Here is a 71,478-nt window from a genome sequence, read left to right on the forward strand (position 1 = left end):
GGGTTGTGCCTCTTAACTAATTTATCAAATTTTTTAACGATGTGAATTTGCCATATATACACAAACCCAAAATGTCACAGAAATGCATTAACTTTCATAGTCTACACCCAGATAGCTCCTGGCAGGTAGTACGCAAGCCGAGTCCAAGAGTCTTTTCTAAGACTTTAATAAAGCAAATCTTCCTTCTGTAACTTGTGGAATCTGTCTAGATTTATTTTCTTTCAGGCATTATAATGTCTTTGGGAAGGAATGTAAATGATGTAGAGACATTTCTGGCTCCCAACAGCGGAGAGCTATATGACTTGTAATCACAAGTGCTCCGACAATTCTGTTGCTGGAAAATCCCCCTTGCCCATCCTGAAGCTTTTATTTTCTCTTTATCCCTCATTTGCATTCCCTCTTTCATCCAAACAACACCACAAGTTCAGCATTTCGACAGGTTGTCATCAGTATCATTCCTATCCTGAGGGCTAGCTCCATGATGTACAATTGTTCTCCACGGCCTCTTTCATCTTTCCCATATAGCGTTAAGGAGGATGCAAAATTTAACATGCACACTGCTATAGAAAGAGGGGATAACACGTTTTAGCATTCAAAAGGGTGGATGCCAGATTAATATGACAAACCTGGAAGAAGCTGGATAGATAGCCAGGAAGAGATGACATAAGGTGCAGGAGAATGGGTTTTAAATTGGTGCTGAAACAAGCCATGTTAGCACCGATGTCATGAATTCATAGAGTGTTTGCATACCACAGCAAGTGTTTGTTTTCTCCTTAGGGACAGTTTGCATTTGTTATAGCTGACAAGAAGAAAGGTGAGGAGGAAAGAGCTAGTGTGTCTTAAAGCATGATAGGAAAAAAAATAGTCTCTTATATTTTCCTGGTGTTTGGAGAATAGTTTGCTCTCTGCCATTTAAACAGATTGTAACTGGTGAAGGGTGGGACTCCTCCAAAAGGAGGGACATAGGGAAACAAAATGGGAATTGCGGGCTAAATTCTGAATGCTGAACTGGCCAGGATGCTGTCTGATAGATGGCTCTAGAAACTTGAAGTCAAACAGACACTGGTGACTTGGGAGGCCATTTGCTAGTGATTTCAAGCCACCTATACTTTAGTCATCCTATCAACATAACATAAAATTGCTCAGACTGTATTTATCCTATAGCTAAAAGGAGCAGATTATCTGCAAATTCAGCAAATCACATATACCCACTTGCAGTGCAGTTTGACTCCCAAAAAAATCCCAACATTCTGGGGTTTTTTCTGTCACCCCTGTGCACACAGAGGGTTTACAAAACAGTAGCTGATGGCAACCATTGAACAGTCCCACTGACGATGAACAAGGGGACAGTCCATTTCCCTTTGTCGTCTGGGTTGGCTCCACAGAAATAATAAATGCTAAAATCAGAAAGAATTGTTTCACTACAGTGAGTAGATATACTCACTGAATATACACAGAGAATTGCATAAGAAATACGTTTAACATTAGAACTACATTTTAAAAATAAAATAATTATCCCACTAAGTCTTTCTCAATCCTATCAAGTTTTTAAAGAAAAAATAATTTTCCTACGTATTGCAAGCTTTAGGAGCTCAGAACTGAGATGCAAACTAAAACCAGTATTTCAGGGTAGGACTGTCTCTCACCGCTTATTGTACAGTAGCCAGGACAGTGTAATTTCCTGTTGAAGTACAAGAAGAAATTAAAGTGCGGTTCATCCCAGAAGTTCACATTGCAGACAAGTGATGGTATTGTTAACTTCATTAAATTTTTTATCTATGTAGAAATTTCTTTCTCTAATTGGAGATACCTAACGAATGTTCTAAAAAGAGACAGCTAAATGGTGAATTTTTATGCCTACAGACATGCCCAGAACAGGTTAACTATTTTCAGGTGACACCTCGTTGGGCAGGCAATTTCTTGTTCCCCGCTTGCACTAATGGATGCTTAACAACCTAGCTCAGTAGAGACAGTGGAATTAGTTAGGCCAGGGAAGCTTTAGCAAATAGCAGAATTTTAAAGAATTTGAGGGTTTGTATATTTGTTTTTCTCATGTAATAGTCTTGGCCTCCATTTAGATTTACAGCATTAGGGAACGTTTTTAAGCATTTCATCCATGTATCAATTATTCTCTGAAGAGGGCTTCACTGTATATCTACAATATTGCACTTGTGCAGTAAAAACAAGCATCTGAAGAACCCTCATGGAAATACGTAAAAGCCAATTATTGTGATTTGTGTTTACATTCCAGCTGTCTTCTAATGAGATTTTTTTCCACGCCTTTAAAAAAAAGAGGATAGTGCTGTCAATTTCTGGTCTCAGAGATGAAGTTCATGAAAACATTTAAGTACATATTTCAGCTTTTGTTTTAAGAGTTGAGGGATTTTCCTGAAAATGTATTAATTTAAACATACACTGGAGCGCCTTCACGAATTAAAGACTTGATTTAATAGATGCAAGTAAATGCACAAGGACACTGAATTCAGCCATCTGTTTGTAGCCATGGGTTCCTTCCCAACTCAAAGCAACCTCTCACAGTGCAGTTACTGACCTTTGATGACGACGTATCGCAGGTCTGAACAGTCTAGACCATTCAATAGGCCAGAGCTGGCTTCCCGAGGATTTCTTCCAGCCTACTAGTATTTCCACTTGACTTTGAGCTGGGGACAGATGATAACAGCTAAAACCTTGTTACCGGCAGTATGCGAGTCCTAGCTTTTATGGAGTGCCTCTAGTCAACCTGCCCGCACCCAGGCACGAAGATGTAGAAGCTGCCTGTAGCCCCACGCAGATGCAAATGCCTCTAGAAAGTCTGCTGAGGCATCCCAGCACAGGCATCTGGCCCACACCTCCTGGAAAAGCTGAATTAACTCCTATAGGAAACGGGGAGCAGAGTGAATGTGCCACTCTCACATACCCACACCGCAGCTGCTGTAATAGCACAGTGAACGTTCCCGTTTCTTAAAGGGCATCATGCATATCGAACCTTCCTCAGTCTTAATTACAAAACAAAAAATAATATGATCCTCTTACTGTATGTCTTTATTTACCCTCTCATCTGCTCTGGCATTTTAATATCCAAGTTTTAGTTAGAAACAGATGCTTCAGCTTTAGCACCCTCTTGTAATGGCTTAATACTCTAGGTAAGACCGAAAACAGAGGAAAAAGATGCTACGCCGAGCACAACTTTAGAGCAAATGGGCTTGAATATTCATTAAACAACATTTAATTTAAACACCCAAACTCTAAAACAGCAACATATGGGCCTGTTTTATTTTACATAAACTGAATAGGAGGTTGTGCCATTAGTTTCTGCAGACATAATGTTCATTACAAATGAAGTATGTTTTCCTTTAGGGAATGCGCCACCATTTCTGTAGTGGTGTCATTCCCCCAAAAGGTTCAGTATACTTGCCATATGAAGCACTCTTCTCGGCAATGTGCTTCAAAAAGTAAACAAAATTCCCATAGATCTTCATCGACAAAGGGAACCTGGGGCAAATTAAATTCTTTAATGAGAAACAAAGAAAAGAGCCCTCCCTTTTCAGTATTTTGCCAGGTTTAAGAGACTGTCTCGACTACACAGTTTGCTATACGGGTTTTCCCCTTACTCTTTGTGATTGAACATTTTTGCATCAATAACGGCATGATATGTGGTTCTACAGTCCTCTGCTGGCTAAATGATTGCTTTGCACAATCTCTTTGAGAGTCTACGCTGTTTTCTTGCATGCATCTTCACTGAAAAGCAAGATATTCGCTCTTAAGTTAGTGCAGATTTTAAATGACTAGATAAAAACATTTTGATTACTCAGCAAGCTCCATGAAAAGTATTTTACACATGGTCCTGCACTTTATATCCCAAGACAGCTATTTAAGTGGTAAAACAAATTAAAAAAAAAAAAAAAAAAAGGAGGCTGGGGTTGATAAGTACCTGAAGAACTAAGCTGAAAAGCAAAAGAGAAGCATCACCGCATGTGAGATTGGAGGATCTGTTCTCTCTGTAGTGTTGCTGTAACTGTCATTACAGGTATTGAGAAGTATTAATTGAAGAATGGACCTCAGAAGTACCTTGTGCATAGTGTTTACTTGGTAGGTCTCTGCTGTAGTATTCTTCTATTTCCATTTACTAATTCTAATAAAAGTGAGGCACCAAAAGGTTTGTTTTGTTGTTTGTTTTTTTTTTTTTTAATTGAGAAAACCTCCAGAAATTATTTTGTATCTTTACTAAAAAACGAGGGTTAATGTAGGACTGAAAAAGCGTGGCACCTTGATATACCTCGGAAGCATCTCTCCTTTCATCCGCAGAACAGCAGCAACACAAAATGCTCTACAATCTTCCCTCAACTCTGGAGACAGCAGCTTCAGGTTCCTCCAGGTTTTTTGGCACTTCTACCCACAAAAGTGCCAGTGGAGCATTGATCAGCCACCAAGAAAGAGATCGATAAATAAATTGCTTTGTATAAGCTATGTGATTATTGTTCATTCCTACAGTCTATGGGAAAGTAAAGCTAGAAAAAGCATCTGTGAGCAGAACAAATCTAAGAAACAAAGACACCATTAGGACAGAAAGGGAGGGAATGCAAAATAGAAACACAAGAAAAGGGCAGATACATCTCTAAGGATATAAGCCTTGAGGCATGTACCAGTGGAAGAGCCATACAGAGGTAATATTTCCAAAAAGTGAGTGGAAAGGACTGACACAGGTTTCAGAAAGAAGCACGGTCCATATGCAACAGGCAGCTTGAATGAAGACAAGATATTCTCTTGGCTAAGCAGAGACTTGTGGGTTAAACAAACCTCAGGCTTCTTTAAGAGGACAGCAAAAGATGGAAGATTGAAGAACTACCTTCCCCCACCTCTTAAAACATTAAAATCAGTAGTGATCACACAAAGTATTTACTTCAAAGTATAAGTTGTTTAAGTTACGGAGTAATGAACTTTGCTAATGAACATAGGGACATACATTGTGAATGAGTTGTAAACCACAGAGAAGAGTGCCCCTAGTTAAGCAGCCAGTTATGGGTACAGCTGAGCTGTGAGACTAAAACGGTACAAAATTATGTTGGCCTATCATCACCGACAAAAGTAAGAGTTAATCCCCACACGAGCCATTGGAAATATATTTCTGAGACATGTAAATCTGTTTTCAGGAGTGTTTGTGTAACAGAAATGGCTAAAATACTGCCAACCATACGAGTGCCTGCACCTGTCTTCAATGCTGGCACCACTTTTTCTAAGGAGACACTCCAAGGTTTGGTCTGTGCAGCGCCGCGTTAGAGCTTCTGTACAGGTATGCTACACCGAGACTGGCCACCAGACATGCCATACCAGAAGAGCCAAAAGAATACTGCTAAACTAAATAAAGGATTTTGAAGCAATCATTTACCACACTGAAAGGAGATTTTTTTTTTCAAAATCAGTCACAAAAGGCAACCAGCAGACATTTATGCCCGTGAAGATTTTCCCATTTAAGAAAAACAAGAAAAAATTTTGATGGGTATTTTACTTACTCCACGTTTAATGCCAGATGTTTACTTTTCAGCATTTGACTCTGGACAATTCAATTTCACCATGTTTTCTCTGGTTTATGCATTAGTACAGTGCTTCACTGTTTGTTTAAACACCAGGGAGTCCAATGCTGGGCAAAATATACTCTCATTTTAATTAACTCCTCAAAAACATAAGTTTAATATTTGTGTGTGAATATGAAGCAATTTCTCCCAATCTTAGGTTCTCACATTAGTCTTTACTTTTGTAAAGCCCTGAAACAGGGTCTAGATCAACCTGACTTTCTTCAATAACCAGAACTGATCAATTAAAATAAATACTTAAAACAGGAATTCTGACAGCTCCTAAGTTTTATGATACCCCTCTACTTGCCTTTTTAAAAAAAAAAAAAGGCTTTATTTCACGTCTGCCTGTAGCAGGATCCACCAAACCATAAAGGAAACAGTGAAACAAAATCAACTTTTCCCCCCTTTTAACTTAAAAATATTAAGCCGCTTCCATTGACAGCCGGCTGAACATGAGCCGGCAGTGTGCCCAGGTGGCCAAGAAGGCCAACGGCATCCTGGCCTGTATCAGAAATAGTGTGGCCAGCAGGAGTAGGGAGGTGATCGTGCCCCTGTACTCAGCACTGGTGAGGCCGCACCTCGAATACTGTGTTCAGTTTTGGGCCCCTCACTACAGGAAGGACATGGAGGTGCTGGAGCATGTCCAGAGGAGGGCAACGAAGCTGGTGAAGGGCCTGGAGCACAAGTCTTATGAGGAGCGACTGAGGGAACTGGGACTGTTTAGCCTGGAGAAGAGGAGGCTGAGGGGAGACCTCATCGCGCTCTACAACTACCTGAAAGGAGGTTGTAGCGAGGTGGGTGTTGGTCTCTTCTCCCAAGTAACAGGCGATAGGACGAGAGGAAATGGCCTCAAGTTGCACCAAGGGAGGTTTAGATTGGACATTAGGAGAAATTTCTTTACTGAAAGAGTGGCCAGGCCTTGGAACAGGCTGCCCAGGGAAGTGGTGGAGTCACCATCCCTGGAGGTATTTAAAAGACGTGTAGATGAGGCCCTTAGGGACATGGTGTAGTGGGCATGGTGGTGTTGGGTTGACGGTTGGACACGATGATCTTAGCGGTCTTTTCCAACCTGTATGATTGTATGATTCTGTGATTCACTGTGATTTTTACATTGGCTGTTAAAACAGACTGAAAACATTGGAAAAGGAAAGCATCAGTCCCAATTTTCTACTTACAGCCAACACTGTGCAGGAGATACGGATCTGAGGTCATTTGTTGCAGAAAAGTTTTATTATCAGTGACTGAAACCTGTTAGCAAATCAACACAAACGGTGCCTGGCTTAACAAACAGGCTAGCAAAAATTGACAGAAAAACGATAGCAGGGTAGTAGCTCCAGTACAATCAAATGGGATCATCATAAAAGGCAGCGAAGCATGCTTCTCCTCGCGCAGGTCAGTCTGCAGCCTGGCCAGCTTCATTAGGCAAGAAGCGGTATTCTAACCCAGCGAACGCAGCACAAACCATCTACCCCCGTGAAGCACTGCACTCACAACGTCTTTTGCTGGTTGTGAAACATCCACTGTGTTAAGAGAAGCCACAGATGCTGCGAACGTCCTTCTGCCTCAGGATGCTACTTGACCTTACTTAGGATCTCTGTGTATGAACAGCAGTAACTGGAAAGGAAGATGGAGCTTTTTATTAGTCCTACTGGTTGCCGATGGCCAGCTTTTGGAAAAAACACAATTATCTTTCAGCACACAGGATGCCTTTTAGCCGCTTTTGCAGCTGTTTCATTAGTCACAGCCTTTACAAAGAGCAAAGACTAATATTAAGAGGAACCTTACTGAATTCCAGATGAGGATAAAATTCCACAGGGGATTTTTTTTTTTTTTTTTTAAGACATAACTAGAGTTCACAAATGTTAGCCACAAACATAAGACTAAGTTTCCGTTTAATCCCTTTAAAGCAAAGGAGTCCAAAAGCATTAAGGTACTAGGATGTGCCTACTCCTGACATTGACTTGCAAAGCTTACTTAAACCTCTTCATTTTACCTCTTAGACACATTGTAACAAATGCGTTCATAGAAGTAACTTAGTCTGTTGCTGTTGTATTAGGAACATGATGAACAAAAGAAACATTTGCCACCCATTGGAAAGTTCTCTGCTCAGCTGAAACTTTTCCAGCACTCAGAGCAAAGAAGTGAACTACTCTCATCTGGTCTCCTCGCACCACCAAAATAGCCATCCAAAAAAAAGGCTCAATATATCTAGTTTGGCTCAAATAGCAGCACATGAGCAGGGAGTGCTCACAACTAGAATTTCAAACTTACTGTACGAATCGAGTATTAACAGCTGCTACAGGCCAGTGTTCTGTTTCCTCTGTGTAGGAGAGGACGTTAAAATGACATTAAAATTAATTTTTTACAGGAACTGACCAGAATATGGAGAAGTTAATTTCTTCTGACTGTTGCGAATAGATTTGCTAGTTACCTGCATACTTTATTCCTTAAATGACACATTTTCTATAAACAGAAAAAACCCACATCACATGACACGTTTTCTATAAACAGAAAAAACCCACATCACCCCCTTATCCCTCTGCCTATTGGTACTGCAGTCTTCTCATAGAATATTACGCCTCATTTATTTCAAACCACTGACAATATCGGCTTCACTTCTTTCCCTCAACATTTGTTCTCAAGCCTGTTACAAGCTGCTCCCTACACAAAACCACCTCATTGCCCAGGTGATGCCAAATTTTACCATCTTTCATCTGTATCACAGTTGTTATCTTTTCCTATGATGCCAAGACACTCATCTCTGCTCTGCTTCCCTGGTAAATCTTTCTTTGACCCACTGTAGTTTGTCTTTTGCCTCCAGACTACCATCTCCTTCAGACAGAAGCCACCATTATCTGGCTGTGCCTTATGTATCTCACTGAACATAGAGGTGGAACCTCAGCACGAAGTTGGACTACTCGATCCAGTTTTAATTAAGTCAAGTATTTCACAGGAAGACTTCATTTATTCTTACTAGTCCAGCTGTACGATTTTGAGTCCTTCCTACAAAAAACCCCAAACAATTTCTATAGTAATTATATCCCTTGTAAAAAACCACACCAAACAAGTCCTAGCCATTAAAAATTGCAAAGAGTTAATGATTAAGTCCTTTCATGTGTATCAATTTGAGATTACTCATCAACGGTTTAATTTAGAAGTTCCTTCTCCAAAAATCCTTCAGTCTAATCTGGGCTCCAAAGTGGTCATCAAATAGATAAAATACTTGAGATACTGAAATACAAGGGCCAGGCCAAAGTCTAAAAGCAGGCAACAGTGACAAAAACTACTATCTATAGATGGGATGTGCCAAGTTCAGCAGGAAGTAAAAGGATACCTTCAGCGCACAGTGGTGAAAGAAGTGAAGATTCCTGTTCGTCAATGCTTTCCCCTTAATTGTTTTACCTCCCACAGGAAAGGGGATTAACCTAGAGTCTCTTCACAGCATGACATGTGCATTAAACTTCTGAATCACAGAACATCTGCTACACATTGCTTAGACTCTAGTGTACAAAGGCAAAATCTTGGCAGAACAGAAACTCGCGTGAAGAGCTGCTTCTCTCTCCAGACTGTTGAAGCATCAAGATTTCAGATGACAGCTATTCAGTTGCCTTCCATTTTCCAGGTGGAAGAATAGGAGAAAAGGACAGCTACATCAACACAGAATGTTGCAGAATAGTGGGAAAACTCAAATAGGGTGACCTGTTTTGATCAGTTAATTCTAGATAACTTAATGATATTTTGTCCCCTTCTCCATTTTTTGTGCTTAATGCCTCATACAGCAAGACAAGAGTACAGCTTACGGGTATGCGGTTATAACCTAACCAGGCAACAAGGAAGGAGTCAATTATTCTATGGAAGCACTACGTATTTTTTGCCGTCAATTTTAAATCATCAAAATGGGGCATCAAATACCAAATTTTGGCACCAAGCAGTAAGACAGACCATTTCAGTCCATCTGTTTCCAAAAGTTACTGTACCTCATAAGTGAGTCTGTAATGAAAAGCACTTAAGACATTACCAAACTGAGAAGGGAACCTTAAATATACCAACTCCAGAACTAAGTTCTGTTTCAAGTAGTACATGCCCCCTAGAACACTACTGTTCATGTCAAGTCAAAACATCAAGACTACGCAAGACATATATACGTTTATGCCAGCACTTATTTATAGATCCTTTGTTGATTGCTTAAAATTAAGGTAAGGAGGCTTCTGAAAAGAGCAACTAGAATTTATGCCAGCACTCTAGAGCTTTAAAGTAGTAAACATTTGGAAAACACTAACTGTATGGTCTTCACTGAAACAGATGGTTTCCATTCAATTCAAAAAAGAACCAGTGAAACAAAAATATCGCTTAAAGCCTTGGATCCTAAACACAACTATTTTCAATGAATCTTTTCAAAGGAGTTGATCTCTTTGGCAAGGGACAATTCAGCTTCCTTTCAGCCTATTTTATGAAAAAATGCTATACAAGTCTCCCTTGTATTTGTATTGCTGTGTTCACACTACCCCCTAGTGATTGCTCAATTATATTTAATAACATGACTCTTCTCTCCTTTGATGTTGAACATTATATACAGAAAGGGTTTACTGCAAGTATTACCCTTATAACAGGTTTAGGTTCTAGCTCTAAGCCTTACGTGCATAACGTTTGCTCCATATCCCTTACAATCTTTTCAGTTGTCAGAAATTTACTGTCACCTATCCAAAACATATCTACAGATTCAAGTTCAGTGCACATACTGTATCTAAGTAGCAACACAAATCCCACTTTTAATACTCTTCTAGCAATTCTTCAGAATTTAATATACTTACAACCTTTTGAAGGTGTGTCTGTCAAGTAAAAAAGCCTTTTGACTTCCACAGGACTTCAGAATCAAAACTATTATTTTAGAAGCAATTACTCCATTTCACCATCCCCTTAGTCTAACATCACCAGCTCACCTATGTTTAGAAGAAACTGGAGTACCTATCCTTTCACCAGGGCAATTGCCTGCTAATCCCAGTTACCAAACTCAATAAAGGCAGTAACACTATAGTGTGAGGTACAAAAAATTTACTATACAGCTAAGAGTGGGATTCTGCTGAATGCAAACAATAGCAACCCCACTAGTTCAAGACTCAGACTGAAGCTACTAGAAGAGGCATTAAGTACTTTATCTCTACTTACCAGATCTTGTATGGAAGTTCTTAGGACAACAGTATACCCTTCCAACCACTTCAACAACTCTTAACTATAGGATTGTTGGTTTTCCCCCCGAACACTAAAAATGCCTTACCTGTGTTACAATATGCTGCCTCAGTACAAAGGTAGTACAATTTAAAAATACTGTACTCATCCAAGAGTCAAGTTAGAGCCTTCATCAGCACAGCTGCTAGAGCTGCTCAGTCTGTTTCAGTCTTATTTAAAGTATAAAACTTCTATTTTGCTTGCTACTTGAAACACCTGCACCATAATGCCCACACTTCTAGCATAGAGCATGCCTCATCCAGCCACTAATCCAATCTTAAATGACTCCTTTAACACTACCAGATGAAAAATTAGGGGTGTACTGCACAGTTTGCAGACCGGAGACAGACCCCAGAGCCTGTCCTGACAACTCAGGAACAAAAGACAAGTCACGCCTGGCTCCTTCATTAGTAAAAATCTTAACTGTGGAAGTATGCAGCTTTGAACACCTCTTGTCTACATCTTTTGTTCTCCCTTCAGCTATATTCTACAGGTCTATATAATACAGGCAGTAAAACGGGCAAATCTTAAAAGGACTTTCCAAACTAGTTTGAACAACAGATAACAAAAGCATGCCTACCTCCCTGAACTAACGCTGCCTGCTTGGAATTAGATTATTCTGCTACCCATAGAAAGCTCTGATTCACTTCAAATTGATACTCAAAACAAGAGTTGTTTAATTATGAAAAGATTTTAATTCAGTGCAATCAGTGCACCAATCCTGAATTTCTCAAACTGTACAAAATGGCAGCTTTCAAATGAAAACTAAAGGGCAAACCAGCATTTTATTGACATAGTTTATTTGATGTTAAAGCCAGATGAGCAGCTTCTTTCCAGAATAATTCTTTCTATACTTCTTGACAGAATAATGTAGTCTGTAAAGGAAAAGATAGATCAGTGCCACATGATTAAAACAATTTTTATACTCATACCTTCATAGACCCTGAAAAACTGGTTCCCGAACAAGTCAGGTGAACCACACTGCCTTTCTTAGAACAACATAAGGTTCAAAATTTTGCAGTACTGTCATGGGAATAAATGAGAGCCTAGATTACACCATTTCTGTAGAAGAGCTCAATAAGCTACAATTGCTTTACCAGCTTTCTGTTTAAGACATTATACTCACTACATCAGCTCCCAGACAGTTTAAGTTGCTTTAAAATGAGTCATTCAGACCATTTGTAATAAAAACAGGGTTTTGTCTGTAACAGTTACTGCCCACAGCACATCCAACTCACTTATGTTTCTGCAGCAAAGATATAAAAATGTAGTCTAGGACTTGTCTAAAAGAGTATCAGGTTTGTTTATAAGGAATTTACTTGAAAGAAGTAGCTATAACAAAACAACAGAAATTTGTCCTCAAAATATAAATCATACTACTACAATCTATTTAAGACAACAGCATACCTACAAAAGGAAAATGTAAACCTTGTTTACAGTAAGACTAAATAAGCAACAGTTTTAGCAACAGTAAATCTGAACTGCCCAGTTTATTCTTTCAGTCTTTAGACTAATCAGGTATTTCACGTAAGTGGAAGTCACATAAATTAGCAACTCAGTAGTAAGCACAACAGTCTTTCTTAGTCTTAAACTCTTGCACTGGGTTCTATATCAGCATAGTACCATGGTCTTTGCATAAATCTTCATTAGACCTATGTCATCGTAATGACTACAGGCTGCTGAATATCTACCCTTACAAAGCATTCTAAAGTCATACCTGTTATCCATTTTCCATCTGAAGTTCATTTACTGAAAAAGAAAAGGCATTAATTAATAAGAGAATAGTTTTATCAAAGTTCTACTATTGTAGAAGATGGAGCTTTGAGGCTTTTTACTGACACTCACAATATGCTTTTTTCAATTACCACAGTGAAATGTGATAGAGAAACCTCAAAGTTTTGGCTACTGTAGAAGCTGAAGACTTAAATTTCATGCTTTCCCTCAAACTCAAATGGGACCTAACAATAGCTGTTTAGAGCTTAAGTAATACTCAGAATGCAATTGCATGTTCAATTATACCTACAGGCTACAGTGGTTTAAAGTGCCTATCCATCCACACTTCTGTTTGATCAAGTTTCTTTACAAAACCATTTGTTTGGAAGGCTCACACGTCATAGGCTGTCAACAACTACAGTTGTGACATTAGAAGGTTGGGTGGGTTTTTTTTGCATTTGCTCTGAACCCAAACACTAGGCGAGGGGCACGCACATCTACTTGTTGCAAACTTTTATGCAAGCTCAGCTAACTATAGAGCTACAGAATATATTAGACAACACAAACTACTTTAAAATTCTTCTTGTTGAAACTGCAGGGAAAACAGAATGGGAATTCTGAAGGAGTGAGAACTGAAAGGAAGCACCAAAGAAAACTTTTAACAGTCAGACATCAGCACAGTTGATGTCCGACATAAAAGTTCAAGAAAAACTATTCAAGTATGATTCACCATTTCAATAGTTTTCATGACTACATGGTACGTAACTCTTAGAACAATACAGACTTGCCTGAAGATGTCTCAGAATCAAAGGCCTACACATTTCTGAGATAAACAGTTTTCACACATTGTGTAGGTGGACTCCAAAACATATTCCAGGACTCCTATTAAAAATTCTTCCACGTGGCTGTGATAAAGGAGCTGAACCATGCCACACCATTAGGTTTAAACATGCATTTTTCAAGACAAAGCTTTAAGACACAAGTGTATTCCGCAAGCTTTTTTCTGTGATGCAACACAGAACTCTTCTCAACCATGTTTTCCAGAAAGCACATAAATTAATTTGTCTTTAGTTTAAGTCTAATGTGAGGACACAAAGATTAACAAAACTGGTGAACAAATAAGATCTAACCCATGCATACTTATCAACTAGAAGATCATTTTAAAAGACATTAAAAAGCCTCTAATCCAAAACACAGTTCATCTACTATTGAGACTGCATGCGAGTTTGAGAAGCATTTATCCAGAAGTCACATCTGCTATGTAATTATCACAGCACACGATCCTGGTCTTGATTTCTAAAGTGTTTTATGCTTTAAGAGAATTTCTACGAACTGGACAGCTTTAGTAATTCAAGTGACAGTCATTTAACCATTTTGTATTAACACTCAGTACCAGCTACCTTCAACTGCAAAATTCTTGAAGGGAAGAGTTCATCCACACTACTGGTGTCACTGCAACACTAAATGACTCCCTTGACATTCACATGAGGGTGTATCTTAGTGTTACTACTATACCAAATGCTAATTTGAGCTGTCACACTGTAAGCAATTGTGGGACTTCATTACTAAAACAGCATTAAAGCAGAAAGGAAAAGGGCTCCAAATCTTTTCCAGTAGTTCACAGCAACACTGGCTTATTTCCATCCAACAATAACAAGAACTTCACTTATACAGTAAGCAAAGAATCTAAATCCACAGAGCAGTCGCTGTGGTTTGTGTCTTAGCTTGGAATACTGCAGGGCAATAGTTAAATACAGTTTAGTGCTGACAACTGTGTCCTTCCAACCACTGTCTCAAATGCACAAAGCTGTGATGTGACTTGGTTTTCATAAAGATGCACAACTACTTTCACACAAAGGTCAAGTTACACATGCAATTGCACTGTACTACTTTGAATCAGAACCTGGGGGCGTGTTTTGAACTAATGCCTCAAATCAACAGCATTGAGTTTCCTTGATTTCTTCTCATTTGGAATTCCTTATTTTTATGTTGTTTCACTAGTTTCAAAAATCTTGTTCGCTATTAGCCAAATTTTATTTCCAAGTCACACGGAATAAATATCATTATGTAGTTATCTGAACCCTTACAGGACAGAAGCAAGTTTAAAACAAACACGCATGCATGCATGCAAGGCAGTACAGTGCTTCAATTAAAAGAATAGACACGTGTTTCAGTGATCTATAATTCAGTCACCACATCCATGCTCATTTGCAGTACCTGCTAGATACTTCATTTCTGATGGAGAATTCCAAGAAAGTAGGAAAAAAAGGCAAAAGTGAAGATTACTAAAGTTTGAGATGTCAAAGCACTTTAGCACCTACAGAGCTAAGTGTCAAAACCCACTGTCCTATCTTCCCTTGTTAACACACTTGAAAAAACCCACTTAGCTGCACAACTTACTCAGTATTTTTCAGGGGACAAAAAGCTGCTAAGGAAGATGACTGACTTCACACCCAGGCTATTCCTCAGTTTTGGTGGTTTTTTTTTTTTTTTAGTGATAGAAGAACACTGTCTCCTCCCAACTGCACACCTGACAAGCTTGTATCAAGTTCCAGCCACAGCATAAGAACCTCCCACTGGAGGAAAAAAACCACTATCTTGGGAATCAGTCACTTAAGACCAAGATAAACCAGGCATTCTACCTTATTTCTATTTATACACTGTCCTCACTGCCTTCACCCTCCCCTGCCCCAGCCCAGTTTTAAACTAAAAGAGGGTAGATTTAGACTAGATATACGGAAGAAATTTTTTACAATGAGGGTGGTGAAACACTGGTACAGGTTGCCCAGAGAGGTGGTAGATGCCCCATCCCTGGGAATATTCAAGGTCAGGTTGGACAGGGCTCAGAGCAACCTGATCTAGTTGAAGATGTCCCTGCCCATGGCAGGGGGAGTTGGACTGGATTACCTGTAAAGGTCCCTTCTAACCCAAACTATTCTATGATTCTACATTCTTAACAAAATCTCCTCTACAAATAACACCATAAATAACAGGAACTTGGTGGAGTAAGCGTTAGATATTACGTAGTCTACGTAACAAGTGTTAAGAATATCTAACTTGTATATCGCAAGGCTAAGTTATGAGATTAAAGCAATATGTTAGATTTACGAAAGTTTAACTTTAGTTCAAGTGACATGTAGGAAACAATAATTTAAGAAGCATTGTTTCACATTATATCAGCTAAGCTTGCAGCAGTGAGGAGCAAAACTAAGCTACTGAGCTGGTAAGAAGCTATACAACACCACACAGATTACCTTCTGTTATCCAGTAGAACAGGTGAAAGAAATGGAAGAAAAACAACATTATTCTCTTGAAGAATTTCTAATCAACATTTCAAAGGCAACATGCTCACTCTAGCTTACAGATATTCTCATCCTACCTTCTTGCCAGCACCAACATTTGCCTTGGCTGTGCCCCTGACTTTTTTCATTCTGTTCTTGCGCTCCTTTCGCTGCTTCCTAGAAGTCTTCTTCTTTTCATACAAGCCATGCTATTAAAAAAAAGTTAAAGTTGCATTTAACTTTGTTTCACTGACAGTAACATCTGAATTTAAGTTTTACTATTTCTGGACTCTTCAAATACTGTTTAAATTTGAAATATTAGTTAAGTAGCGAGATAAGTTCACTAGTTGAATGATTCAACACAGAATATAAGCACTAAAGTACTGTATATATCAGTCTCATCTCTTATACTTCTTCAAGACCTTTAACAGTGGTTAGTTATCTATTACTGCTAAGCGTCACTGGTAACATCAGTTTTGCCTTCGCAATTCCTCTGTAATAAACAACAAAAAAACTTACCCTATTTTGCAAATGCACCAACAGTGCTTTCACAAAACTTTAGCTTTTGTATGTGTAAAACATGATCACTGAATGCTTCAAATATATCCTAATTGTTTTCAAGTTACTAGAACACAACCTACCCTGGCAAGCCTGTGCTTTGGTTCATTTTTCTTTGCATAGTCCAGAGAATCATAGATCATGCCAAAACCTGTTGTTTTGCCACCACCGAAGTGAGTTCTGAAGCCAAAGACGAAAATTACATCAGGGGTCGTCTTGTACATTTTTGCCAGCTTTTCCCTGATTTCTGTTTTGGGGACTGTGGCCTTCCCAGGATGAAGAACATCAATGACCTAAGAAGGAATTTTTACAAGTTGTACAAAAGCAAGAGAAGATCAGTAACCAGTACGACAGCCAGGTGCTACAGTCCCACCATGAGCTTAACACTTAAACTAACCCACCTTAGCAGCAGAAAGCATTATTAATTTGATACAAAAGTGTTCGTAACAGTTTCCTGCTTCAAAGACAAAACAGCTCACTAGCTCACCATTAAGATTTACTTTCAGCATGCATCAATACATTTAAACCTATAAGCTTTTACAATAAGAACTCCAGAGTTTTTAAGGGCCCCTTACTTATAGTGGCTAAAGAACACTTGCAGCCCAGAACAAATAGACAAATAACTAAAGGCAATTTTCTGTATTCTTTTACCATCTGCTTGCGCTGAAGCAGTCTGTTTGTCATGAACTTCCTGGTTCTGATGGTCACTGTGTCATTCTGCAAGAAAAGATACAAAGAAGACAAAACAATAGTGACATGTACAATTTAAACATAATAAACATATAAATAATGCACAGTACAGCAAGAGTCAGTAGCCGCTCAGATGCTGACAGTGAACTCATAACCCAGGTGGCCTGGTCCCGGGCTACAGATAACACCCCTATAAAGTGCACTTTGATACGTACTTTTGAGTACACATCAACTGACGACAGACTCATCCTCACGGAAAACACGCATACCGCCACCATCCTGAAAAGCTGAAGCAGCTTTTAATGAAACACAGGCATGACAAGCCCAAACACTACAACAGAACAACGCAAGTTTCCTTAACAAACCTATGTGTTCACGCTTCCTTAATGCTTGCAGACAAGGACGGCCACAAGACTACAGATGAGCATGACTTACAGCGCTCTTTCACGCCTTAAGAGAAGTGCCATGTTACCCTACTATCAGAGCCTAGGACTGCTCTTACTGACCAGCGCCGTGGCGACACAGCAGGCCAAGCGCACGCCCCGGCCCACACCCTGGAGCTCGCCGCCGCCGCCACTACCACCCGGCACGGAGGCGCCGCGGTCAGGCCGCGGGAGGCCCGGCTCAAAGCAGGAGGACAAGCCCACACTCAGTTTCCGCCATACCCCCGCAGCCCGCTACGGGCAAGCCAGCCCGTCGGGGCGCGGCGGCCCGGGCCCCCGCGGGGGCAGGATGGCGGCAGCGCGGGGCGGATTGCCGCGCCGCAGCGCCGGGCACCCACCATTGCGGCTCCCGCGTCCCTGCCACCGAGCCAGAAAAGGAAGGAAGGCCTCCCCGCAGCCAATCATAAGGCGGCGCAGGGGTCCTTCCTGCCGGGGGCGGAGCCGCGCGTAGGGGTGTCTTTTCCAGAGCCGGACCCGGAGGGAGGCGGCAGGGGTGGCTTTTGTGTGCCTGATGGGCAGGGTGGGGGCAGTTGCCTCTGCTGGCAGCGCGGCGTCGTCTGCGTGGGCAGACTCAGCTCCGCGGCCGGCGGCAAGGCGAGGCGAGCGGGCTGGCTCCCCCGCTGCATGCTGCAGCAGGCCGTGCTGTGCGCTGGTGCGGGGCTGGTTCTGCTCTCCCGCCCCACCGCCCTGCCCTGGCCCCGGTGACTAGGGGGCTGCTGTGGGGAAACCCAGCGCAGAGCCGCGAAGTGAGCGGGGCGGCGCGGCTCCTGGCACCTGGGGGAGTGCGGTGCTTGGATTGTAACAGTACCATGGTCGGCAACGGGGCGCCCGTGGGCCCTGAGAGCGCTGCGAGTCGGTGTGAGAGCGGCCGCCGGGAACGGCCGGGCGGAGGCGGGGCTGCGGGTAGGGGCCCGCCGCCGGCGGCCGCTGTTAGGGGAGGGCTCGGGGCACCGCCCGGGAGGACTACCGCAGTGCCCCAGCAGGGGGCGCTGCAGGCGGAGGCCGCTCTGCGCCGAGGCCGCTCTGCGCCGCCGCCGCTCTGCGCCGCTGGGTGGGCGAGCTCTGCGCCACCGCGTGCAGCCCCGCCGGATGCTCAGGGCCCGCCGCCGCCATGGTGAAGGAGCAGTTCAGGGAGACGGACGTGGCCAAGAAGATGTGAGTGGGGCGGCCTCTGCGCCGTCCTGCGCGGCGGGAGGCTCCCGGGCGGCCGCTGCGCCGCCCGGGGCTGTGGCGGGGTGGGCCCGCCGGCTGTGGCGGCGAGCAGCAGAAACGCCGGGGTGCGGCACGAGCGCGGTAGAAGGGCCCGGGAAGAAGTGTAGCGTGCGGGGGAGCGGAGCGTGGCTGGTGTGGCGGCCAGACCCCTTTTAAATGCGCTGGCGTGGGCCTTGGTGCAGGCTGCTGGCGAGGCTCGCGGGTGGCTGTGCCTGTGAGCAGCGGTAGGCTGGCCCGAGAACACCGGTAAATCCCCCAGGTATAAGCACCAACTCGCTGCAAAACTCACTCTACTTTTCATAGCTATCCAAAAAGAACCTGCTTCAGCAATGGTGGGAATCAACTTGGGCTCCTCTGCGTTGCTTTTAAATGCATGTGTGTGCATGCCTGTAGTTGTAAGTATTTCTGCGTATATATGTGCACATACATACATGTGATATTTCCCATCCTAGAAGCCACATCTGTTTTGGCATGAAATCTCCAGAAGAGATGCGTCAGCAAGCTCACATTCAAGTGGTTAGCAAAAACTTGTATAGTCAGGACAACCACCACTCTCCGCTGCAGTATGGAGTACTTGACCATCGCATGGTGAGAACCGTTTTTTTTTTCCAAACTGTTTTTGTAGAATTACTTGAAGTGGTTAAAAATAAGTTGGGATGACTGAAATTTACTGTTCATCCAAAATATGTGCAAATGTGTCTCTACTTGATTGGCATAGACTGTCAGTTGCAGTGACAGCTACTTTTGTTATGCTTTTGGGTGGTTCAGGAAAGCATTCTTCTGAGGCAGGAGATGAGTTCTTTCTAGCTGCTTGTTGGGAGACGCAGAGACATCTATCTACAAAATACCATATTGTAGTTTAGTGGACTGTAGATCAGCTGCAAAAGCTGTGTGAGTTAATGTAACTGGTATCAGTAGGGTCTGCATGTGAAAGACACTTTCCTTAAGGTTTGGAGTGAATGTAATGCTACTGACATGCTTCTGATGCTGGGAAAAAGGGGTAAGCACTGTGGGTCTGCTGTCAGGGTAGCTGACTAGCTTAAGAACTGTTGTATTTTCTATGTATTCAGTTGATTATAGCTAGTTTTTTTTTTCTGTGTGTGTGTGTTTCCCTCCTCCCAAAGGGAACCAGTGAAAAAGACCGTCCATGTGAAACCTGTGGAAAAAATCTTGCTGATTGTTTAGGACATTATGGGTACATTGACTTAGAACTGCCCTGTTTTCATGTTGGATACTTCAAAGCTGTGATAGGCATCTTACAGGTAAACACAATTATGATTTGTCAGTGGTTTCTAGTCTAGAAAAAGGAAATTATCAGAAGAGATGATGCTTGAAAGAGTAATTGAGAAGACCAAAATAAGGTTGTATTACAAATTTTATCTTTATGCATCTTGTGTTTTGTAAAATAAATGTATTTAAATACCAGTCTTAGTGATGTAAATACACCAGTTTTATTTTATATAATCTCAATTATATAAATCCATAAGACTGATTAATTTAATCCATTATTTTTCTGTAGTAGTTTGAATTAAATGCGTGCAGTATAACTTGCCTTTTAGGACATCCCAGTAAATCAAAGCTCTGTTTGCTTTATATCTGGATTTCTAAGATCCTGCAGAGCTTAGATAAGGATTTGCCTCATTGACTGTATTTTTTTTTCCATGTACTTTTTTGTGCATATTACAGTGTATGAATTCAACCAAGACCACTGTATTTCATTCAAAAAACTACCCTCTGTTGAAGAACTTAAGTTATAGTAGAAGATACTACAACTCTGCATGTGTCTGTTAAACAACTGTGTTTATATGCATTTATATTTAAGATGATCTGCAAAACCTGTTGCCGTATCATGCTGTCGGTGGAAGAAAAAAAACAATTTTTGGATTACCTGAAGCGACCTGGCCTTACATATCTTCAGAAGAGAGGGCTAAAAAAGAAAGTGTCTGAAAAGTGCAGAAAGAAAAACACTTGTCCTTACTGTGGTGCCTTTAATGGTGAGTGTTGGCATTAGCAGTTAGTGATAGTTATCTACTGTGATGGTTTTTACTTTGGTGGCTGTGATAGGCATCAAAATCTTGCGTATAGTTGTTCGTTCCACAGTTATGAGTATTCTCTCTGGCCTTTATTAAGAATCAGGTAATGGTATTCTTAATGCCAAGCATGTGCTTGCTCACATCTCATTTATGGGCATGGAGACATTGTCCTAGTTGCTTGTTTTGTTTCATGTGGTATCTCTTCATGGAACTGACCAATATTTGATACTTGAATAATGGCAAGGAAAAAAACCCTGTTTAACATGTTTTTAAAAATATTGGGAGCTATTCTCGGTGATCAATACCTTAACTTAGAAGCATTTGTAGTCTTGATTGAACTTCATTTTTCATCATTATATTAAATTATCTTTCTGTAATATTAAATGTGTTTGTTGTCCTCTAGGAGGGTACGTTCTGCAGTTTGGCAGTATTTGAGCTGTGATGATCTTGATTTACACTGGAGTTTGTTCTGCAGGGCAGAGTATCTTACTAAGATTTCCCATTTGTTTTTCAAAATACATTTTTTTTTTTTCCTCATGGACTCTGATCAAATGATACTGCTGTTAAAGGACTTGCTGTGTTACAGATTCATAGTGGATGGTTAATTCATAACTTAAAATTTTACGTTTCCAACCCATGAAAATTTTTTGGGTGGTTTGTTGTAATGACAACAGCCTGAATAAATAATGAGAGAGCTGCTTCATTATAAGTGCCCATATACATATAGAGGGCACAAACAATAGGCATTTACAAAATTAAGTGGTAGGTCAGCATACTTCAGTAAAAATAATTGAGTTTGGAAAGCACTTCTACTAGTCTGTGGAAGTTTTATGAATGCTTTTACTTCCATGACATGAAAATAGTTGTCAGATTCTTCCTACAATTCACTTCCAAAATTACTTTAGAAGATAGTGGGATGATATATAAATGACACATTGTAGTCCTGTTTTTAATGTGGGAACCACTACTTTAAAAAAAAATCTCCTGTGATTGAGGGGAAGCTGAATTAAAGTGTGGGCTAAACCACACTTTCAGCTTCAGAAGCCACATCATGATCTAGGCACACCAAGCCAGCCATACAAGGAGACATGACCTGATTGCCCTCCCTGTGTTATATGAATTTAGGTTAATAAAACTGATAAAGTTTTATTTTATTCTTGTGTTCACTGAAGGTTTAACTAGTTTTGGAACTGTAGCTTACTTGTTTTAAGCTTTGGTGGGTTTTTTTTTGTTTGGTTGGTGTTTTTGTTGTTGTTGTTCAAAAAAAAACCAACCCACATTTATTTGCTTGCAGGAACTGTGAAAAAGTGTGGTTTGTTGAAAATAATACATGAAAAGTACAAGACCAATAAGAAAGTGGTAGATCCGATAGTATCTACTTTTCTCCAGTCCTTTGAAACTGCCATAGAACATAACAAAGAAGTAGAACCCTTACTGGGAAGAGCTCAGGTGAATTTTATTATGACTTAAATTTTCTGCTAGTTTCTGTGCTTGAAATAAAACTCCTTACAGGTTTTCAATGTAGCAGCTTAAGCCTTGTGGTGATCCAAGATTTTCATGTACCAAAAGGCACTTGAAGAATGTTTGTATTTTTTGCAATAATGTTAACTTTGCAAAAATGAGAAATTTAGTTTATTGGTATGTTCTGATACATAGCTTTCTCCCTGTAAAGAAGGGGGATATTCTTGGTGTGTGAAACTTCCGTAAGCTAGAAAAGGGAGAAGAAAGGCCCACAGAAGCTCTGCGTGTACATGTAGATTTACTGTAGCTTTGAGATTATTAGAATACACAGAATTTTTTTTTTCTTCAGAAGAACTTAACGTTGAGAAGGAGAGAGGAGACTTAATTATCTAAACTTTTTGTTTCATTCAGCTTTACATTGTGTGCAGTTTTGTTTCCTTCTGCTCTTTGAAAGCTGGGAAGATCCTGGGGTACATACTTAGGCAGAAAAAGTAACAAATATCTGGAATTTCTTATACTGCAGCAGTAGCTGTACCCAGAGAAATGAGTTTTTAAAAAAAAAAACCCTAGAAAGTACTGAAATTCATGTTAGTTCCTACTAATAAAATGAATACAATGTACCATAAGTTTGTTGCAAGAGGTTTATTTAGTTTCTTTGACAAGTAACTATTAAATACTCTCAGTTAACAGTTTTAAAAAAGAGAGTAACATGATGAGAAGTAAACAGTGATGTATAAGGAAAAAAAGAAAGGAAAGAAAATAGCAAGTTAGTACCTGAGATGCTAAAAGCATTGGTTCAGAATAAAGCATAGTTTTGTTTGCATTAATAGTTCTTATCTATTTGTCTTTTTAAAATACTTTATTTTTGAACAACCAGTAAATGATGGGAGGGGGGAAGCATTGAAACTGTTACATGATGGCTTGTTCTCCCCTTTCTCCAACGGATTTTGTAGGAAAACTTAAATCCGTTAGTAGTATTGAACCTCTTCAAAAGAATCCCAGCGGAAGATATCCCTCTGCTTCTAATGAACCCAGAAGCAGGTAAACCTTCAGATTTGATCCTCACGCGACTCTTGGTGCCTCCACTGTGTATCAGACCCTCTGTGGTGAGTGACTTGAAGTCTGGCACCAATGAAGATGACTTAACAATGAAACTGACAGAGATAATTTTCCTCAATGATGTAATAAAAAAGGTGAGTCATCCTTCAAGCTCTCGGAGGCTGTTGCTTTCGAATATTTGGTTGAATATAGCAAGTGCTTTTACATGTTTTACTGCTTACAATCTAGCAAGCAGTCTGTACTGTACTACTATGTCATTTGGGATTTTACTGAAAGAAATTGAGAAACTTTCTTCAGATGGAGCTGGCTGCTTGCAGTGTAGGACCTGCTGAAGATCTGCTGGTGGATCATGGGAAATGTTTTTTCGTTTGAGTTCTGATCCATAAACTCCTCTCTTCCCTACCCCTCAACCATCCCCCATGACTATGACATTTTTTGTGTGGTCACTTACAATGAAAACATTATACTTATTGGGTTTTGTTGTTTTTTGTTTTTTTTTTTTCATGTAGACTTTCCTCTTTTTTTACTACATCTTTGCCCTTTCTTTATTGCACCATCTGTTCTTAAGAAATCAGGTTTCAGTTAGCTATCACATTAAGTCTAGAAGTAAATTTGACAATTTGTCATTTGTTTCGAAGAACAGTTCTACCAGACTAATACTTTTCAGGCTTTTCAAAACTGGTCTTTTGGCAGGAAAACAAAATCAAGTGAAAACTAACTCCCGTGACTGGAAAAATTGACTACTGGTGATTTTCCTGAAGTTATATTAGCTTAACTTCAGTGGCTTGGGAAAAATATAATTTAAACAAATACATAGTTTTGTGAGCATTTGTCTGAAACCAGTGCTAGTCAAAAGAAATTTTTTGCTGGGTTCTCTTGTGAATGGCCTTATGCCACAGCAATATGCATCCTATTAGAAAGTTGTGTCGCCTTTTTCATTTGAATGTACGAAGATTTTTTAACATTATTTTCAAAAGAGGAGTTGTACTCATATCAGAAAAATTCTTTTCTAGTTTAATATGTGTTGTTATATTTATTTTCTGAACTGGGTGATTATTTTGTTTAGCATAGGATATCAGGAGCCAAAACACAGATGATTATGGAAGACTGGGACTTTCTTCAACTGCAGTGTGCCCTGTACATTAACAGTGAGCTCTCGGGAATTCCTCTCAACATGGCACCTAAAAAATGGACCAGAGGTTTTGTTCAGAGACTTAAGGGAAAGCAAGGTTTGTCTAGAAAGTTGTTTTTAATTTTTTTTTTTTAATTAAGCCACAGATATTTGCTATTCCAAAGCATCTCTCTGCTACTATTGTATTGTGCTTCAGTGGTGTACCTTGAAAGATGTGCTAACGTGCTGTCTTAACAGATAACAACATTTTGAAAACAACTTTTATATAAAAGATTTTTCACTTGCTTGTTTTGTTAGGTCGGTTTAGAGGCAATCTGTCTGGAAAGCGAGTGGATTTCTCTGGCAGAACAGTCATTTCACCTGATCCAAACTTGAGAATAGATGAAGTAGCAGTACCTATTCATGTTGCTAAAATACTAACCTTTCCTGAAAAGGTAAGTAGTGTAGAATCCTTTGTATGCCTTTTTTTTTTTTTTTTTAAATTAACCAGACATTTTATTAACCAGTGTTGTCCTACTTTATAGCCTTACTATAAAAAGGAGTGCATGTATTGCTTTTATGTTCGAAGTGTCATTCAGTGACGCTTTGCCAGTTCTGTTGCTGCTGGTAAATGAAGGTTGTACTTTCAGATATATGCAAGTACTGTGGAGGCATATGGTGTAAGGGGTGACATCTCAAGAGAGAAGAGTTTTGCTTGATATTTTTTGAACTCATACATAGCGTCATATGTTTGTTGGTATGTCTGTCTAAGGAGTGGTTAGGTATTTTTATTTCAGAATTTACTTCCCAGATTTTTAATTTAATTTCACTTTGATGTTCTGCTCTAAGATTGGTTTACATTTTCCTCTTCTATTCCTTCCTGCTTGTTCCCTCCAGTAGCTGGAGGCTGTGAGGGAGGGATTGTCAGTTGAGCCTAGAATTTGAAAACGCAAAAGCCCCACCAAAAACAAGAGGTCCTGAAATGTGTTTTATTTGTTTCTGATTGAAGTCTTTATGCAACAGGTGAACAAAGCAAATATTCATTTTATGAGGAAACTTGTCCGTAATGGTCCTGATGTTCATCCTGGAGCCAACTTTATACAGCAAAGGCACACACAGATGAAAAGGTATCTTATCTGTAATGATTCACTTTTTGTCTCTCCCCATCAACTTGTTCTTACTGCTGTGTGAAAAGCCCCTACAGGGCTTAAAATTTATTTTTAGAATCTTTCATAAAAAGAGTAACAAAAAAATCATCATTATCTCTTCTGGTTTTCTTTTTAGATAATCTGTTGGATTTAAACTAAGTGTACATACTAATTATAGTGAACTGCAAGTAATGTTTTTTGTTTGGGTTTTTTTTGTAATGACTGAGTCTCTCTTATTTGAAATAGAGGGTGTAGTACAGAGATAAATAAAAACAGGCAGTTTTGGGCACGTTGTACTGGCTGTTTTCATGGGAGAGCAAGTCTGTAGTCAGTTTATGGGTAGTAAGAAGTGATAGTGTATGTATCTATATATAGATATATACTATATATAGATATATAGAAACTTCCTATACTCCCTGATGCAATTGAAGCAAATACTTTGTTTTTATAAATAGACTTTTAATGACTGTGGCTTTGTTAACTAATGTCACAAATATATTCGTTGTTTAAAATAGCAGCAGGGCTGATGTTTAATGATGCAATCCACATCAGTTTTGTCTTCTAGTTATCGTAATACTAATACTCCAACATTTAATGGAAGAACTTGCATTATAAACACAGAATTTATTTTCAGTTGTCTTTACATCTTTCTGACTTTATTTCTTCTGACTCCATTGTTACGTGTCACTATAAGGTTTTTGAAATACGGAAACCGAGAAAAGATGGCCCAGGAGCTTAAGTTTGGTGATATTGTGGAGCGACATCTTATAGATGGTGACATAGTCCTGTTCAATCGACAACCCTCTCTTCATAAGCTGAGCATCATGGCTCACATTGTAAGTGCACACACAGCCTAACATACAGGTAGTGCGTCCCTGAATATTAGGTGGTTTACCTTTGCTGGTGTTAATCCCTTGCACACGCAAAAATAAACAGCTTCTGAAACACTGCGTGGGGACGAGCATGAATACAGTGCAGTTGTGCTTTTGCATGGGAATTGATGTGTAAGTGGGCAGTATGCTGTCTGGACAATTCTGTTAATAGCCATAATTGACCTCAGTATCTGTTCTTGTGTAAGCATTTCATTTTTGTAGAGTTGATGTGATCTCTACACAGCATGCTGTTTTCTGTGCTTTGTGTAAATTCTTAGGAACGGAAGTTATTAGTACATTTGTATAATATAACCTGAGTACAATTTCTGTCAGTTCCTGGTTGAGTATAATCAGAAATTTTGACTCATATCTGGAATAAAAAGAAAGGCTAAAGCCTACCAGGAAGCACTCGGGCATGGCGTTTCATCTTTAGCATGCTTGACTGCATGTGCATCACTTTTTTTTTTTTTTTTCTTCTTCTTCAGGCTAGAGTAAAACCTCATAGGACGTTCAGATTTAATGAATGTGTCTGTACACCATACAATGCAGACTTTGATGGAGATGAGATGAACCTTCACCTTCCTCAGACAGAAGAAGCAAAAGCAGAAGCACTTGTTTTAATGGGGGTATGTAGATAATGTTAGGGTTGGGATTTTGCTAGTGACAGATGGGCTGACCCCCATATTTCTTACCTTGCACGTGAAATCTGAAATATTATCAAGATTCCTGGGTATAATATGCGACTGTGAAGCTGCCTGAAAACTCTGCAAAAGGGAATTTAGAATAAATTAGGACTGTTACACAATGGCTCATATTTAGCATCCATGGAAAATTCAGTGGTTTTAAATAAATAGATGTTATTAGTATGTTTCTGCCTGAGTGTCCTTAGTGATTGCTACCAAAATAAGGTGGCTCTGTTACCAAACAGGTAAATACTTTGCTTTCTGGTCTGATGGCCCAGCAACTGCAAGTGGTCAGACCAACTGGAAATGAGACAGCAATAGAGAAGGCAGTTTACCAGAGAAGGCAGGAAACAAGTGGGGTCTTGGGGCAGGGAAAAAAGGAAGAAGAGAGCGTAGATAAAGAGGGATCTGATGATTGCAGGCATTGATCTATGGTGTTAAAGTAGAGTCAGTAGCAACAATCTGAGGATTTTCCAGTACATTGCTCCTTCAGGGTGACTGAATGCCACTGTTACTGCAGATGTACCAACAACACTGTTGACTGCAGCATGTATTGGCTTGCTGAACTGATTTGGGAGCTTAAAAAGAAAACTGCCTCCACCTCCCCAAAGTGTGTGGGCCTGTGAACAGTTCAGGCAAAACTGTGCTGCATAGGTGGGGGTGATTAACTGGAGCAGCAGTCTGAGTAAGGCATAAGAAAATGAGGCCAGTGGACGTGGCTAGCTTGATTATTACATATCATTAGGGACCACACAACTTGCAATATTTCACTAGCTCCCTGTAGTGAGCATAACCTCTTTTGTCCCTTCTCAGATTCTCAAAGCTAGCTTATCTTCCCTTCTCTGTCCCATTTGAACAGTAACCTACCAAACACGTCAAGTTGATCGCAATTTCTGCTTTGGAGACAGAATGTGTAATTTCCAGTAACTAATCTCAAATTGTAACTGTCAGTAGATTTGCATGGACTGTAGTGAACTGAAACTTCTAGTTTATTTTTTCTATCTTTTTGTAGACAGCTGTACTTTGATTTAGAATAAGCTTTTACCATTTTTGCTAAAATAACTGTCTTAAATGGTCAGTTTCCTTCTGAATAACTAATGAAATATCAGTGTCTTCAAATGCATCATTTTTTTGTTTCTTGTATCATACAGACTAAAGCAAACTTGGTAACGCCAAGAAATGGAGAACCTCTCATCGCTGCTATTCAAGACTTCCTCACAGGTGTGTATATAAGCTTATTTTAGAGCTGTGTCATTTAACAGTTGTTCCTTCAGAATCACTTCCCTCTTTTCCAGAGTTTTTCTATATTAATTAAAAAATTTTTCCTTTCCCAAGTCACAGTGACATTAGGAAAGTAAGGCCATTGTTAGTCTGAAATATAATGATGTCTTCAGAATCTCTTCTGATACTGTCTACCTTTGTAGATACAATTATTATTATCTTTGCTTGCGTTTTGCAGTGTTTCTCTGGCAGAGAAAATGAATGTTTGGGATCTTTGTATGCATTAAGCAGACAATGTAAACGGCTTATGATTATGGTAGAGAAGTTGAATTCATTAGTCAAAAATTAGTTTTAACCTACAGTAAGCACCTTGAAGTTTCCTTAATTCTTTGGGAAATGTCCGATAGATATAAGGAAAAAAGTGTACAAAAATAAATGCCAAGGCCTTATTTTTACCTATGGGATAGAGTCTGAGAGGGAGAATAGATTATAGAAATGCACTGGTTTTAATTTTGAGAGATTTGAGTGTGGAGCAATTAAAAAAAATAATTCTGGAAAGGATTTACAACTGAAGCTGTCTAAACTATTGTCATTTTGCACAGTAGATAGGTAACTAGTATTAGAATGAAATAATTGATACTGGATATGCAATAGCTTTTAAAGTTAATCTCCTTTTAGTCTGTCACATTAATAATTTTTTGCTTTCTAGGTGCCTATCTTCTTACATTAAAAGATACCTTTTTTGATCGAGCCAAAGCCTGTCAAATTATTGCTTCTATCCTGGTTGGCAAGGATGAAAAGATTAAAGTTCGTCTTCCACCTCCAGCAATTCTGAAGGTTTGTCAAATTATTTTTATAATGTTACTAAGACTTTCTCTGTGTGTTCTTGACCCATGGTGATGTTCTCAGCAGAGACAGTTCTTGTTTTCTCTGATGTTAGTTTTGCATGAGATTTTGTATTTGTAAAGTGCAAGGATCAGATTTCAGGGTTAAAGCTATGTGTAAGTTGTTTGGTTCCTGATGCTGGACAGTCAGCCCTGGGTGGTGCAATCCAGATGCAGGGTTCCTTCAGGGTTCAAACACAGCTGTGCTACTACCCTGCTGCTGTGAGACAGACCACTTGGCTATTGATAGTCAGTAGAAGATACATTGTTCTTAGTTCTCGCTGTCACTGGCTGTGCAGAGCAATATGGGGCGGAGTGGAGAAACTATGTTGTTCTTTGGGTCCCCTCAAGCGATGTCCTGAAATGCTCAACGGTTCTAGGTTTCAGTATCCCAAATTTAGGAGATGTTAAACCTGGGAAATAGTATGCTTTAGTTTTTAACCTAGCAATACGTTAAAGAGGATGAGTGCTATGTGATTTTTTTGTTTGTTTGTTTTGTTTTTTATTTGGGTGTTGGTGGTGTTTGTTGCTGTTGTTCCATCATGTACACAAAATATTTATTATGAAGGGCAGAGTATTTGTGTATTTGTCACAAACTTTGAAGAGAGCTATTGTACAATTTACTAGATTAGGGTCTGTTAAGCCTTCATTCACATACATTTAAGGGTGTCTGTATTTGATTAATTTTGTATTTGAGGCAAACAGTATTGTTTGAAGAGAGTTTGGTACATTTTCAAATTTGTTAAATACTCACTAAGTATTAGTGTATACTTTTTTTAATACCCTTTATTTAATTTCAAAACAATAAGTGTAATATTAGGGAAATCCAGAAAGTGAAATTGAAATACCAATGTATAATAATAATTTAAAGCAAGGTCAGAGCATTTATGGGCAGTATCTAATGTGAATTTTATTAATTTATATGAACTTTTGCAAATAGCTAAGAGCAGTGATTCTTTGACTGCTTCTGTCACTCCAAATGGATAATTTTAGTGTTAGGTGTGACAGTTACTTACATTTAACTACAGCTGAGGGGAGTACATAATTATATGAATCTTTAACCTTCTAAAAATTTAAACCAAAGGCACTCTCTAAAGAAGGAATTACAAATGTTGCAACCTCTTTGGGAAATGAAATGGCAGCAGCATCTTTTTCTAATCAGAAAGGGAAACATGACAGTAAGAGGGTGCAATAGAGCATGTTTCTCTAAATGCCTGCACATACCCTTATGTAAAGGATAACCATTCAGCAGTCAGCGTTTTTACATCTATAGAAGTGCATAATACTTCCCTATTCAAAGGAATGCTGCTATGCACTTCTACAAGAATAGTTCAGTACAGAAAGGTTCTGTATAGAAAACAATTTTAGCGTTAAATTCTTGCTTGCTGTTTTACTGTAGTTGTAGCATAAACTCTAATCCTAATTCTTGTCCTTTTGTTTCTCTAAGCCTGTAACACTCTGGACAGGAAAACAGGTTTTCAGCCTCATTCTCAAACCCAGTGATGATTGTCCTGTAAAAGCCAATCTACGAACCAAGGGCAAACAGTATTGTGGCAAAGGGGAAGACCTGTGTTACAATGATTCTTGTGAGTGACACTTCTAAACCTGTGTTTTGGAAGTCTTTAAAGAAATTGTAGCTATTGGTTTGTTGCGTTTGTTGCTGTTGAGCTCACTGTAGGAGTTAAAGCACTACTTCACATAAGTATTCTTGAAATGAAAAATAAAATTATGCAGTTTTTCTCAAAAGTTGAAGTCATGTGAACACCAAAGAAAAGACATAAGTGTTTTCTTGTAATAAAATTTTCTTTTGTATGATGCTAGGCTTGTCGTGGTACTAATGTAGTATTTGAAGGTGAGAGAGAGATAAAAGCAAAGAAGCTTAGGCAGTGGTTGTGCAGACGGCAAATGGAAACATTTAATATCTTAAGTGGGGATAGCGATATAGGGATTAGAAGTCAAAGAGTGAAAGGGGTTAGGATATGTAGGGAAGATAGAAATCCCTAGGATATCAAACCATCCGTATCCTTCCAGTTAGGGAAGTCAGAGTGGCAGATGGAATGCAAAGCATCAGGGTTGAAGGACATGAGCACGGCTTTGCTTGTTATTAATTTAACATTCATGTGGTAACAGCTGAAAAAGAACTCGAGCAGGCAGGATTAGTTTGGCTCCTTGCTGCTCAGAACCGTGAGTTAAGGAACCTAGGGAGGAACCATTGAGTTAAAGTAATTCTGTCATGTAATGTTGACGTGATAAAGAATTTACCAGTTAGGACTCGAATCCACTCTACACCAGATTGAGTGATTCCTTTAAAAGATAGGACCGCTCTGTGGATATGAAGTTGGTTATAAACATGGTGGCACAATTTTTTTCAGCCTTTAACGAATGTGGGGTGAAAGGCAACAAAGCAATCCTGTTGACACTCGTGTGAACGTAGGACATCTTCTTTGCTCCGCAGTGTTTTCATTTTAGGAAGTATGAAAGAATTTCCATTTTCTGAGTTCAACAGTAGCAGATGATGCGGAAGGTTTTTGGATTTCATTGGTGGCTCTGTTCGGTTCTCTGAAAAAATTTTGTTTCTGAAGCAACACTAATTCTCTTCAGAAAGTTCTCTGCAAATTCTCCAAAGTCTCAAGAAATCCTGGTATCATACTTTGATTATATAATAACTAATAGAGCAGTGACTTCTGGTTCAAGAAGATTTTTACCTAAATTCACATTGAAAATATTGAGCATAGAGTACAGTGTGCAAACATATACAGCATTCTGCATAAAATGATTTAAATTAGATCCATCTACATATGCCAGTTCTTCTTTGAAAGATGCATAATGAAGTTGAGGATGAACATATGTCGTAGTGCTCTCATAGAAAATATGTCTAAAGTTCATGTACAGAAGATACTTTTTAACTGCTTAAAGGCTAAACCTTATAAGGAAGATCTAGCGCCTGAAATGGAAGGTTCCTGATGAAGCAAAAGGAAGTCCTCTAAAAGAGGAAGCGTGTATAGGCCTACAGGCAAGACGGATGTATTTATGATATACTTGTAATTAGAGACATCTGATCCAGTGTGTCTTTTAAATTTAAGCTGTGCAGTGAGGTGGTTGAGTTGAACTGAGTATCAGAGTCTTTGAACAAGAGAACTGTAACTTCAATTTTGAAATTTTGTTGCTCTACTTTATAAATAATTAAATAACTTTGGTTTATTATGCGTGATTGAGGACTTTATTTCTGGACAGATAAGATTGATTGAAGACTTTATTCTGATTAATGAAGTGAAGTTTATTTTTAGATTTTTAACAAAAAGGATTATACACAATGTTTCTCACAAGTCTTAAATTGGATACAGTTGCCTTTCTAAGGTGGAAGGGAAATAAAATTTAACTTAAGTTGGTAAGGTCAGGTTGTAGGCTGTTCCCCTTACATACTTACTCATGCACTTCTACAAGTACATTAAATGTATGTCTTTGGATTTTGTTCTTCTCATGAATAGAGCTTTTATTTTAAAACCTACTCCATAATTGATTACTAGAGTTTAGGTAATATTTTAGAAAAACGATGAATTCTTTTTGCCTTTTTATTTCTAGATGTCACAATTCAAAACAGTGAGTTAATGAGTGGCAGTATGGACAAAGGAACCTTAGGGTCAGGATCCAAGAACAACATTTTCTACATCTTGCTCAGAGACTGGGGACAGGTAGAAGCTGCAGATGCCATGTCACGACTAGCCAGACTTGCTCCCGTCTATCTTTGTAAGTAATGGGGGAAGTACATTTCCCTGTAAAATAGTATCTTAAAGCAGAAATACAGAGCAATCAATCAAGAATTTTGCTTCAAATATGATGTGCTATATTTAAAAAAATAATCTAGTTGCAAAGCTGACAGAAACAGTGAAACAACGGATTGTGCTCATGAAGTGCTTATGATGGTGACGTGATGAGAAGAAAAAATCAAGTTCCCGATGATAATATTTCCTGGTTTTAATTTGTTTTCTCTATATGAGATTGAGCTATCAATATAATCTTTTTTTTTTTTTTTTTTAAATAATAGCTAATCGTGGCTTTTCAATTGGAATTGGTGATGTAACCCCTGGGCAGGGCCTGCTAAAAGCTAAGTATGAGCTCCTGAATGCTGGCTATAAGAAATGTGATGAGTATATTGAAGCTCTGAACACTGGCAAGCTACAGCAGCAGCCTGGTTGTACTGCAGAAGAGACACTAGAGGTAAAATTTTTAATTTAAATCACTATGTATTTAGAGTAGAGACTTCATGAATATATTTATGTAAATTGTGAAGTCCAAAGTTGTCTTCTGAAGCGTAAAAATATGAGCAGATAGGGTCCCTAGGTATGCAACTAGCTGAGTCTATCTAGGCTGAACATTTAGATGCTTGTATGCTTCTAAAAATATTAGCTAAAAACTAAACAGCTGAGATCCACCCTCCTTCCCTCCCTCCTGGCTGGATGTATTGGAGTGGCATACAAGAGAATAAAGTTACACAGGTAATTGGAACGGGGTTAATTACATTTATCAATATTTGCGAAGTTAATAAAGAACAGTAACAGCAAAGGACCTAATCCAAGAAGCAAAATATTTATTTAGTTACAGTTCTGTTTATATGCAAGTGTTTTCTTGCCCCTTGTTAGGGCAAAAGTTAAGTGGACTTTGGTTATGCTGGGTTTTTTCTTTTTTCTGTAGAAATTTTGATGAAGAGCAATGAATGTTGCCCAAAAGCTTATGGACAAGGACTTAATGAAGTCAGCTGAAGAACACTCTTTTAATTGTCTTTAATGGTTTTATACATTTGCCTTCTTGGCTAGTCAATGTCTAGTTTTTACCTTTAAAAAAAAAGTCGAAAGAAAAAAAAACCACCAACGAAAAAACGACCAGAAAACCCCACCCCATGATTAAGTACTACCACAGTTGTCCAGTTTGAAATGGCACTCTGGCTGAAAGAAGTGTCTTGCAGTCTTTTCCACTCTTCCTCTTTTCAGACACCTGTGTATGTCCTAGAACGTTTTTTTGATACATTTGTTATGTTCTTAACAATTGGAGATATCAGCATTGTACTTTCTGAAAGCAGTCCACAAGTATTTTTTTTTTTTTTTTTTGTGGTAATTTTTCATGTAGCGCCGTGAGACATAGAGCTTAGTTCAATGCTCAGTTTAGCTTAAGCTGGTGCTGCTGACAAAAGAGGTTGTCATGTCCCTGACTACCCCTGTCTTATCCCAACAAAGATTTTTTTGTGCAGTAAACTGGAAAGTTATGCAAGTTAAAAGTTAAACTTGTTTTACCCAAAGCAACATCTAGGTTTCTTTCTCTTTATTGTATTTTGAATTCCCTTTGACTACTGAAGGTATAGGTGCAAGTGATAGAGTACTGTTTGCATATGATATTTTTAACGAATGCTGAATCTCTGAAATCTTGGATTTCAGGCCTTAATCCTTAAAGAACTCTCTGTTATCAGAGATCATGCTGGCAGTGCCTGTCTCAGAGAACTGGACAAGAGCAACAGTCCCCTTATCATGGCTCTTTGTGGTTCTAAAGGTAGGGACAGCTAAACTTTGGAAGTAGATTGCTCGCTCCATCACTGTTCTCAAAATTACTTGTTCTGTCTTTACAGCTTGTTTTATACAGTCGGTTGTTCAAGTATTAAATTAATGTTGTGTAGATTTGAAGTGACTATTCTCAGTAAGTACAGGCTGGGTACAGTTAATGTAAATCAAGCTGATGTGCTAGTTTTTGTATTTTTAAATTTTTAGTACAAGTTGAAAAACATCCTATTGGAACTTTAAATGTTCTTAAGACTTGAATTAATTCATCAGTAAAAAGTTTTCAGTTGCATTTCTGACTTGAAGTATTTATATCACATACAAAAATAAGCTGGAAATTATACATTAAGAATTGGAACTAATATTTCAGCCATCTTCACTGCTTTGTTTCTGAACAACCACATGTGTAGTAAATACTTGTTTTATACTCAAATTCTTATCTGAGCCTTCCTTTGTTTCTTATGAGAATTTGAAGAAATCACTTAACCCCTTGCCTTCATTTAGCTGTCTCTAATAAATTGTGGAAAGCCTCAGGGTAACATTTTGTATTTCTAAAAAAATACTGAAACCTAAGAAGAAGGATATATTAAATGTATAATTGGGAGGGGGTATTGTTTGCAAACATGTTCAGCAAATAGAACTTCTGAGTTAGTGACTTAATTCTCTGGGACATAATTGGTTCTAGGAATCTTGGTAGACACTCAACCCTTCATGAAAAATATTGTTAAAATATGTTTATTGAAGAAATTGTTAAGCAAAATATGTAGGATCATGGGTTGTGTAAAACAATCAGTAACAAAAAACAGGATAATACAAGGACTGTAGTCCAATAGTGGTGGCATGAATGTCTATGACCCAAAGAAAAGAATTTTAAAAGGAGTTGTTAGCTATATCATAGACTAACTTAGTTGTTAGTCTCTGCATAAAAGCTGAAATGAACAGGACAAGTAACAGAAAAGCTTCTTTAACTGTTGCAATTCTAAGTGCATTTGTGAAGAATTATGAAGCTAAATAATAGATCTTCATAGAAGCGAAGATAGCTCATCAGAGGAGCAGTGATATCCCTCACTTCTGGGTGAGATTTTTTTTTTCTTTCTTTTCAGGTTCCTTCATTAATATATCACAGATGATTGCTTGTGTAGGTCAGCAGGCTATCAGTGGGTCCCGAGTTCCTGATGGTTTTGAGAACAGATCCTTGCCTCACTTTGAGAAGCATTCTAAGGTAATTCTGTATGTTTACAATAAACTGTAAGGAAAAGTGAAACAAGTTGCCTTAAACAGTTTTAAGAAGGACACATGATAGGATGTGTTGTCATGACATGGTGAAGGAAAAGGATCACATAAGGTGAATGTAAAATGTTTTGAATGTGATTTGGGAGTAAACAGTAATGTTGTGAATTGCCGTAGGATGTCTAGTTAGTTTGAATTGCTAAGCCTTGCTTAGACCTTTCTAATTTAGTAAAATTAAAGTAAGTCTGATGATACATTTTTGGTTCTTTTGAGAGTCCTAAAAATAATTTGTTCAAGTTTCTCTCTTGCGTCCTGTTTCACTGCACTAAGACTTTTCAGGACAACTGCTGGGTGTGTGTTGGTATCTTTATACAGGTGAAACATGCCAAATAAACCATTCTGGAATCTGTTTGTTTTTTCTTTTTCACGAGGATAGATATCATGGGCTACTCTGAACGTTCTGTGTTTGAGTTCTGTTCTACATGAAGCAATAAGGGAGCCTCATGCACTTGTTAATACAATTCAGTGAGATTCATTTTTTTTTTTTTAAACTGTTAACTGAAATCTAATGATCCGTAGAGAAGGTTCTAGGTACCAGCCATCAATCTTGTTAGTGTGTTAGTCAGATAACTCAACTGTCAGATGGTATCCATGACACTTGCATTTGTCACTAAATGTCCAAATTTCAACTTCTGAGTTCTGTAACCTAAGATCTTTTCTTTTCTGAATAAATTAAAGAAGAAAAAATACTTCATGGATTAGATGAGAAGGTAAAAATTAAATTTTAACTCTAACGTTTTTACTGATTCAGAAAGCGCTACCTGTTAAATAACAACAAAAAGTGATCTTCTAAGAAGAACCCTTTTATAGCTTATCCATTGTTCTTTGTGAGTTTGGTGTTGTTTGACTTAAAGGGATGCCTGCATAAAGTTCATTGGCAAGAACTCTTCTCTGAGGTGAGAGCAAACCATTCGAAAGAATTAGTTACATATATACCTCCAGTCATATTTTTTCTGGATTCCTTAGTCTTCAGCACTGCAAATGCCTTTGCTATACTATTGCAAAATGAACGTTCTTATAGCCTTTTCAATTTTTGCAACTTTCAGGGAGGCTGAAGTGTTAGAAGTTGGTGTAGTGTTTGCAAGGAATGGCTAGAAGCATGACAAGGCTTGTAGGAGAAGGAAGAAAGTCTATTAGATTAGTTTGGAAGAACTAGGCAAGGGTTTTGAAGGCTTTATTCAGATCTAAAATACAAACATTGAACTTCAAAGCTAAACGCAGCTGAGACGATTGTTCTGTGTTTGTGTATGTATTGGCTAACTATCTGAAAGAATTTAGATGACATAAAATGTGTTTTTCTGTAATATGCATACAGAATGTACATTGCATTTTAACTGTTTTTTCCCACTCTTCTCTGTAGCTCCCAGCAGCAAAAGGCTTTGTTGCAAATAGCTTCTATTCTGGGTTGACTCCCACTGAATTTTTTTTTCATACAATGGCTGGTCGAGAAGGTCTGGTTGACACAGCTGTAAAAACAGCCGAAACTGGATATATGCAGGTAACTGTCAGTGGAGTGGGGTTTTTATCAGTCTTGCAAAAGGAGGATATTTCTTATGTGCATGTTGAGGTGAGGGGTGGGGCAGAAGTGCATACATTATGGGTGCGTGTGTTTGTTTTTAATGTAACAGAGAGTAATTTATACTGTGAAATACATGACTTTGCTCTATTCTCCAGTAGGCATGAGGTTTGTAAACCAGATCTCACCTCAGGCAATGGTACAGTAACATGCTTGTATTAAGCCATTTCCTCTTGAATATGGGTGATAAAAGCCCTTGTTCTATGGAATTATTGAGAACTACTTTCTATGTAGTGTGTGTTCCTAAAACCCATGTGAATGATGGAAGTTTTGTCCATACATTATAACATAGATTTGAGTTGTGAGTGCTTTTTCAGATAGGGTATTTCAACAATGAGAAGCAGAAAACACAAATCCTTGGTTTGGGTGATTTAAAAAAAGATTGTCTGGTTGACAGAAATATGGCTAAAGTTCCCCTTCAGTATCTGTCTTCTTTAGGTAACAGGCACCTTGGCCATACAGACTTGGACTTAAAGTTCTGTAAGGTGTTAGTGTCTTTGGCTATATTTCCTGTGAAAGTAGATGTCCCTCCAACAAAGCTTCTTGCTATTATGAGCAGTCTTAAGACTTCAGTGAAAATATTTAAGTGGTATTTTAAGTATAGTCCTCTTCCCAGTGCAACAGGCAGTAGAAAAGCCAAGATAATTTGGGGCTGGGGACACGTTCAGAGATATGCAAGTAACTCTACAAAGACTGAAATCAATTCCTTTTGGGGTGGGTGACTAATTAGACCATTTGTCTCCCAAAATAACGGAATAATGGTTGCATGTGTGTAAGTATATACAAATATATATAAATAGAATAAGCAACCTGCAAAATATTTTTCCTATCAACCTTCACTCTACGTGAATAAATTGTAGCACTTGGACTTTGGAATTAAAAAAAAAAAAATCTTAACGTTAATTTCATCTTACCTTTTTCCTCCTCAGTGAAAAAAAAATTACCAATTTATATTCTTTAGTGAGCTAATTTACTTTCATAGAACAATGAAATCCATCTTTCAAATAAAAACATTTTTCACCACTAATGCTTCATAGCATGCTGTCTTTTTGGGAGGCGGAGGAAGGAAGATGGTAGTAAAGGGATTTCCCAATACGAGGAATTAATGTAGGAGAAGTAGCTAACACTGGTAGAAAAATAGCACCTACTGGCTTTGACAGATGAACTGTTTGGTTTTTGTCGGTGAAAATAATCATTGACTGGTTTTGCTTCCATACGCAAAAAGTGTTGTATCCCTTGGGAAATAAACCTGATGGGAAGAATACGAATATTCTGTCAAAAAAAACCCAGATTCCTCAGACTATAACAGGTTCTTGCAGCTTAGTGTTAGCTTTCCTGTATGATGGAATTTCTAAATGTGGAGAGGAGAATTGTCTTGTTGCTTTAAATTTTGTTATTGTTGGCTTTCATGTTCTGGGCAATGCACAGTAAAGCCCTAGGGATAATGTATGACTTAAAATAGGTTTTCATGCCTGCTACTCACTGTGTCAGATTTATTTCCTGAGTCCAGTTTCTATACTTTTTATAATCCCAATTAATAGCTATTTTTAAAAAGATCCCATTTACTTTCCTTACACTTTTTTTTTGCCTTCAGAGGCGACTGGTAAAATCACTTGAAGATCTTTGCTCACAGTATGATTTGACAGTCAGAAGTTCTACTGGTGACATTATACAGTTTATTTATGGAGGAGATGGCTTGGATCCTGCAGCCATGGAAGGGAAGGATGAACCACTGGAATTCAAGCGAGTTTTAGACAATATCAGGGTAAGGATTACTGAAATCTTTGTGGAAGTGTGAAAAGACTATGAAGCATGTAGGAGGAAGTAGCAAATTATGGGGAGAGTTGAAGTTGAAATATTTATTTTTAAATTGCCTTTTTGAGTGGTCCTGGTCAGTCTTTCAGCGTGTGTATACTAGGAGTTATAGGTTTGTTTTGTTTTGTTTTGTTTTGTTTTTTTTTACATTAGAACAGAGCAACTAGGACCAAACTGTGTATAAGCTGTGAAAAACAGAATTTTCTTCTGTGCTTAGACGTAATTTTAGGGCCTAATACCCAACTCACTAGATAAATTACTACTGGCTTAGTTGGGTACTAGATTGGACTTATATTACACAAAGTAATTCCTTATTAAATCAAGACATGCATATTCTTTGTGTTGAACTGCTTCTTAAGTCAGAGGCCTGATGTGTTGTTGAAGAACTCTGGACATACTGTGATGTTTGAAGAATGGTATTGTTTGGTTTTGGTTTTGTGGTTTGTTTATTTGTTGGTTGTTCTCTCCCCTCCTGCCCCCCAACAAAGATAAAAGCCTTTTGCTGAAATGACTGTTCAGATTTGTCTAATGTGAATGTAATAAATTGATAGAATTAGAAATATGTGTGTGTATACCTTCAGATTTACATAAGTAAGTAGAAGTCTATGTGGAATTTTTCTTCACAATAGTCTGGTATTATACAGTTAAAAAAAAAAACCAAACCAAACCAAAAAAAAAAACCCAAACAAACAAACCAAAAAAAAAAAGCGAACAAAAAAAAGGCAAAACCAAGCAAAACTAAAGAATGCTGTTAATCAATTATATATATCTATATTCTGTGTCTTTACAATGAAGTTTTTGTGCATACGTTTTATGTGAAGAAGTAGTTTCTTTCCTCTTAAGGCTGTATATCCATGCCGAAGTGAACCAGCCCTTAGTAAAAATGAATTGGTGTTAACGTCTGAGTCCATCATGAAGAAGAATGAATTTCTCTGCTGCCGAGACAGTTTTCTGCAGGTAATTATCTCACTTCCTTATCACACTGTGATTAACTTTTCCTTTTAAATCAAGGAAATTAAATAAAATGGCCTTACCAATCTCAATTTTATGTGTTAGTAGCAGGAGTAGTAGTTTGTTCAGTAATATATTTCTGTACATTTAGGGGGCGGGGAGGTAGGACTAATAATTTTAGTTCTTATTATGGTAGTTGTTCACATTTACCACAGGAACATTAGAAATGAGAGAAAAATCTAGTGATTTTTGAGTAGAAGGTGCTGCTGATCTGAGATACCTTGCTGGAACTTCTCTCCATAGCAAGATGGTACAGTAATTATGTGCTTCCCCTGGGACATCAGAAATGAAATAATACTTATTGACTCTATGTAAGAAACCACTAGGACTGAGTCTCATACTCCATTATTATGCATCTGTTTTGATATTACCAGCTTTCTGAATAACTGTTTTTACTCATTTGCTTGTTTTTCTGTAATAGAAACACCAGCCGTACACTTACACCTATTTACCTTGCTTTCTTATGACACTAACCCAGCAAAAGCTTCTGTCATATGAAGTACTTTGCTGGACAGGGCTTATCTTCTGGGGAGTACTTACATGTCTTTTAAGGATGAGTGAATGTTCACATGACTGCTTGCACTTTGAATTGTAAAAGTCAATTTGTTTGAAAGAGCATTAAGCAATTTTAATATTTATGAGAGCAGCCACACTTAAGGCTACTTTGGGAGACAGTGATAAAAACTGTAGACTTAACCTGCCTGTGCACATGTAAAGCTATTACCTTGATGAACCGTCTGATTACTGGCAGTGAGGAGAACAACGTGAATTTAGTGATCTGCTTTTGAAGGGTTACTTTTTAATAGATCAGACTGCTTCAGAGCAGAAGGTGACAAAACTAGTAAGCAGTTGTTTATAAACTTGATTTGCAATTCCGTTGCTAGAGCAGAGTTCAAAAAATAATTATATCCATACTTGAAATATGCTGTAATCTAAACTGCATCTCTGAAGGAAAAAAATGCAATATACTAATATCAACGTTTGGAGATAAAACTGTTCTTTGAGATGTACATCTTTTTAATCATATCAGGAAAATCTAAATAATTGCTATTAATTTCAGAAGCACAGATATGGCTACATCACCTTAATGGTAATTAGTTTAAGTAAAATTTTCAAGTTTTAGATACTGTTACATTTTCTTCTTTCCTTTTCTTTTTTTTCTGTTCATCCTTGAAGACATTAACTGAGACAGGTTATGAAAAATATTATGAGGTAATTGTAGCATGTGTGTGCACTGTGTGAGCATTAATGTTAGTGCTTTTTAGCTAAAGATGTGTGTATAGTGCTAAAGTAACTGATTAGCATATATACATTACTGCTTGTTAAATTATAATGTAGGCGTTCATCACAATAATTTACCCAATTCCTTTTTAATGGTGAAAACCATGACACATGAATTAATCCCCATGGTGAAATTTGAGGATTTTGAGGATTTGAGGAAGCTTTCTTTTAGTACATGACTTTCCTTTCTAAAACTCATTCTTTCAACCTTTCGGGGTATTAGCATGTCTTTCTGGTGTTTTCCTATCCCTTGCTCCACTTTTCCGTTCCAGAACAGAGCTATTTCTTACCACTCTTGTTTTACCAGGAGGTTCATATAATAGGCTTATCCACTCTTGTCCGGAAAACAGTATGTCTAAATAGCCTTCTTCGAACAGAGCAGCGTTCATTCTGCCTGCACTCTGCCCTCACTGGAGGGAATTCAACTCATGAAAAAGCAGATTGTTGGCTGGCACAGTTTCAATTGTGTTAATATTCTAAGGTATTTGAGTATATTAAGATACAAGTGAAAGGAAATTTTTGCGTTCTTCTTCTTGAAATTGGGAAAATCTTTAGAAACCCTCACAATTAAAAAAAAATGAAAATTCAATCATTTTTGAGATTTTTTTTTTTGAGATGATAGAATATGAGTACTGGGGAGTGTGATGCAAGCATGGAAAAGGCTGATCACACAGCCAGTCAGTGCTGGCACAAGTAGGGCTGACCTAATGGGTCTGCCTGGACTTGAATGGATTATTGCTGAATCTTGTGGGATTGTCTGTTCCACTCCGTGGGCTTCTTAACTGTGAGGATTCTATTAGCAGTGCTTCACATATATAAATGATCCCACTAGCTTCAGTGCTGGAAAACGTGAAGCAAACACCTGGGTGACTAGGCTTTATACCCTGGACTGCTATTGTGACTAAACACCGGCTCTGTAGGAGGTGACAAGGCCCACGTTGAGCTAGAGCTTACTGAGTCAGTTTGGTGCCTTTTTGTTAAACAGGTACAGACTAAAAGACTTTATAGGTTTAGACGATGTGAAAGAACCAATGGTTTCTCGAGCTTGCTGTGGAAGTTACAGAGCTGTGCTCATAGAGGACAGTGTTGCACTGAAGATAAGTCCATAGAGACAGACAGGCTCAGCAAAGAGTGAGCTACATTTTCTTTCTATTTGTAGCATAAATCAATAGCTTGGATAAACTGCGAACAGATAATTGAAAGCTGAGAGAAATAGGTAATTTCCTCTTTCAGTTCTTGTGCATGAATAAAACTTTTGACAAAAATAAATGTCTTCAGAGATTTATCTTTTATTTCTCACCTTTTTTGGCTCTAGTGTATGGAAATAATGTGTCATTTGAGTACCTTATTTTTACAATTCAGAATGATATATAACAATTGATTTAGTATGTTGGAGTTTTTTTTTTTTTAAGTATTTTGGAACTCAGGGACTGTCAAAGAGGAAAAGTTGACAATAAATCGTTTGCCGTAATGCTGTTTGCAGTCATATGCTGTTTTGGTCTTAAGTCTGCCCTATTGTGGACTTTCTCCATATGACCACATGACCAATTTTTCAGCCAGTATGACAACTTCTTTTGAGGAGTTGGTGGTGGTGTGGTTATTGTTACTGTCCCCTGATTTTGTATGAGTTGGTGAAAATTTAAAAGAACTTAGTCTTCAGTGTTCTGGAGGGAGAAGTTACTGTTACACCTTCTGCCTTCTTCCCCTTCCACTCCTCCCTTCCTGCGCCTCCACAAAAGAAGCATCTTTAAAGATAGAATTATTTTTAAAGTCTCTCCTTAGTGTTTTTTTTTCCTCTAAATCAAATGTTCTGGATGATCTTCTGCAAGTCCTGCAATATTCCTTTTTTTTTTATGCACCCGTAGTAAAAAGATTAATTTTTCTAATACCACATAATTGCTTAACACTTATTTTAGGAAATAAATCAAATTTCTATTTTATGCAAAGATTTCAGGGTCATAAACCTTTAAAATGGCAAAGTGTTTCATTCGTGAATTAATAAGACTTACTGCAGGGCAAAAGGGGCAGAAATGTATGAATGCATCCTGTTGTCATCCAAGCGGGGAAACAACTTGAAGCATCCATTCCAGCAGCACACTTCTGTTGTCCGTTCTTTCATTTGAACTTTGTTCTAGTATTCACAGAAAATAATGTACTGTCTGAAAATACCTTGAATACCAGTAAGAATGTTGCTATTTTGAGAATCTGAGGGTTCTACTAGGACGTAATAGAAGTGTTTTGATAATGATTTATGAATTCAGTTGTAAAAAAAAAAAAAAAAAAAAAGGCGGTCACTCAAATATTTACTCAATTTTGCAAGTAATTTGCAGTGCCTGTCTACTGCAGTGGTTGGAAGGAGTCCAGTACTGAGTGAAGAAGAGGTGATAATATGTAATCGTCATTCTGGTTGTCAGGCAGGACTAATGGCACGGAAAGGGTTTAAAAGGGCTCTAAAAATCAAACTATTCACTTCTTCACAGAGGCTTAAATCATTGTTGAAGTAGATAGGAAGGATTTCCTCTTGCTTTTTGTTTATATTTTGTTTTTGATGACCCTGTGTTATAATAATGACTTGCACTGAGTCCACTTCTATGGAATAGTTTAATCGTGGACCTCATATTTCATGACTTCTAGTGTACTTATCTATATCCAAAGCGTAATGCCCGAATGATAGAAATGTTGGATATTTTTCTAACAGTATTGTTTCAATTAATGTTCCAGTAAAGAACTACTAGAACTGCTAGAACTACTTTTTGGTAAACCTGATAAGAGAGTGAAAGGCTTATGTACTACTACATGTTAAATGCAATTATCTGCAAGCCCTCTCCACAGCATTGAGAAGTTATTTGAACTATGTTAGGTAGAGACTGATGTGTATATATAAATTTTGAGGGTTTTTTCCCCCCAAATAACATACATCTTGAATCTCTGAAATCTATCCAGCAGGTGTCCTTTATATACTTCCTCTCTTGCCACAGTCTTTCAACTTTGACTTATTTTGAATACTGAGAAATGAGTGAGAAGGTGTTTGTGTCAGTATACTCAGAAAATAGGAATTTTGAGATTTTTTTTTTTTTTTTTTTTTAATGGTAGGATCAGTTTCAGTAACTGGTGGGTAGGAGGGAAGGATCAACCAAAATCAAATCTCTTAAGTTTTCAGTGTGTGCTCAGGAAGGATGCTTTTATTCAGCGTGGACCATATTCCTCATGTACTGCTACTAATTTGTTGTTACACAGGAGTGAATCTGGTTTGCTAAATTCGAGTGTATGTGCGTGTCTAAGTTTTGATGTTCCTCTCTTCATATTGTGCATTGCTAATTTATTATTGTAAACATTCCATTTAGAGCTCTAAGCAAATAACTTGCTGCTGAAGACTTCAATATGAAGACCATGTCTTTGCTTACTGTTGTTTTAATGTAATTTCAGGAAATTAAAAAATTCATCAAAGGTGTTTCAGAGAAGATAAAAAAAACTAGGGACAAATATGGCATTAATGACAATGGCACAACAGAGGTAAATAGTTTCAAGGGAGTAATTATGTAGTTAAATCTTCATAGCTGTTGCTTTTCCAACTGTTCTATTCTCTTTTCAGCCACGAGTTTTATATCAATTGGATAGGATTACTCCAACACAACTAGAGAAGTTTCTAGAGACTTGTAGGGACAAATACATGAGGTAAGTGTTTAGCCTGTTATTTTCTCAATTTATTCCCCCCCCCATTTAGTGTTTCTAGCTTTGTTTGCAATCTAGGGGTGTATTTTGCTATTTTTACTGTATGAATGTTGGTTCTGTTGTGAATGAAGTACAAATAAAGAATAAGGAACAGTTGGCCCCAATGACATAAACATTGCAAGACAAAGGTAGAATGCCAAAAAAAAAAGCCATCTACAGGTGGGTTTGTTAAAGCAGAGTTGAGTCTTGTACGACAGTTCTAGAGGTCTGACAGAGCTGAGGTTTTTACCTTTCTGTCTGGAGTCATAATCAGATTCTTTCATTAGAAGACTCTCTACTAATTCGTTTGGTTTCCTTTTACATTGTAGAAAAAATGCTTTATATTTCATTTTATATTTCTTGAATATATGAAGCTATCTGCTTGTGTTTAGGCTATCTGCTTTGTGTTCTTCTGAAATAGTAGTAATCATACCAGCAAACACAGTTTTCTTCTATAGCTACTTACTACTTATATCCACAGATCTTGTTCTGACAGCAGATCCTGGTAAAAGCCAAAAGTGATAGGATTCAGAGTGAGAGAGGATATTGTTTAAACGCTAACATTTTTACACCCACTGGCAGACATGTTGCCTTCCTCCCCCTCTTAGAGGAGATTGTTCCAAACCTCCAGAGTCCATGCAAAATAACGTCTGAATAGATCAGTTCCAAATCTATATGAATCTTGATGGTTATTCTTGATCTACACAGCCTGTGAAGAGTTATGTCGCACTTTGTGCTAACGTGTTCTTAAATCTGTTATGCACTTGTAGGAGTTTTTTGTTTGTTATTCTTGGTCTCTAACAAGATAGTGATAGTGTGGATGTTTTCATCTCTTTCTCCATTGAGAGTTGTTTCATTTACTTAGACTCCTTGGATTTGTTCATTGGAATGCAGCCATTGGTGACATCTGCTTTGTGGCCTCATGTTCACCTGCATCAATTGTTTACTAATATTTTTTGTTTTTCTAGAAAATTCATGTATATGTTAAATTCTTAACATAACTATTTTAAAGCAATTACCAGTTTTCTGCTTTCAGTTATTAGGATTACTTGCTTATGTTTGTCTTAAGCGTTCTTAAATGGGAATTGCCTATTTTACTGTAGTAAGTTGTTTTAGCATATATTATGCTGATCTGACAACTGAAAGATGGTACCCTTGGAAAGGATCTAATTGCTGTAATGGTTATTTTGTTTTATAGACTATTGTCATTTTACCGGGAGAAATCTCTCAGCTGATATTTCAGCAATTTTTGGGTAGATATGACATGGATGTAAAGAGATCTCCAAATAATAGTGAAAACAATAACCTCTACTTAAATAATTTTGTTTTACAGTCACCCAGAATTAATTTCTTTAGATGTTACAAGCTAAATCACTATTAGACAGCAGTTTTATTTGGTAAGAGTTCATTAAAGAAAATGCAAGAAGGCTGCTACAAGTTAGATTGATTTAGGAAGTGGTATTGTGCCTTAAGTTCAGAGGTTGTGTTTGCTCTAGAAAAGCAGATCACATTGCACTCTGTGCAAGCTTAAGAATGCTAATGCAGGATCTGAACAAAATTGTAGTGGAGAATGTAAACCACCCTTCACATCTCATTTTGAGATTGCATATTGTAGAGTAGTGGTCTTCATTTTTTTTTTTGTCCTGTAAGGACAACCAGTTCTCTAAGTACATAAATTTTAGAAAGGGACAAATGTGGGAATGAGCCCATTACATGCATAACTTGAAGGGAAAGTAGGTTATCAGTATAGGGCTTTTGAATAAGAAGAAAACAAGAATGCATTAATATCTGGATTTTACTCTGATTAAAAAGTAGTCTGCATAATAATTTCTTAAAGAAGACTTAATAAAGGTCTTTCATGCTTAAGCATATAAAGGGGAGTTTTGGAAATGTTAGCGTATGGGATTTCCCTTGAATGGGGAATCCTGAATCCACTGCTTGATGCTTAGGAGGAGGACAAGCGTTTTGGTTTTTGTTGTGGATGTTATACTGTGGAATGCCTGTATGACAGGGCATCTTCTTGCCTTGCGTGAGATCAGTCTTGAGTATTGGTGACCTTTTAACCTCTCTCCTGTTTGTTTATTAAAAAAAAAATTAACAAACTTCTCATACATCTACCAGAATAGTTTCTGTCTTTCTTTGCTTAGGATTTTATGCCTTATTGAGTTCTATGTCTCTTTCTGTATTTTTTAATGAGAAAATTTCTGTATCAGGGCACAGATGGAGCCTGGTTCTGCAGTAGGAGCTCTTTGTGCACAGAGTATTGGTGAGCCTGGCACACAGATGACTCTGAAGACTTTCCATTTTGCTGGCGTTGCTTCAATGAACATTACTTTGGGTGTGCCAAGAATCAAAGAAATCATTAATGCTTCAAAGGCTATTAGGTAATAACATTGGTTTGGGTTGGGTTTTTTTCCATTTGCCTAAGTGAAACCTGATAGATAAATTTGCAATATGTGATAGCATTTCCCTGTTCTCAGTAATATACTAGACAACATTAAATGCATGGAATACCCGAACAAGAAAAATCTAATGTCTGTCCAACTAAGTGATACTTAGGGCCAGAGAAGAGACAAGTTTTATTTTTCTGAAAATCAAATGAGGTAAAGTGGTTACTTATTAAGTTTAATATTCTGTTAGGTGTCTCTTGGATATTGTGAAACTTTCTGGTGTTTAGCAGTAGTTGAAGCATACCTATTCCTAGGTATCCATGAAGGCATACTTAAATAATACTAGAATGGTGTACACCATGAAAATAGTCACTAGTTGTTGTGTTATAATCTCTTGTGTGTTTGCTTGTTTTTACCAGCCTGAAGTACACGAACAATAATTTTCTTAAATGTACCTGAGGAAGCTGAAGGTCTCTTTATCTTATTAAATACTACTCTAGATATGAGATACGTTCCATAAGGCAAGCTGTAATTCAAATTGCCATCTGTAATCTAGCTGAGCAATTTCCTAACTGGTTTTTTTTGTGTGTTTATTCTTTGTAGCACCCCTATTATAACAGCACAGTTGGACAAAGATGATGATCCTGATTTTGCCCGTCTGGTTAAAGGAAGAATTGAGAAAACTTTATTAGGAGAGGTACGAAAAATTGTATTATTGCTAATGCTTTAACACTAGCCAATTGCTATGGGGCATTTTAACAATTTTCATATTCTAACTATTTCATCCTTATCTCTTAAAGATTTCAGAATATATTGAGGAAGTGTTTCTTCCAGATGATTGTTTCATCCTAGTGAAGCTATCTTTAGAGCGCATTAGACTACTGAGATTAGAGGTGAGTTGTTCAGTTCTTATGCAGAATATGCCTTGGATAAGTTCCAAAGGGTCTCTTAATCCTGCCTCAGAAGCAGAAATGAGACCCGTGGAAGTCAAAAAAACAAAGTGAACGAAGGATGTTCTGTGGCAACATTACATCTGGATTTTTTTCCCTTTTTTTTCCTTGTAAAGTGGATATTTTTTCCTTTATTTGGAAATGAGAGAACATACATTCATCTCCTGGTGTCTTGCTAAATACAAGCCTGCCATTTCTGTCCGTTAGTTAACATATAGGCTGGTACCTCAGCACAGAATAGTATTTCGAGCAATGTATAAGAGTAGCAATTTTTGGTTTTTTTCTACGTTCTGCTTTGTTATATTGTGCTGAAAGACTGCTGCATGTATTCGAGCAGATTTATATACGTTAAGAGAGATACCCTGATGTTTGCTGGCTGACTTTTGCCACAGGTGAATGCAGAGACTGTGCGCTACTCTATTTGCATATCTAAACTCAGAGTAAAGCCTGGGGATGTTGCTGTCCATGGAGAAGCAGTTGTCTGTGTGACCCCTCGTGAAAATAGCAAGAGTTCAATGTATTATGTATTGCAGTCCCTGAAGGAAGAACTACCAAAGGTAAAAACAAAGGCTTGTCTCGTGCTTTTGTGGGAGGTAATCGGTAATAACAATTTGGAGTTTTATGGTGGGAAGACAACATAATTCTTGTCAGTATTGACAATGAAGATAGGCTGAGTCTATAACTCTTAGATTGCAATGCTACTGCTTTACAGCTGAAACTAAGCCTCCAATACTAATCTTTCTACATAAAATTGAAGCCTCGATACTTTCCTTACAACATTTACTGAAGCATTCCGAGTGCAGCATTTGTATGAAATAGTTATATATTCTTCCAGCTGCATCTAGAATTGAACCACATGATGGTATCTGGCATTTTTGCAGCTTTTTGTGAGGAGACTGTCTACTTCGGATTTTAAAAATAGTGATAAGTGAACCTTATTATTGGCAGGATGCCCGTTCTTTGTGTGGATCTACCACCTTTCAGAGACCTAGGTCTGAGTGTGAGGATATCTGGCATAAAACATAAAATGTAGGTAGTGGGTAGGGTTTATAGTGCAGTGTGAATGTCACATTTGCACTAGTGCATTTAAGAGCAGGATATGTTATTTCATATGTATTTCAATTGAACATTTACTCCAAATGACTAGAGCTTCTTAATTGGTTTGAATGCTGATAAGGGTTACCCTTTTACACTGCATTACTGTACATCAATGTTACTAGTTTTTTTTGTTTTGTGGAGGTTGTGGTACAAGGTATACCAGAGGTTTCCCGGGCTGTCATACATATTGATGAACAAAGTGGAAAGGAAAAATACAAACTTCTAGTTGAAGGTGATAATCTGCGAGCTGTTATGGCTACTCACGGAGTGAAAGGAACAAAAACGTCCTCTAACAATACTTACGAGGTAATGTTCAAATGGGTACTGTGGGTTTTTCCCCATAGCATTTTTATTACAAGTGCTCGTTTGTGCTCAGATGCAGCAGTTGATATCTAATCAAGCCTAATAGTTGTCAGAATGCATTAACACAAGAGAATAATTTGACTGGCAGCCCTATTCACTTCAAAGAAGCTTTTTCTATAAATATTTTTAAACGGGAGAAATGCAGAAGGGTAGTAATGGAAATGGAGTATTATCTGACATCGGAGGGTATTTGTTCCAGGAATATACTTGATCCAAGCGTTTGGTTCTTCATTAATCTAACATAATCTCTTGTGTAGGTAGAGAAGACACTAGGAATTGAAGCTGCTCGGACAACCATTATCAATGAGATTCAGTATACAATGGTGAACCATGGTATGAGCATTGACAGGAGACATGTTATGTTGCTGTCTGATCTAATGACTTACAAGGTTTGTACTATGCTTTTTCTAAATGTTACACTGGCCTGTTTATACAAATTAATTTTACCATGTTTGAGAAGGATGAATGAGCTAGGGAGATGGAAATCATTATAGGTTTAAAGAATTTTAAGTTGTACTGACCAAATACTGTTTGTATATCAAACAAAATGCTTAATTAATCTAGTTCTTGGGGATAGGGGGGAAAAGGTCTATTTTGACTGAAAACAAGTTGATAATAATGAGTAGGGAATGATAATTTTGTATCGGAAATAGGAATCCTAAAAATTGTGGTATGAAAATCAACTGTTTGGGTAACCATGCATGCAATTTAAGGCTTGCTGTGCAGAAAACCACATGGGGTGTGGTTCATAGCAGCTGCACTGTATATGAGAGTCAAAGGATACAGACATTACAAATAGAATCAGATTACATGTAGAGTATGAACAGTCTTCCAGAACTTGTTAGTAGAAAACCGTATCTGTTCTTTATTGGTTGACTTTCTTTCTTTCACATCCAATATGTTTTTTAGGTTTGAGTACACTTAGTGAAGTAAGATTTTCCACTTTGCCTGCCAGAGTGCAAGGGTTTAATTTGGCTAAAATGGATGAAGGAGTTCTGACTTCTCCCAAAACTGTAGGGCTTTGTTGTACTGAGCTGCAGCAGTCCCCAGGGCTGGCCGTGTGGAGCTGCAACACAATAGTGGAAAAGGGCATCAGAATGCAGTGTTTTACACTTGTTGGGCTCCTAGCATGCATTCTTTTGTCTGTACTTCTGACTTGTGCTTCTGTGCACAGTCTGTTATAATCAGGATGTTAGAAACAGAGGCATAAATAAATTAGTTTAAAAAGCTAATTACTTTTTTTTCTGGAGAGTGAAAAAATGAAGATTTAACATCATCTGTAATCTCCTGGCAGCTGAACTCAGATTTATCAGTAGACAATAGGCAGTAGCTTCAGCATAGTGCTCTCAGACCCCACTAAAGTTTGTAGCTCAGCAACTAGTTTATAATTGTGTGGTTTTTTTCTCATGGCCATGTTTCTTTCAATCTTTCCAATATTTTGCTTTTTTAAAAAAAAAAAATCTATTAACCATTTATAACAGTTTCTCTTGTCGTCGAAACCAGGACAGTTGTGTATGAATAATCACTTGTGTTTTATTTTAATATTGGTTACTAGCAAACTATTAACCTGCAGGATGTTTAACTGTGAAGCAGCATATTATGACAATGCTATATTGTACATAGTAACCTTTTTACTTACTACTTGTTTCATGTGTTTGTTAGAATAAAACCTGTATTTCTGTTGTTCACTTGAATTGCTGCTTTAGCAAACACAGCTGACCTCCAGCCACTATTGTGATAGTCTGTCTTTGGGTTTTTCCATCAATCAAGGGTGAAGTGCTGGGCATTACTAGGTTTGGACTGGCAAAAATGAAGGAAAGTGTGTTGATGCTGGCTTCTTTTGAAAAGACTGCAGACCATCTCTTTGATGCTGCCTACTTTGGACAGAAGGATTCTGTTTGTGGTAGGTATTTCAAATTCTGTTGCAGTTTGTGGTCCTTACCCAGCATCTGTAAACCTCTTCAAAGCAATGGATTTTTGTCCTTGTAAGCTTTCTGTTCAGCTTACATGTCAAAAACTTCAGGTCTGAGGCTGATCCATGCTTCTTGGTCCTAGAAGTTTGGTGGTTGTTTCTCTACTTCTAATCTCAGTCAGAGATCTTGAAGTCAGTTGGACATTTGTTGTATGTTTCTTAAACTAGGCTTTTAGTAATTTGATTTTACTTCTCACCACATAGCACAGTGAAATACCAGGAAATTTGTCCCACTATCAGTAGTTCTGTTTTTTTCAATTGTGAAAGTTTGTGTATCTTCAACACCTAAAGCTGATTAAGGAATCTAGTACCCCATTCAGTATTTAGGTTTTGTTTTCATTCCTACTAAGAAGTAGGAAGACATATGTGTCTCGGTAGCATAGGTGAGTATCATACTGTGCATAATGATTGCTTATGTGATTTGTCAATTGTACCTAGAAATAAACAGAAAGGCAAAGTTCTTGTCTTCTTCAGTTAGTTCTGATTTAAATAGATAAAAATTGTGTTTGTTTTTTTTTTTTAAAATTAGAAGCCTTGTTTATCAGTACTCCATTCATTAACAGAACAGAGAAGATCCCTGTGCTGAGAAATTTATTTTTAAATGTATCTGTTCCTCAGTTTTAAAGTTAAGTTCATTAACATCCACTGAATCATCTTCTCACTGAATTGATGAAAGAATCTGATAAGAGTCTAAAAATATATGTATACATGCACACAAGTGCACACATGCACACGTACATACAGCCAAACAGAAAATTCAGATAGATGAGTTTTGTCATTCTTTGTCTCTTAACTTTGCATTTCTACCATGTACTTTAATATTTGGAATTGAAATTGTTCTTTTTTTGAACTCTTTTGCCTCCATTCCTCCCAGATTTCATTCTCCTTTAAGCTACATGCATTTTGGAATGATTTGTTAAAAAGTCTCTATCTAGTAGGTTAAACAGAAAAGTAGAAGTCAAGCAGGTTTCACCCTCTTCATCATCTGTTTATGTAAGGCCTACCACCCTGGAGCTGTAACTGCTCATTTGGAGTTTCTGGGTGCTAATGAAGTGTAAAAATATTAAGGTATTTTGTTTAGGTTTACTAGTTTGTGTGTATTTTGAAGTGGCCTTAGAAAGTGTAGTCAATTTCAAACAGTGCTTTGTAGACAATATATTTTCTGAATTGCTGGAATCTGTTAGAAACATTTGTATTGCTAGTTTGTATTTTAAGAACTCTGCCACTTTCTGACTGTCCAGCGTTCCATGTGAGTAGGATTTTTCTTATTTTATTTAATTATTATTTGCCCATAATTACAAAGATCCTATGGGAGACTGATTCCATCCTGGACAGTAAGGAGAAGAAAATGTTTTCTCAAAGTCCCCTCTGAGCTGGTAAAATCTTGTTTTGAATAAAATGGAAACCAAATATCTTTTCATGTTGCCTTCTATATAAATGCTTTACGTCAAATAAGGAAATGGAATGGACAAAACAAAAAATTGTTGTCTGTCTTCCAAAACTGAAGAGATGATACTGGCTTGCTTGTATGAAAAAGTGCTGTGCAGCTGCCTGACCTGGCCATCACTATTTATCTCTCTGAATTGCTATGAAAAGACTCTTACACACTCATGGTTTTGCAACTCCAGAGCAGGAGAAAATTATAAACGTTCCCAAGAAAAATGATTATGTACCCAAAATCAACTATAGGTGCTGAACTGAACAGCACCTCAAATCAGTGCTTCTCCTGAATGTGTGCGTGTAGTTTTAGACCATGTGGCCTTTGAATTCCTTTTGTCTTGTAAGATTTTTCCCCCTGAGAAAATGGGGAACAGCTGATTCCTGCTTTACCTACATAAAGACAAGCATTTTCTTTTGAGAATTGCTGATGCCACCTTTCAGTGGGCAGAGTGGGTTGAAACTAGAGCAGAGGAGTACATCCAATTCCAGCAACATCCACTGGGTGCTGGAAGCAGGATCAGCAGGAAGTGCTACTATCTGCAAGCCACTGCTTAGAGATATAGTCAGTTTACCTTTCTGTCCCCTTCCCAAAGAGTAGCCAACAGCACTCTCATTTCGAACTTAAGAGTGGGAACTAAGAGCTACACATCACTGCTGTGACATTCATTTATGAGGAAGGGATCTGGAAGGGAAGTGTAAAAAAAAAAAAAAAAAAAAAAAAAAAACCAAAAAAAAAAAAAAAACAACTCTGCAATAAGAGCAGTATGACTGGCTTCATCTCTAGTTTCTTCCAGCTGAAAGTGAGAGCAACAGTTCATAGCTGTCAGCCAGACGCTTAGATCTGCAATAGATTGTAACTGGTGGTGTTGCAAGAGATTGCACTGGAGGAGTCTTGGATGGTCATTAGAGCAGCACGTGCTGTACTGGCCGTTCTGCCATCAACAACATCATTATCTTCACCCGTCTGATACGATTGTCATTGGCCTCTAGTATACATTAGTCTGAGCAGATATGTAACGTACACTTAGTTATTAAAGCGGCATGTTCTGTCTGAACATTTCCTGCCATACGTGACTGCTGTCAGATGCTGCAAACTATTACTTTGTCCATGAGGCAAAAGGGAAATGGGGAGGAAGGGCTTCTGGTTGTATACATGGAAGTATTGCAAGGGAAGAAGGATTCCCAAAATCTAAATGCAGTTTCCATGGTTCAGTGGTTGGCTCAGGTTGAAAGGTTATTGTGCAAAACCAGGTAAGTTTTATTCTGCTAGGTGTTAGAAAGGTATTTCCTTTACCCATTGTAACCTGCGTGCTGTAGAGGCTGTACAAAGTAGTGGGCCTAAATATATAGTAACTCCTAAGCATTCTATTTTGCACAAGATTAAGTGCATAATGTTGGAAAATACGTAGTAGAAATGCAGCAATGGTCCAAGAGCAAAAATACAGAATCTTCATTCATATACATTTAAATTACCAATCAAGTCTTGCCAGAATTTTAAGCAAATTTATTTTCATCCTTTGTGCATTCAAAGGTACAGCTTTTTATTGTTATTTTCTTAAACATTTAGTTGAAGGACAACATTCTTATACTCCTAAGAATGTGCGAAAGTGTCATTTGGATCGTAACAGTATGCAGAGGAAAAAACCACTGGTATCTGATAGCTTGCTTTTAAAAAAAAAAGAAAAAGTTGTATACATCAGTAGATCTGGAATATGAATGTGTCAACACATTGCTGTGAAACTGTTACAGCTATCAAAAATAGTTGGGACAGACTAAATCTTCAAAACAAGGACTTTTTACATCGTGAAAATGCAAAAAGTGGTATAGCTAAAGTAGTGGTATACCTCTTTCACTGGGAATTTGCAGGTGTTTCAAGGGAACTTGGCCAGATTTGACTGAAGTCTTAGCACTGAGTCAGAGAATGAACACAAAATAACTTTGCCTTGCATCTTCTGCTATTGGCACTGAGTGGAATGTGTTTTCTCCAAAAACAAACCTTCTGAAGCTCTTTCATTGCTAGAGAAGGTGTTTAGGTTAGATTTAATTTTTTCTGTCTAGAATTTAAATAACACAGATTAAATAACATACTGATCTGATGACCATAACATTTAACTTTATCTAGTGAAGAGACCTTGGTCTTTACCTGTGAGGTTCAAGGAGATTTGATAGGCAATGCATACAGAATGGGCAAATGAAAATAGTTTTGTAAATCCTTACTCTTCAGATGTTCAACATGTTTGTTTTTTTTTCCTAGGTGTTTCTGAGTGCATCATCATGGGAATTCCGATGAATATTGGAACAGGACTTTTTAAACTGTTGCACAAAGCAGACAAAGAATCAACTCCTCCTAGGAGGCCTCTGATATTTGATAATAATGAATTTCATATTCCCATTGTTACATAGAACTTGGACATAATACAAGATAGCAAAACAAGAAATGGCAAGAAAACATCATTTAAATTAAGAAATGTGTATTATCATCGGTTCTGTGTGTCTCTAACTGTGAATTGGTAAGTGAAATGCTATCAAAAGAATTGCCTACCACCTGTTGTTAGTACAGACCCTGAAAGGAGAGACTTCTCTGCACCAGAGAGTGGAAATAAATTTAAAGTGGATTTCAGCTGATAAAATTTTCTTGTTCATGTGCTAGAATTAGATATTTGTGTTAATGTTAATGGGTGGAAGTTGTTATTAACTCAGTATTAGACACATGTATTCAGATTTGATTAAAAAAACCCCAAAACTGCAAGAGTTCTGTGAGCTTGCACAGAGTCCATTTGGAAATGGCCTTTCAACAGGAGCTGCAGAGGTCAATCTAGCTGTTAAGAACAGGCTTCAGAAAGCTAGAACTGAGTCTCTGATTAATTCATACTGAGTTAAACTTCAGGAGTGCTGTTGAAAGTGTTTGAAATATTTGCTCTTTGCTTGTGTTTTTTTAATTGCTTTTCTTTTATCCCAAGTTATTATCCAGTAAATGGTTTTCCTCCCCAGGATTCTGCTTTGGGACATACCTGCAAGAAGCTGCAGATTGTAAAGCTGCTACTAAGTTCCGAGAAGACTGTTATAAGAACGTTACAAATTATAAATAGCTTTTCATATTATAGCAGCTGTTAAACTGCTGGAATCTGTAATGTACAGCAGTCTTAGTTTTGGGGAAGTTTCATAATTGAGCAGGATCATCTGAACAACCTAGTTTTATTTTAATATATAAAGTAGAAATAGAAAGGGAAGCTGTTTTCATACATTGCCATGAAAGATTTTGAAAGTATTTTAATCTTTAGCCCACTAGAGCAGTTCTCAGAATTAATACGGATTTTAAATTATTTCAGTGTAGTATGTTTAAATTTACTCTGGTGCTACTCTGGAGGAAAAGTTTCTTAGTGTTTTCTTGTCAGCAGTGTTTGGATATTCAGTGTGCTCATAACATGGGTCAAGGTTGGAGAGAAACAAAATATAGAGAGAGAAAAGCTGAGGCTGTGCACTCATGAAGTAAAAGCAGGCTGCTGAATGATCTAGCATTTGAAAATGAATGGGTTTGTGCTGCAGTTCGTCTGCATGTAGCAACGAAAAGAAAAGTGTAAGGCTACATTCAGAGAATGTAAATCTGTTGTTTTAAGTCTTAAGGTGCTACTGTGTTTATTTTTTTCAGTCATCCTCCATGCAGAGAAGACCTGATGTGAAATTCAACATAGCTATTCGCAAATTATTTTGTATTTTCAATGTGATAGTAAGATATACTTCTGCCTAGATTTTGGTAGGGTAAAGACTGAGAATGTAATGCATTTAGTATCTGCTCTAAAAGCCATCTATATTTAGCTGTCTCCCTTTTAACAATAGAAATTTCAGAATAAATTAAAATTTTCTTTGTGATCTCAGTGAGATTGCCACTTACTGATTTGTCTGTATAGAAGCCTAGCTCTATCTCTTTTTAAAGGTGTAAGTATAAGACAGGTAGGGGCCAAATGGAGAGAAAGCCCATAAACCTTTCCTGTGGATAAGTACTTCATTTTATCATGGGAAACTCTACTGAAAGTGCTTGGTATTTTTGTGAGTAAAGATGCTTCTGAAGGTGTAAATGGGTGGAGTTTGTACTGGAATGAGTAACCACCTCTTTCCTTTCTTTTTTTTTTTTTTTTTAAGTATAGTGAAATGCGACTATTGAAATGGTGGTTTTACTCTCTAGTATGTGTTAAAAGAATTCAGTAAATTACATCTGTTATCATTGTCTTCAATATGACAATAAAAAAGCAGAGATAAAGAAAATGTAAACCTTGTGTTTGTTTATTGATGCATTATATTTGTGCATAATTAATTTATGGATTACCTAACCTGTCTCCCTCATCTGCTTAGTTATTAAGACAGTTAAGAATTATTGAGCTTAAATCTCAGGTATTTACAACCTAAATGCATATGTAATATAAAACTTGCTTAAAGGAAATATAAACACAGCTTGCCCTCCGAGCAGCCTATGCGCTTCATAAGTATTTCAGCCAAAAATAGATTGTTTACAAGAGCAGTCTGAATTAGTAATTACTGTTTGGGCTTTCTGTACAGTCAGTAAACAAATGAGCTGTTGGGTTTCACTCATAAGCAGCTTTTTTTAAGGGTCAGTTTTAATGGTCAAAGAAATACAACTTTCGGATATTTCTTAAAATTTACATTTTAATTTTCTTATCTTTAGTGCAGGTTTCATTATTAAAAAATAAATACTATTTTCCTCTATTTTCTAATTAAAGTGCTAACTGAAATTAAAAACTAAGTTAAATGTAAATTTTCAAGAAATAATTTCGTTTCTGAAACATTACTAGATAACAGTAGAAGCGCTAGAACAGAACATCCCAGACAGCCAGCATGTCTTTGCGTGGAAAAGCATCACTGATTCAGTTATAATGTCTCAGTTTGTGTGCTTATTACAGTAAAAACACTTGTGAAGTTAATGCTAAAAATCTCTAGCTATTAGGTTATGGGAACAATTAGGTACTATCATTCAAATTTGATCACCAGCTGCCCTTAAAATTTTAAACATCATCCAGCTCCTGTAGAACATAGGCATTGAACTTGGAATAGTGGGGTTGCTGAAGAATCTCAAGGATGACCTGCGTAGCCAGTGGTGCAGCAGTCGGGCAGCAAGGCAAGTGGGCGGCCTGAGATGGGAACCCGGATTCGTATGTCGTGTTTTTAAGAAAGCAAGAATTGGCTACCAAAATTCATTTAGTTAGTTATGAATATCCATATCCTGATTTCTAATTTTCTCCATATTTTTCATCTGTTTTAGAAGAAATGTAAACTTTTCCTTAATTGTCAGGTTTAGAAACTCCTTGATAAGTCATTATTTATAAACTGATCCTTGATTATTTTTTTTACTCGGTGAGGTCTACTGAAAACACTACTCTACTGCGTGACTTGGGCTAAAACTTGAAAACAGTTTTCTGTCTTAATCTCAAGTAAATGGCAAAGCAGATATATTCAAGATTAGTAGTTCTGGATTTTATGTGTAGTGGGTCAAAAAAACCCCTTCCATCTCCACTTTTTCTTTCTGTCTAACAATAGGAGTAGCTGAATAATTACTTCTAAAAATACTTCAGTAAATACTTGGAGATGGGGGAGCTTCTGTACGTCTCTCTTTGCCTAAAAACAAACACGTGAAAACCCACCTTTGGTCCCTCTGATTGGAACACAGAAAATGACCTGCTAGTCGGGTGACAGCTGCGATGGCGATAGGTCGAAGGCTGCGGAAACTGCTGGCGGGCCCTGTGCGTAGCAAGGGGGCGGCTGAGCTCGGCGGTGAGGGCAGCATCTTTTCAGCGATGGGAACAGAGCAGAACCGGAGCAGAAGCCTAAGTGAAGCGGGAGAGGACAATGAAGAAATCAAATGGAGAAGCTAAGGAAAGCTCTACTTCTTGAGACTGTTGCAGGAGGGTTAGGGGTTTGCTGTGAAATACGTTTCTGTGACAGCCGTATGGATGGCCAGATGCAGCTAAGAACATTCAGGAAAGACAAGCACGTGTCCCAGGGCCACAGCCGTTTGCTGTGGAGCTGGGCAGGGCTCTCTGGGCAGGGTGTGCAACTTCAGTTGCTGGTGGTTGAAGTGAAGCTGGAGTGCTTTTGCAAGCCTGTATAGTATTCTTCTACAATGTATATAGCCTACGTAATTTTGACAGAAGACTAGATATAGACCTGACAGGATTATAATTTTCACAGATGAAGATTGCACTAACTAGCCATCTGTGACTGCTTAACCTATATCCTTTGACAAATTACTGTTCTCTCCCCATAGTACTTGTATTTGATGGGAAGAGTACTTAAGGTGGAAGAAGTATGCAGGCAAAAATTGTAGTTAAAATTAATTAGTAAGCCAATAAGCAGAGAGCAATGTTTTTTTTAAAGGGCACTTCATTTAAAAAAAAAAAGCACTTTCTTAGAATGTTTATCAGGAAACTACTTTACACGTGTCTCTTATCTGCAGAGAGATAAGAAAACGGAAGCACGTGCTATATAGGTTTCCTGTTGTGAATATGGGAAGCTGGGAATAAATCCAGAACTGTGCTGCTTTGGTCCGTAACTTGGAGAAATTTAGTATGGAGGGCTATTCCTTTTTTTGCTTTATCTATGCTTTTTTTTTTTAAAAAAAAAAAAAAAAGGAAAGCAAATAAATGCTGTATTTTATAAATTAACTACAAGTAGGATAAAATTCGGTCCCTCCGGGACAAATACTTACTGATGTCTGACCACTTGTCACTGTTTCCGTATAAGCTGAAGGAACCACTGCAACAGGTAATTCCGCAGTTCTGTATCGCTGTGCTTGCAGACAGGAATGTCTTTAGAAAACCATAGCAAACAGGATAAAGATTTTCGTAGTATCTACATATTTCCCGAAACTCTTCCGTGAATGTAACTGATGAATGTTGTCCCTCCAAAATGGTTAGCTAAAGCTTTGTATTCAGACCTAGAAAAGTCTGTCAGTAACTAAATATCTCTTAATATTTAAACATAAGAAAATAAATTTTCTTATGGGAACAACATAAGAATATAAGAAAAATTGGCCTGTGTTTTTTGTATTGTCTAAGAACAGAAAAACTAAAAGGGATCAAATTAGAAAATGTGTTAATATTTTAATGCACGAATACTTGGCAGGTTCTTTGGATGTGATTACAGTATTGGTATAAATGCATAGCAAATTTATCTTGAGGAATAAATACCAAAATCTCACAGGACAATCTGAAACACTGAAATAAAACAAACCAGCCCTACTACTCCTGTATGTCAGTGCTTGTGAAAATGAATTAAGGTTTCCTGTAACTGATAAAATGAAAATTTTAAAACATTCCTTCTAATGAAATTAGATCATATCATCATCTTCCACTAGAGAGCAGCGTTTTGTTTTGGGAAAAGAGGTGTTTGGGTAGCAATTTTTTATTTTTCTATTAAAAATGTTTTTTGCAATATCAGACCTATGAGAAGGAAGGTTACCTGTTAAAATCATATACATGAGGAAGGAGATTAAGGGAATTCCTTTTCCTGAGAAGGAGAAAACAGAGTCCAGACATGTTTTTTTCACGAATTAGTCGGGACTTGCTTATCTTTTGCCCCATCTGGCTTAAAAAAAAAACGAACAAACAAAGTAAGTAGCCTTGGAGTAGAAGGCTGCAGACATTCCCAAAGGAACATAGCGAGTTGCTCCTGGCAAGTGGGAGAACAGTGCACTGTTCTGTGAAAGGGGACGTGTCTCTTGTCACAGCGTTTTCCATGCAGCAGTGGCTGTTACAATCTGCCTTCATTCCCTATAGTGAGTACTTAAATATAGCTCCAAGAGCTTCTCGGAAGCGTGAAGTTCTGACAGCTCGCTGGGTAGCCTCTCACATTCTTCAGCTGCTGCAGAACCCCAAAGCAAAGCTGTATTAAAAACACTTGAAGGTGATGCTGAGAGATGCAAGAGACCAATGTATCAGGACTGAAAATAACATGAAACAGGTCGTCGTCTTCTCTGTGTATAGACAGCCGAAAACAGCAAAATTTATGAAAGATAACTTCCACTCTAATGTCTGAAAGCTCCAGGGATGCCTGTAGCTTTGTTAGTTCCTATCACAGGTGTCACTCAATTCACAGTGGTCTTTTGAGTGAGAACTTAGTATTGGCTGGCCATGCTTAGGGATTCTGTTGGCCATGAGCTTCTTTGAATACAGCGTTGTCTTAACCACCACAGTTTCTTCTAGTTTTATGTAAAGGCTCTGTGTGCATCAGGTGCTAAAAGGTGTTTCTTAACCCAAAAAGTCTGTCTTGTGAGTCCGAGCCTGCAAGAACAGGAATAATTGCAAGTTCCCTTTGGAAGCAATGATGGTAGGTGTGACTGACGTTGCACAGGAATGTGGTGGGTTCTGCTGGTGCTGAGGATAGAGGGAAGAAAGCTGGGCAGACAGGGAATGCAAAGATAAGCAAGGGGATATGGAAGCAAAGTAGAGTGGAAGTTCTTATCTGTTTGGGGGGAAACAGAAAGGTGCCAGCTAGGTAAAGTGACACACAGATATTCGTGATCTCTACAAGGAGTCCCAGTGAAGTGATGGGAATAGCTGGAAAAAGGATGTGTATTCCCGAGAGCGAAGATTTTGTCATTTGTACTGGAGATTACTGTCCCTGGCTGTGACAACCGAGAGTTAAATCATCATTCATTCATTAGATGACTATTAATAATGAGTAATAAATCTGAATTATTTTCTTCAGTTATCATATCTGTTTGGCTATAATACTCTTTCAACCAACTGTACACAATTACAGCTCCTTAACTACAGTGACATGCTACAGTTAAGTGTAAAAACTGCTGTGCCTGTTGGGTTCTGGTACAGTCCCCGTGGAAGATGGTATCTATAATTGGGGGGCAAATAGGAGTCTGTCTTTTAGTGTTGATACCTGCGGTTAGATCAGAAGCATTCCTGGAAAATCCTTATTTGAAGAGTTTTTAATAATATCTAAGTCCTGGTACTGGGCCAAGATACAGAAATTGCATCAATTAAATTCCTAGCATCGTGTCTCCCACTAGAAGAGAGGCTACAGTGTCTATAAAGATCAGATGGATAATTCACTAAAGTTTGAAAAGGAGAGCTGTTCTATATAGATGATTTTTGTTGTTGTTAAAAAAAAAGACGACCATTTGCGCTGAATGCCTGCTATGATCTGGTTGATTTCAAAGCCGGGTGGTGCTGAGGAGTTCTAGTCCATGGATAAAAGAGGACATGCAGGTACCTCTGTGACTGTGGCTTTCATGGTCCACAGAAAGCTGGGGGACCCCACAGGATTTCATACCAAGTCCCTTTCTTCTCCATGATGGCTATGTTTTGTCAGTTGGAGATGTTGTTGACCAGAAATGGAGCTGTTATGAAAGCAGCAGGTATCCGGATTATTAACCACAGGCATTTTCTTCTCCTTTTTGTGAAAGTGGGTGTTGGCTGGCTAGTCTTTCAATACGTATGGCAATTTTATCTGCATGCACCCCTTTGAAATGTTGAATTGTGCAGATCTTTTAAAAGCAAAATAAAGAAAATTAATTGCCAAGGAATGCAAAAGCAATCGTGAGGCTTTGCCGGTAAACTTCCTCAGTCCCAGAAAATGCCAGAATTAGGTGTAAGTGAGACTTAAAAATTATTTGACTTAATTTATTATTCAGGGTTTTGTTGGTTTCTGAGAAGAATTAGTTAGCAGTGTGGTGTGATTCATCCCTGTTTGTAATCCTGTGACACTATTTTCTCTTTTGTTACTTCATATAGGAGTTGCTTTTTGAAGGCCCCTTTTCTACAGAACGAAGTCCTTCAGCCTGAGCAGTACGCGGTCACAGAGAGGGGATTCTTTGACTCAGGCTGATTCACAGCATCTCTGTTGTAAACTGCTGATTGTCTTTGGAGTGACGGGGACAGCCTTGGCCACATCATGGCGCAGGCTTGAAGCACCAGCAGTGATGCCGTGTGACTCGCTCTTGAAGGGCATGGTGGGCAGGGGATCTCTTTCATGCACACACTGGAAGGAAGGACACACCTCGCTCCGTCCCCTACCCTGACCCCTGCACTTTTCCAGTGCAAGGATGCTGAAATGTTTGCTGTATGTGTAGGTACCTTGACAAGCCCACCCAACAACTCATTCCCTTTCCCATATGGCATTCTCCCAGATTTTCAGCACATGCAGATATTTTCCAGTTACACCAGCGGCTTCCTTTAAACTTCTATTTTTAAGAAGATATTTAGTTCTTCTGACTTATGCCACTGCTGTGCATTTTCTAGTTCGCCTTCACATTTCTTTCTTTCTCCTTGTCCTTGTTTCTCACACGGGTTCCTCCCTTCTGGGCCCGCAGTGACTGTCACTGCTGGTGGCACCGCTTCCCCGCAGCAGTGCGATGTCAACCACGCTGTGCTACTGGCTGGCTTCAGCTCAGCCATGCAAGGTTACTGCCAACCTTTGCCTGGAGGATAATTAAACCACTTGAGGAAAAACATCTCCTCAGCACATCTGGATGTGGAAATTTACTGCCATCAAAATTACAATTACGGTCAAATAACTTTTGACAAAAATGACCTTCTTTTATATAAGGGACTGTATTCGTACTCTAAACTGAAACGAAAGGCATCCCTGCTTCATGTGGCTTTTTGTCAGCACTGAAAACTGTATTCAGCTGTTTAATTCCCCACTTACTTTTCTCTTCAGCCTGCTTCTGGTCCTTCCCACTTACCTGACACCAACGTTGTTTCCCTTGCTTGTGTTTGTATGCGTTCTGTTGAGAACCAAAGTAAGGAGAAACAACGGTCAGCACAGCAGCTGGGTAGGTGGTTGGCACATGTAGAGTCAGTTAACTGTTGCTGCCGCACACTTGTATGACCTGGGGAAATCTTTAGGCTCTCTGTACTTTAGATTCAGTCTTTTAAAGACTATGAAATGATAATAGTCTCTCCTTAGCAACATGGTTGTGAGAGATGATAGAATCATCACGGTGAGTGAAGGGACTCTGCTTGTGAAAACTTACACGCTATACAGAAGACTTAGTAAATGGCATGTACTTGTCTTCCTAGGCTTCTATTGCCAGGATGTGTGGATTAAACAATGTGATTAGCATCTGCCATGTATAGTTCTTATTCTTTCATCTTCCAAAGAAAGCGGAAAAAGGCTAGAAGTTGCCGCTCTTGAAGTCAGCTGCAAGACAGACACTGACTTCAGCAGGAAAAGGAGAGGGCAGAGCAAACAAGCTCTTTGCTGCCATTAATGTTCTTGGAGGGGGAGGGTGGCAGCTCTGAAGATGAGTTAAGGGGAAAAAATTCTAACAGTACAAATAGCCCATGGTGAAAAGGATAATATTTGGCTCGCCTTACTGATGAAGTGTATTTATCCTTCATGGAATATCCCTAGCAGACTTTGAGACTTTTTTTTATTTCAGTTATTCTTTTGCACGATATTTTTATTACCAAATTGGGGCTTAATCCAAGTCCCCTGGAAACCAATTAGAGAACTCTAACTTGGCGGAACTGGATGAGCTTTGATATATGCATTAGATTAAATATTTGTATCCATCAAGCTCCCACCGGTTACTGCATCTTTATAAGTTTCAAACAGTTGCACAACACTTCTCTAAACATCATTGCTGCAGACTTGATCCAGAAAGAATCATTTTAACCGAAATCCTTTTTCAGGTTTTCATGCTGCTCAGGATTCTGTCACTGCTTATTCTGGGCCATGCTGTATATATTCTTTTCCATTTAGTATCAAAGTGGGGATTTTCTGTTTGTTTTGGGATTTTTTTTTTTGTTTGTTGTTCAATTCTGACAACTCTCGGCATTTATAATAATTTCAATTCTAAATTACATTTATGGCATTTTTCTTTAAAAAATACTAGTCTACTTGAACTGTTGAATGTTTAATTTTACATTTTTGTTGTGAGGGGGAAAAATACAGATGTGTTGAAGATTTGTAGCTCAGTTTAAACTGGATGACCAAACCTTGTGGAAGCTGGTAATGCAGCTGCCACTGTGCCAAGCTGAGACATCATTTCATTCTGGAAGTCTCTGATGGCTTTCCCATCCCTGCCAAGGCATTTAGACTGGCACAGGGACTGTATTTCTTTTGCCTTCTAAATTAGAGTGTAACTCAGGAGTTACTTCATATTCGTGTTAGTTACTGTTTTCAGAACTGATTTTAGTTAAATCCAGTGTTTTTGTCTTGTTAAACACTCCTCAATCTTTAGTTGCATCTTGGCCCGCAGTCTGCTTTGCCTGAGCAAATTGAGTAGAGCAAGTTGTACAAGGGTTTCTCTTTGACTTTATTCTCACTCTAATCCCAGTCTTGTGTTTACCTCCCACAAAAATCATTTCCTCCTCCCACCTAAGGAATATCTTGCAATGTTAAAAGTAAAAATTTCTTCTCAAATCAGAAGCATATGGAATTTATGCAATAACTATGTAAACAGAAATCAATGTATCGCTGTGAAATAGCAGTTAAAGTCTTAGCTACGGGTATGACACACAGGATCTGCTTAAAGACCAGCATATTTTTCAACCTCCTGACCATCTACATTTGTCTGGTTTTCACAAAGACTTGTAAAACTGTACACAATTAATGAAAGTACACCAGAAATGCTTCTCCGATACCATAAACCAGATGAATTCAGAATGCTAGAGCACTTCATTACGAAGCAATAATAATCCTCTCCAGCTGGATGCTCCCCACAATCCTGCTCATCTGCTTCCACGCATGAAAAGCTTTTGGAGTCTAACCAAATCTGAGTATTGGTCTATTCCCATATGCAGATCTGCTGGGTACTGGTTTTTTCAGGAGCTGGGCTGCCACTTCTGTTCCCCCCTTAGCTTAAGCATTGCAAAACGGACGAGCCGTGGCACTAGCTCTTCAGGCGTGTGTGAAAAGACGGGTGTTGCACGGTATCTAGAGAAACAGAGAACCACAGTTGCATACACACCTGTCCCCCTTTCCTTAGGGAGCTCTTTGGGCTCGGACTAGAGATATCTGGACTGCCCTGGAGTTTTCAAGGATTATTGGCTTCTATTTAGCATCAGGAGCCTTTTTCTTCAAGTCCAGCTGCCCCACAATTAAAGCACTGCCCCATGCTCACCGCTTGTAAAAGTGTGCATTTTTGCATGTCTCGGGCAGTGTTTCCTGTGGCTCTGCAAGCGTTCTGCCCCAAAGTCTTTCTAAAGCTCTGCTTTGTCCTTTCTGCCTGCTAGGCATGATGAGATGGTTTTTTGCTCTTTCTACACCCATCAGGCTCATGTCTGACAGGAATGATATTCTATCGAAACAACTTCCCTTTCTCTCTGGCTGCATTTTGTTTTAACATACTACATTTTCTAACGGTAGAATAAAATGTGTATATTTTGGTAGATAATGAGCAAGGCATCTGAACCAAAGCCCTTTAAAAATCAATGGGAGGATCACTGTTATCTGCAAAGAGTCTTGGATTAATCCCTAGGTCCTTTCATGGACTCGGAGACCCTCAAAAACTTAGCTTGTACCTGGGATGTATTCAACTCTTAAACCCTTGCATGTCAGTGAGCAGGGGAAGTACTTGCTATTAAAAGTACGTATGTAATCCTTAGCAGATCTGAGGCATCGAATATGAAATGGAACATACAAAAATACATTTCCTTCTTCAAGAGCCTTTAGATTCAATTTGAAATTCAGTTTGAAAACGCTCATTGCTGACAGAAAAACAGTGAAGATGGTGAAACTGTGCCGAGGCTTGCTCTGGGTCCTTACTATGACATTTGCCTACCTCCTTCAACTGCAGTTTGGGTTTTCTTCTTACGAATTCCCAGCTTGTGCATAGCTTTTTTATAGAAGTTACCCAGAGATGCTTAGGGCGCCCATTTGCTTTTATCTCCCCATTAGTGCTAGAAGAAGTAAAAGCAAATGATTGGTATAAATTGCCTCTCTTGGCTTGACTTGAAAACTGACCTAGAAACTAAACCAATAACAAACTGCAAGCAACAGCTTTTAAAGGGGCCGTTTAACATCTGCTCGCTTGTAGAAGTTAACCACATCACAAGTCAGCCCAGTCTCCCAAAGAAAATTAAATCGCCCCCCCAGTTCTGTTCTAAACAGAGGGGTACTTGGGATGTGCATGCAGGGTGCCTTCCCTGCGAAAGCTGGAATTCTTACAGCCCTGTGGGATCACCACTAACGTGCCTCCGTAGTATTGCTGGTTTTCTTTTGCTGCCTGTTTTTGGAAGCAGTTGTCTGAGAAACAGAAGTGATTGTGTGTATTCCCAGCTCCAGGAGGAGCCACTTTACCTACCCTTTTCTTCCCCCCCCACCCCCAAACAAACACCCCCCCTCTTCCCCTCTTCCTGCCAGGTATTCTGCCCTAGAGGAAGGCCCTTTCTTCCTCTTCTAACAGGCGAATCTTTAGTTGCTTGAGTAAAACCTTTTTTTTTTTTTTTTATAATTTGCTTTTTCAACAGCTCCAGGAAATTTAAAACCTTCAGCAGACAGTCAGCTTCTTTCTGTTGAAGCTGACTAAAATAACTGTCTGATCTTCTTCATTTTAATTTGAATTACCAGTTCAGCCCCTGCCCAGCGTGGGAATGGGCCAAAATAATTACTATCTGAAAACTGCCTAGTGCAGTGCAAGATGAAATGACTGATAGGTTTTAAGGCTACAGGAAAATAAATCCTCTGCTCTGCTTTCCTTCATTCTGTATGTCATAGGAGCTCACTTAAGAAAGAGCTAAACCATTTCCTGGAGTTCACAGTTACACATTTTTAGGAAGACAAATGATCCTTGTGCTTCTATGAGAGTCCGACAGCAGCTCCTCGGCCCGCAGCCTCAGCAGGAGCGCTGAGGACCTCGGGATTTATGGGCATAGCCCATTCCTGGAGGCGATACTGCCAGGCGAAATATTTTGCCCGGGCAGTGCCGAGACTGCTCACATTATGTTTGGGTTTTTTTTCCTTTTTATGGTTAAATGAGATCTTTTGATCTGCTGGCCCATTAGACCACCTTCCTATCCTGAAAGTGCTAATTAATTGTCTATCAGTGACATCAATCTGAAAAAATAAGCTGCTTCTGAGAACTGCTTAGCTGCTGTTGTTTCATATAACACCTATTACAAAACCTCTATGGTGCTTACTTTGTATCTAGTCAGCTCTAATCTTAGCTTGATGGTCACTTGTATTTTTCATATACCTGTCTTGGAGGTTGGATCTTGGGAAGGAAGATTATACACACAGTGTTGTCAGCTTCCATTGACTTACTGTAAATCTCTCAATATTTTTCTCGAAACCCTTAGTTGTTTGAATCATATGATTACGTGAGAAGCTTAGCTTTCATTACAAAACCATTTCTAGCATACACGGCTGCCAATGAAGCTTGAAGACCTGTATCCTGAGGGCTCCAAAACCAAAAAGCAAATAAAATGTCTCCCACGTATTTAAAAATAATAGAAGAAAACTCCTAATCCTAAAGAAAATTCCCTACTTTTGGCCATTAGAATTTCTGACTGGTTCAGATTGATGACATTGAGGTGGGGATTTACCAGTAAAACCACAGCAGAGAGGCTGCTGCTCTGACTCGGGCAGCAGTAAGCAGGTAGGTGCGGAGAAGGAGAAAGTATTTGAGAAGGAGTGACAGGTATTTTTTGCAAGGAAGACTATTGTCTTATAAAAAGTCCTATTAAAATGACTATAAGAAATCTGTTTTAAAGCCCAGATGTTTCTAAAGGGTGCCTTATCAAAAAATACCAAGGTGAAACAATACAAAAGTGTCACTCTGTATGTGGATGACCAATGTAGAATATAAATCTCATCACCTAACGGCTTTTGGAAGCAAAGATTTTACAAGACAGAAGAACAGTCACTGGGTGCAGTCTCTGCCAATGCAGGTGCAACATTTTATATTATCTTATCAAAATTCATCTTGAAAGAAGGTAGGCTTTTCTTTTCTGTTTCTCTTTCTCTTTCTCTTTTTCCCCTTTCCTCTGAGCTCCTCTTTCCCTTTCCCTTTCCCGCTTGATTGTCATGATGTTCAGAGTCTTCTTGGTTTCAGCCCAAAGTTCTCTGATCTGTGTGGAAGATAGATTTTTACAGTGAGAACCATGTGCTGGATTACGTGAATTTGAATCTCTTTTTAGTTTCTAATGTGAATGTATGACACAACATTATATTTCAAGAAATGTGCTGAGTTTGTATACACAGGCATGAGGATTATTGAATAATAAAAAAGGTGTATTGGCAATTACAGGAACAAAATCTTGTACTAAAGGTTGAATCCTGCTCTTGCTGCTCTTGATTCTGATCTTAATATTTTCAAAGGCTTCCTTGTTTGCTTTTTTCTTTTATACTATAGTTAATATTGTGGAATTTGCTGGGATTTCATATACTGCACAGAGTTATATGGACTTATAACAAAAAGAGTCTTCAGCTGCAGAACTGTGGCTTGCTTATGCTTGTGCTGAGGATGATCCTGTCCTCCCAACAGAAAATTCTGCAAGACAAGGACCTAAAAGTACCCTTCGCTGCCATCTTAAATCTACAGAGGTAGGTTTTTCAGAGGCAGATATACCAAGCAGATACCCACTTTGATTTTTCAAATTCAGATTTCTGCTTTTGAAAATTGTTCCCAAGGTCTGATATCTTCTTAAGCCTTGCATGTTTTATCTGTATTTGAAAGACTTAATTTCTGCATGGCACCACTAGTGTTTCTCTTTTTCTTTCTGAAAAGAAGATATAAGATTGAATAAAAAAAAAAAACAATTTCTGCCTCCATGTCCCCATCTTGTCCCCCAAATGTTTCTCAGACTCCATAGGCATAGGTATTGCTAGCCTAATATGCTCTCTCAGAAAGTCAATGTTTTTTTCTAATGCCTAAAGCATACATCCTCAGTAGCCTCGTTTCCAAATCTTAAAAAAAAAGATTTTGAAAGCTTTTTCAAAGTTTAGAAAAATCTACTGATCTTCTTTTTCTGTTAATTTGTCAAGTTGTGATTTGAATCCAATTTTACACAAGCACCCATGACATCCTGTTACAGAGCTTCATATTTAATTACATTTTTAAAAATCCTTTTACTTTTATTTGGTTTAAACAAACAAACAAAAAACCTGCCTTCCTTTTGGTACTCGATAAACACCTGGTTGATTCTTGCACAGTCTGTGTAAGTCGTAGATTTTAATTCATTTCAAGGATCTGTCTTTGATTAAGTTAGATTTTAGTTCTGAAAATTTATTCCACAGATATATTCTTTTTCTGAAAAATTGGCAGGGGAACCAATGGGGTTTGCCTATTATTTTTTTTCTTCTTTTGGAGGAGGGGAGGAAAGAATTAATTGAAAATTGGTTTTGCTTCTTATTTTGGCAGTAAGGTTTTAGATTCCAGGGTACTGTGATGATCTGAATTTCGGTCACTTCATAAGCCTTTGCCATAGTAAGTTTGCATACGTTTCATAGTTTGTGTCTTCAAAGATAACATATATGCCTAAGTCTTATGAAACCTTTCCCTGCGCTTGCTGGGGAAGGTCCATACTGAGTCAAGCAATTGAGGTAACAGCAAGGTTCCTCCCTTATATAGGCAATTACCTGCTGGCCAAATGCATGAAAGAGAGAAATTTATCCATGCAGTGAGAAATTTATCTGAGAGCAAAGACGACTAGCCATTTGCAAGAAAAATGGAGTGTAAGAGACCCAGATATGACAAAAAGATAGAAACTGCATTGCCAGAAGGAAAGAAACCTGATACGATGAGGATTTGCCTGTTACCTGGCACTATCTGAGCCATGGCAAGGGGACATGTGGATCTGCAAGCAAAAGGCGAGGCAGGCATTGCAGGATGAGAAGACTGATGTTTTATTTGGAAGAGAAGGCAAAGGACTAAGACACGTTTGGGAAAGGCA

At 38.3% G+C, this 71,478-nt stretch overlaps 2 protein-coding genes across 9 annotated transcripts; one reads left to right on the forward strand and one right to left on the reverse strand.

Moving 5' to 3' along the window:
- Positions 1-11,582: 11,582 nt before the first annotated feature.
- RPS24 (ribosomal protein S24) lies at positions 11,583-17,907 on the reverse strand. Of its 2 annotated transcripts, none has more exons than XM_075154383.1 (6): positions 17,823-17,907; positions 17,003-17,068; positions 16,435-16,644; positions 15,892-16,002; positions 12,517-12,548; positions 11,583-11,674 (listed from the first exon to the last, which is right to left on the reverse strand). In XM_075154383.1, exons 1-5 carry the CDS (start codon positions 17,823-17,825, stop codon positions 12,546-12,548), a joined length of 393 nt encoding a protein of 130 aa, XP_075010484.1. In that variant the 5' UTR covers positions 17,826-17,907; the 3' UTR covers positions 11,583-11,674; positions 12,517-12,545. The 2 variants fall into 2 exon arrangements, with proteins under 2 accessions (XP_075010484.1, XP_075010485.1); XM_075154384.1 differs by having other exon boundaries at positions 17,548-17,841.
- A 605-nt stretch (positions 17,908-18,512) lies between these two features.
- On the forward strand, positions 18,513-59,597 carry POLR3A (RNA polymerase III subunit A). Of its 7 annotated transcripts, none has more exons than XR_012674271.1 (33): positions 18,514-18,639; positions 19,149-19,284; positions 19,821-19,958; positions 20,519-20,690; positions 22,024-22,178; positions 23,144-23,383; positions 24,316-24,478; positions 24,679-24,815; positions 25,384-25,487; positions 26,203-26,344; positions 26,866-27,006; positions 28,215-28,284; positions 28,994-29,121; positions 30,616-30,754; positions 32,751-32,915; positions 33,214-33,386; positions 34,598-34,709; positions 35,818-35,936; positions 37,365-37,502; positions 39,175-39,345; positions 40,239-40,352; positions 41,583-41,618; positions 45,114-45,200; positions 45,280-45,362; positions 47,612-47,782; positions 48,392-48,485; positions 48,589-48,681; positions 49,131-49,295; positions 49,978-50,142; positions 50,457-50,588; positions 51,970-52,102; positions 55,866-56,121; positions 59,162-59,597. XR_012674271.1 is itself a non-coding variant. In XM_075154380.1 (32 exons), exons 1-32 carry the CDS (start codon positions 18,596-18,598, stop codon positions 56,012-56,014), a joined length of 4,209 nt encoding a protein of 1,402 aa, XP_075010481.1. In that variant the 5' UTR covers positions 18,514-18,595; the 3' UTR covers positions 56,015-57,874. The 7 variants fall into 7 exon arrangements, 3 of the variants coding, with proteins under 3 accessions (XP_075010481.1, XP_075010482.1, XP_075010483.1); XR_012674273.1 differs by having other exon boundaries at positions 59,292-59,597; XR_012674272.1 differs by lacking the exon at positions 59,162-59,597 and adding an exon at positions 56,603-57,874.
- Positions 59,598-71,478: the final 11,881 nt, after the last annotated feature.

Source organism: Calonectris borealis, chromosome 7, assembly GCF_964195595.1.
Source record: "Calonectris borealis chromosome 7, bCalBor7.hap1.2, whole genome shotgun sequence".
Lineage (NCBI taxonomy): Eukaryota > Metazoa > Chordata > Aves > Procellariiformes > Procellariidae > Calonectris > Calonectris borealis.

Bases quoted from the DNA above. Each gene is read 5' to 3' on its own strand.
- POLR3A (XM_075154380.1), top strand. From the start codon at position 18,596: ATGGTGAAGGAGCAGTTCAGGGAGACGGACGTGGCCAAGAAGAT. The intron at 29,122-30,615 runs GTTTGTCAAATT...TGTTTCTCTAAG, and splicing joins CACCTCCAGCAATTCTGAAG to CCTGTAACACTCTGGACAGG. The intron at 39,346-40,238 runs GTAAGGATTACT...TTTCCTCTTAAG, and splicing joins GAGTTTTAGACAATATCAGG to GCTGTATATCCATGCCGAAG.
- RPS24 (XM_075154383.1), bottom strand. The intron at 16,645-17,002 runs GTAAAAGAATAC...ATTCCTTCTTAG, and splicing joins TGCTTCAGCGCAAGCAGATG to GTCATTGATGTTCTTCATCC. The intron at 16,003-16,434 runs GTAGGTTGTGTT...TTTTTTTAATAG, and splicing joins CAAAGCACAGGCTTGCCAGG to CATGGCTTGTATGAAAAGAA.